We start from the raw sequence: 70424 nt of genomic DNA, 5'->3' as shown, positions 1-70424 counted from the left end.
CGGGATCGTGTCTCGTGAGGCCGAAGAATGGACACACAGGTACCAGGGAGAGGCAAAAAGTTGTAAAGGAAGATAGTTTATTGGAGGCAGAAGAGGTTGCAGCTCCTGAGCCGGAGGGGGTACCTGAAACTGGGAAGCCCAGTGACTTAGGCAAAAGTTCTTACTTTTATACCTTCCCTTGCCTGATGTTTGGGGAAGAGGGCTGGAGGCTTCTAATTGAGTTCATCTATCAGGTTTGTCCTGTTTGCTCCTCCTGAAGGGATTAACGAACCATTCCTATCTATCAGATCTGCTCCTCTGTCCAGAAGGGATTTGAGATTATCTATTATCCTCAAGGCGTATTCTCAGGTCCCTGTCCTGGAGTGAAGGAGACATTCCAGAACCTGGAGTTTCAGGATATGGCTGCTTTTTGTTTATTCCACCAGACACCCCCCTGTCTGCCTAGCAACATGCTAACTAACCCGTCTCAACACCACACAGGGTGGGACCTCAAACGTTGTGCTCTGACTTTCCAGCTACTGCCTAATCTCTTCAGATTTTTCATTCCATGTGAATATAAACCTCCTTGACCTTGCAAATGATCTGTTTTAGAAATGTGTGAAAATAAAAGAAGATTCTGTGACTCCTAAGAAAAAAACATTTAATTGTAGCCGAGTTCTTGTGACCCAGGGTGAGTTGGCTTATTCATGGCAACTTCACACATGCCTGACGTCACCCAGGGAGTAACAAACAAGGTACAACTCCATGCACAAGGAGAAGGCTCTCTGCTGCTGCTCCTCTAATCTCTGGGAACATCCACAAGTCACATAAGCCCTCAGGCTGCCTGTTTCTTCAGGAAAAAGGAGGTGCCTTGTGCAGGACCCCAGGCCCCGGGCTGGGTCCAGGCAAGGGCACAGCCCCCCAACTGGAGTGTGCAGCCGGCATCGGTGCTGACTGTTTTAGTGTGAGCTGGTCAAGCAGACCCCACGTGCCAGAGCCTACAGAATGCACACCCACAGCAGCTTCCAATGTGCCCACGAGCTGAGGCTGTCACGTGAGAGAACATCGCACGTCTCCCGACAGCACGGCCACCCTGAAAGCCCAGCCTGCAAATTTATGTGGCAGCATCCTCTCCTTTGGAAATGTGTTTAGATTTTATGAATTTTTGCTAGATTTTGTCATGTAAGCTTTATGTACTGAAAGGTCCTAATTAAAGATGTTTTGATGGTGAGTAAAACGTTCACCAGTCTAGTTTGTAATATGTATAATAAAACTGTCAGATAATTTATTTTTTTTTAAAAAAAAACAAGCTTCTTCTACAAATTGCCCATGGAACTTTTATTTAGAATTTAAGGTTCTTTGGGGCTTAGTGTCATGTAAACAAAATTCTCCAAAATGCTAGGGTCCTTTTTTGGGGTGTTGTGCTGCTACAGGTCATGGTCTGTCAGCTTTTGGAAAAAGAAATGCTTCTCGGTCTGGAGCTCTAGTGCCTAGGGCTACGCCAGATGACGTGTGCATTGCTGAGGCACGTTCCGGAATGCGGTGCCCTAACGGAAACAGACACACCCCTCACCTGGGCACTCGGCCTGGCAGAGCCCCCAGGGGTTTTTACTGCAGTGGAAGGTGCAGGGGGCAATCTAGCTATGGGCTCTGGTTCACAGACACAGCTGTGGACACTGCCCAGTGCTCTTCATTTACCGAGTCTGGTCACAGCGTTTCCACTGGGAAGGAGCAGCGAGACGTGTTGGCGAGCCCCTCACCAGGCAGCAGGCTCAGAGCATGGACTTACCTTTGTGAACTCCAGCCTTTGTCGACTTAAAGGAAAAATGACAACATGTACCTCTTAGGGCCGATGAGTGGATTAAACGTGCTGCCAGGTGAAGTGATGGACCCAGAAAGAGGTGTCAGTACATGGATGTACTCAACACTCGCTGCTAAGTGAAGGCAAGGCAGAAGGTACTAGAACTTCAGAGAGCCACCCGACTCTGGACAGCTGGAGGACAGCGTGCCAGGAGTGCAAGGAAGGATGCCGCCATGGGAGCAAGGAGTGAGGTGCTGGAGGGCCTGCTCTCACTGCCAGGTTTCACAACTCTATCCTTGCCCCCCCGGCCCCCGGGAGGTGAGCACCTTTGTACACAGTCGACCTACCTGGCTGGCAGTTACCTGGAACCATCCCTCATTTAGCTTCACTCACTAACCTAAAAGCAGCTCAAACACAACGACAGTACCCGACTCCTTCAGCCCCCCAGGCCGAGCTCAGCGTCCCCTAAACGCTCTTAGGATAAGAGAGTAACTGGAATGAATAAGTAGGCCCAGCTCAATGCAGGCACATGTCACCTGTCTCAGAAGTGGCAAGGTGTCGGAGTGGGGAGTCTTGAGCAAGTCCTGAAGTGCGACGTGCTCAGTGGCAGACACCCCTGGCCCTCAAGCTCCGAGCGCTCTCACCCTCATGCTTGTCTGTGAATACGTAAACGACATGTGACCCTAACTAAAGATGGGTGAAGAGGCAATTGGGGAACCTACATAACCCAGCTACATAACGCCACCCTGCACGTTTACAGAAAAACACTGATGTACCTTTTTAAGAAGATCGGCAATTTTCCCCACTATTTCCCCAAATCTACTGACCATTATTGGGGAAAACAAACGGTTATGGGTAGGATTTGCGTTCCAGTTCCGTCAGGAGCATGATTGTGAACCACTCTGAGGACAACTAACGAGGCAGCACGTAACCCACCACCAGAAACGTGTCTGTAAATACATGCAGAGGGATTATTAGGTGTTCTTGCTTTTTGTAACAGAACGCACACTTATCCAGTGATTCGGGAGGATGTGCTGTGGCGTTCAGCTCTCCGGAGAAAGGCCACCAGGACTGATTATACCCTCATGGTGGAAGGCAGCCTCCGAGGTGGTCCCCCGTGGTCCTGTCTCCTGGTAGTCATGCCTTTGCTATTGGGGTGCACTGAACCTGGTGCCCCATTTCTAACAAACAAAGCATGGCTAAGTGATGGGGTGCGTCTGCCATGCTGAGGCTCCGTCCCGCTTGTGCTGGCTCGTTCTCTGACGAGCGCCAGCCGTCATGTCGTGAGCGGCCCTATGGGGAAGCCCACCTGACAAGGAACCGACCCTCTGACCAACGGTTCCAGGGGGACTGTCAACAAGCACGGAGTGGGGGTGAAGGCCTCGGTCCAGCCTGCGGGTGAGGTCATAGCCGCAGAGACAACACGACTGCAGACTGGTGCAGAGCCGTGAGGCAGAAGCACCAGCCTTGTCATACCTGCGCTCCTGAAGCACAGAAATGTTTGTTCTAATCTACCGTGTTTTGGGTAGTTTGTTATACAGGATTAGATAAATATATTCTTTCACCCTAAAGCCTGACTTTTAAGAAATACCCACCAAAGTATCTAGGGATAAAGCGATCCAATGTCTGCAACTTACAAATTGTTCAGAAAAAATAATATGTACATATATGAAAATATATAAAGATATATGATACAATAAGCTAACAGGGCAAAATGTAAGCAACTGCTGAAAAAGAGCAAAGGGAAGATGAGAGTTCCTTATACTATTCTTACAATCATTTCAACGGACATCAAAATAAGAAATTACCCCTAAGGCCAATGGGAAAGATCAGTTTAAGAAGAAAATGCCTAAAAATTATACAAGTGGAGATTAACAAAGTTGTGTGAATAAACAGAAATACAAGTCCTCATCATAAAGAAAAGAAAAAAATTTGTAACTGTGAGGTGATGGATGGTAACTAGACTTATTGTTGTGATCATTTCACAGCATATACGAATATCAAATCAAATCATTACATTGTACACCTAAAACTAATGCAATGTGTCAATTATACCTCAATAAATTTATAATAACAAATAAATTAAATTTTCTGGACCATTATCTGTCCAGAGGAGCAACAGCTATTGAGAAGGAGTAAAGGAAAATTGTGTGCAACAAAAGCACCTGACAGTATTATTTTATACATAGTTTTTAGTTTGGAAAAATCTAACAACGCCTTCAGTAAACACATGGATGTTAGCTATTTCAACTCTTCATTTCTGTAAACAAAAATGGATGTCCCAGCCCCAGAATAATCCCTTCTTTTCCTTCGCCAATAGCTCCCCTGCCCCACCCTTCTCCCTGTAAAACCTTCTCTTTCGTCTTCCCCTCGGAATGAGCCCCTGCTAGAGGCTGCTATGCTCATGAATCATTTAATAAAGCCCATTAGATCTTTAAGTTCATTCAGTTGAGTTTTGATTTTAATATGACTAAGAATTAACATTTTCCTTCAGCCAATCAGGATGTGCCTGTTCTTGCAGACTAGACTTCTGTGTAAGGCTCACCTGAGTTTTCTGGAGCTCAGCCATACATGTTAAGATGTTTCTGTTTGTTTTCATGTTCCTGGCATCTTTGTGTGTTCTGTGCAGGAGGGTTCCCAAGACACCGGCGGGCATAGTCCACACAGAAGCTTCTCTACCACTCTTGTTCATTGTGTGTAAAGAGTTAGTGTAATTCTCAAGCAGTGTGGTATCAACTAAATCACAAATCCTGACTAGGGAAGGAGAGGCTTTATTCTGGAAGGTTATTTAAAGAAGAGGGGGACTTCATGGCTACAGGGCGGGTCTCTGGCCCGCAGCCCTTCAAGCATCTCCAGCGGGAACAGACGCTGGCTTTTGCTGTGGGGGAGGAGGCAGCAGGGCTGGAAAGAGCGCGTGGGCAGAGGGGCCACGGAGCAGGAGGTCCGTGGAGTTTCAGCCAAGGCCATCCTTCCCCTGGGAAGCGGGGGCTGTGCTCTTTCCAGCGCTTCGTGAAGGGGGGGCCTGAGTTCAGGGACGTGGGGGAGGAGAGGATCTTAACCAGAGTTTGGCAACAAGCACTGCGTTCCCTAGACCAGTGGGAACAGAGTGCTTCAGCTAATCATTTATGGGGCAAAGAACAGGAATTTGGGGGTCTGCATCTGGCCTCGCAGCTGGTCACGGGGCGGGGGGGCATCTGTGAGGCCCCCATGAGCGGGTCGGTGTTCACAGTCAGCCCTTTCTTGGAGCACAGCATCATCAGGAGTGACAGGAGGCGTTTTTGTCCAGGGTTGGTTTCAGTCTATGTCGGAGTTTAATTTTCCGGGGGGCTCTCTGTGCTGCAGTTTTTGCGGGATCCTGATTGCCAGCCACAGCCTCTTTTAGCTACAATGTGTCTGACCCTGCTGGAGATGCTGATCTCGGCAGGTCAGACTGTGCCCACTGCACAGGTGCCAAAAGGGCGTCTGTCGTCTTTGGTGGAAAAAACCCTTTGTCTTGGGGTCTAAACTGAAAATGTCACAGTCAGCAGAACATGGGAGCCATAGTGAATCCAGCTACAATCTTCTGGGGAACAAAAGCTTAAGGATTTTAATCACTTTGTTTCTACAGTTATATGAATTTGTGCGTGTATGCATCTATCACAAACTCAACTTTTTAACTAAATATTTTGCAGCATTTTAAAAGTCTTACATTTCATAAACTCTTCAAATATTGTTAAAAATAAAAAATTCTGGGCCAAGTGGCCCTCACCCAACCCCTGCAGCTCCAGGTCCAGTTGCCATTGTTAATTCAATCTTAGTTGCAGGGGGCGAAGCCCACCATCCCTTGGTGGGAGTTGAGGAATCTAACCGGCAACCTTGTGGTTGAGAGCCCACTGGCCCATGTGGGAATCGAACCGGCAGCCTTCGGTGTTAGGAGCATGGAGCTCCAACTGCCTGAGCCATTGGGCCAGCCCTTGGATCCTTAATTTCTAGTCAGTAGACACTCTCCATTGCATGGGTCATCTTGCTGGGCTTAGAATACCACAACAGAGATGCTAAACTCACTCTCCCGTCATTCTCTTTTCTCCAGCCAGGTCTCCTGTATTCCCACAGTTTAAAGTTTATTTTAAACTATATTCATTTTTTTTCCATGTTCTTTGTTTCTTTTAGATAACGTGCATGTAACTATGAAAATAAACTCAGATCAAGCCTGCCTTTGGAGGGGTGGATGCAGCACACAATGGCCAAAGTCTGTAGAAGGAGTTACTCCTCTTCCATTTGTGCTTATTCTGTGAGAAATAAAGCAAAAGGGTTACTGGAGAATAGTCAGAGGGTTAAAAGTAAAAATCACTGAGTAACAGTTACCCCCGTCAGTCTGTTGGTCATTTTTCGAGTTCCTCAAGCATGCACCCATGTGTGTTTGTGTGTTTTCCTGCCTTCATTTGGTTGTCAGCTTCTTTGCTGGGATGTAGCTGCGAGACCTGTCTCAGCCTGTGCGTGGTGATGGGTGGAGGAGGGCAGGGTGAGCCACACAGAGCCGCCGTCGCGAGTGCCGTCTTATGGGGACCAGACAAGAAGGGCCCTTCCCTGGCAGGCTTGTGTCCAGCTGTGAGGGACGTCTGACTCACAGGTGTGCAGAAAGGAAGGACATGGCAGGGAAGATGTCATGGGATCTTGGACCCGACTGACACCTGCGTGCGTTTCAGGTGTTTCCCAAATATGGCGTCTCACAGAGTTAGTTTCACCACATACAGCTGACCCTGAAACAACACATGTTTAACTATGTGGGTCCACCTATATATAGGTCATTTCCAACAAATATATTGGAATTTTTTTGGAGATTTGTGACAATTAGAAAAAACCTTCAGACAAATCTCATAGCCTGTGTGGAAATGTGGAAAAGGGTCCATAGATACATAGAAAAAATTAAGAAAAACTTATGTATGTCATCAATATATAAATTATATGTAGATGCTGTTCTGTTTTGTTATTTACTGCCCTCAAATATACACAAATCTATTCTAAAAAGTTAAAGTATATTAGAACTCCACACACAAACACAAACTCTTACAGATTATACGAGCGCCATCGACAGTCAAGACAGATGTGAACGAACGTCCAGACGCAGCATTAAGTCATCACACCTACAATTACAGTGAACATGCTGCTCCTGGAATCATCTCGTGGCCCATCTGAGGCCATGGCCGCGAAAAGGAACAGAAAGCGCTCAAGACTGATTGTTTCTGTTTCAAACTGATGTCAGTCTGACTTTCCCAGAAACATCCCGTGCGTGAGCCGGCGGCCTCGGGGCTGCAGGGATCTTCAGGGTCCCTGTGAAGCGTGCAGCTAGCAAAGCTGCCTTCCTCGCTTTCCCTGTCCATCCTTGGCTGATGGGGATCCACGGAACTTGGGTCTCAAGACAGACAGCTTTGTTTTCACTGCATGATCATAAAAACACACTTATAATGTACACGTGCACGTAAAAACGTACAGAAAAGCCCAACGTAGCAATGACGCAGCCAAGCACAGCCGTTTGGCCATGGCTCCTACAGTGCCAGGCAGAGAAACTCAGGCCTGAGATGCGTATTCGAGCAATGCTTGCAAAGCACACAAACCTTTTGAAAAACGCTTTGCCCACAAAATTTAATTGCAATTGTGTGTGTGTGTTTTTTTTGAAATAATTTTGACTTATAGATAATTGGCAAAAATAACACATAGATTTCCCACATCCCTTTCACCGTTCTACTAATGTTACTATCTTGTGTAATCATAGTACAATTATCAAAACTATTAACTAGACACTCTTTATTTGGATTTCATGTTTTCCCATTGATGTTCTCGATAGGCGGTCCCATAAAACAATTTTAAATCTCCTCTCTAGGATCCAGCAGAAGTTCCTTAGCTGTCGTGTCTCCGTGGTCTCCTCCAATAGTCCCTCGTTTCCCCATGCCTTCCCTGATGAGAGAGTTCTGGAACGTGCGGGGCAGGCACTTGGTGGACTAAAAAGTACCGTCCACTTTACGGTTCCTGGTGTTTCCTGTGTGACCAATCATTACTTGGACAGAACTCTGAAGCTACATACGTATCCTTTGGCCACCAGTTTTGCATCCATAGCGGATCTTGCCAGCAGGAACCATGGCTGTGGTGTTCTGATGGGGATTTTATATTTATTCATGGATTTCTATGAGAAAGAGCCATCTTTTCCCCCATTTGTTTATTTATTTATTCAATTATTTATATCAGTGTGAACTTATGGGTATTTGTTTTATGGGTTGTAACAGAACATTTCTATTGTCTATTTTGTTGCTGAAATCGCTCCAGCGTTGGTCCCTGGCGGTTCTTTCAGGTGGACCCCTTTCCACATTTCCACACCCTTTCGAGCAATTTCTTAGTTTCTAGCTCATCTCTGGCTCATCTTGCATTGTTCCTGCCCCAGCCCTGGGCTGACCTGTTCTCTGAATATCTCTGGTTCCTTTTATTGATACTTAGACTGTATTTTAATGGTATTAAGAACTAGAATCTGGGGGCTGGGTGAGGTCACAGGGACTGGGGAGTCATGGCTTCTGGGCCCTCTCAGAGGACATAGGAAATGTGGGCCACTGACACCCCCCGCATTTCTGTATCTACCTGTGCACATATTTTTTAAAAACCACAAGTTCGCATTCATGCCTGTGATTCTAACCCAAAACAAGGGTTTATTCTTGTCACACCCCTGCTGTACCTGTGGCTTCTCTTCCTGATGATGAGAAACGTGGCTCTCCATATCGGCAGTGTATTTCCTGTTTGTCCAACCCCAGTTGAATCCCCGTGTGGTTTTTCCTCTCGTTTCATGTCACTTCCATGTTCTCTGACACTGTTTAGAATAGTGCTCTCTTACATGGCTGCTCTCCAAAGGCTGCTGGTAGGGTTGGTGGGAACCAGCTCTTTGGAGGTGAATGTTGGTCTCGCGGCTCCTGACGAATTCGTGTTCCATGTGCATTTCCAAAAGTGCTGTGCAAGAGAGACTGGACTCCAGACCAGGACAGAGTCTAACTGCAGACCATTCCGAGTTAGGCACCACCTGTTTCTCCTGGCTGCACACCAGCCGCGGCTGAGGCACCCACATACTCTCTGACCCGATGGTTTCATTCTTTAGTGCGGCCTCCGTGTCGCATTGGTCATTAACTATCACAGCTCCACCTCCCTGTGGACACTGGACGGATGAAGTGCCGGGGCAGGGAGCATCAGGTCCCGTCCTCAGGTCCCAAGGAGAGGCTGTGTGGGCTGTGTGGTGAATGGAGACGGACCCCCCTGGCGTGGCCTCAGGCTTTCGGTCCCCAGGACCCGCCTCCTTCCCCCCAGATTTCCCTTTCAAATGTGTGGCTCTGTCCTGTTCTCACCACTCTATCAGGCCTCGGGCAGCTGTGAGGTGCCTTCTCTGACTGCGGAGGATCCTTTTGTTTTCAGTGAGCTTCTTTCTAGTCCCTGGCTTTACCTGGGGCCTCCAGTGGCAGCCACAGCAGCCCGGTTCTGCATCCGGTGATGCTGGGATGGGAGTAACGCCAGGTGAACACACTCAGAACCTGTTTCCTACTAAGGTCTAGTAGTTTCCCTGAATAAATGCTTCTCAGCGTGTTATGTGCCTTTGGTTAACTTTCAGAGTCTAGAAATGGTTGTTTTCCACAAATTTTCAAACTTATTGCTTTTTTGGAGAGAGAATTTGCTGAGTTTCTTATTTTGCCTTTTTTGCTAATCTCCAGCCAACACAATATATTTTTTTTCCTTGGCCTAAAATAGGTATCTCACTGAAAATGGGCTGTGAGTTGAGTCTGGAAATTCTTAGACCAACATGTTTGCTTTTTAAAACTGTTTCTTTGCCACTTGTATTTATTCTGTTTGTGGAATGGGCTGTGAAGAAGGGGGAAAATGCTGACTCTTATAGTTATCCCCATTGAACTGTATCATGATAGATTTGCCTTTGGCTGTAGTTTGTTAAGACCTTTAGATGTGCAACTGTCACTTTACATATTTGCAATTGCTTCCAAGTTTGCTTAATCTAATATATATAATATATACATATATATGTGTGTATATATAGTAGCTTAATATATATAATATATTCCTAACCTTCACAGTGAAGGTAAGTATGCTAATGAAAATTCTGAGTACAAACAGGCTGAGAAGCCAATTATGACCCTAATTTTCCATCACATTGATGTTAATCTGTAGCATTGCATTTCTCAGACTGTTTATCTTATAAGCCCCTCAAATTTAACTTAAGTGAAATTAAATCAGTATTATGTTTTATTGATTGTACATAGTATTGTTTGATTTGTAGCTTAGAGAGGATCAAACACTGACCTGAGTTTCAGGTTGACTTACGCAGTTCATTTCACGGACTCTCTCTACGGATTCTGCTGCAGTCACAGCATCTTTCTCCTGTGATGCCGACTTTAAGAATCGCATGGATCGCAGAGAGTCGCATATGTGCAGACACGGCTGTGAGCAGACCCACCTCTGTCGTTGTGTCCGACTTCCTTCATCTTTAGGTTTTCCTGCTGGGACCTCAGACCAGCCTTACTGTCCTCAGCAAGCAGGGAGACCGGCGTCCCTTAGACGGACACAACGTCAACGTTTCAGGAAGAGATGGTGAGACAATAGACTCAGATGGAGCATTAACTGATGGGGATCAGAAAGTAAGTGAGGAAAAGTAAGTTCATCTCCAAAAGGATGACAAACATGGAAGCCGCACCAGGGAGGTGAGGGACTGCAGGAAAATCATTAGAAACAGAAAATTTACAAATAGAAACAAACTAACAAAATAAAATTTTAAAAAGGGTTAAAAAGACTTCCATTTCCAACAGCAAGTCAGATTTCATACTCTTACCTAACATGTTGTCTTAGAATACAGGACAAGATAGGTGCTATTTTAAAAGCGATGATGACCTGGCATAAAAATAGGGATGCAAGGGGCAAAAACTAAGTGAAAGCAGGAATCCTGGTAGGTAGATCATGACCAAGTCAGAATGGACCAAGACTGCATTCCAGTTTGAAGGCTGAACTCAATACGAAATACAGGAGAAACAGTCAAAGCCAGTTCTAGGTGGGAAGAGAAACAGAAGAACCCTCATAACTTGAGTTTCCAGAAGGTACATGCTCGTTGTCTGTATAAATGGGAAATAAACCGCACCCAGAGGGAGAAGAGGGTCGAGACCTGCATCGATGATGATGCAGAGCTCACACAGGCTGTGATCCCGGTCGCATTACCCAGCAATTTAAGCCCTCAGTCAGGCTTTTGATTGTGAAGTGGTTCTGGGTGCTCGAGCCCCGGGCACCTGACAGAAGCAAATTCTCTGTGGAGCTCTGCACCGTGGAGCCAAGACTTAAGTATAGTTGCTGGGAAATTGATCAGTATCCTGTCACAAAAACAAGAAACAAAGTAAGGCATTGTAAGTGAGAAACAGCAAAGAACTGACTGTAAAGCAAAGGATGTCCAGGATTGGAATGATGAGATATAAAACTTAAATAATTATGGTTACAGCAATAAGGGAGAAGCTTGAAAATATAAGCAAGGATAAGAGACAATAAAGGCAGTACATTTGAAAATTGAACTAGTAGAAATTTCATAAATGAAAAATGTTAATAATTGCAATTTAAAAATTGATGGATGCATTAAGCACCAGATCAGACACAACTGAAGACAAACCAGAAAACTAGATGATATGTCTAAATAAATTATTCAAAATATAGTTTAATGAGACAATGACATATAAAATATGAACTAATATAAGAGGTATGGTCAGAGTGGTAAGGTTTAATGTATGTCTAAAGAGAGTTTCAAAGGGGAAAAATGTAACAGTGGGAATATGACAATATTTTTAAGTAATTTTGCTTAGAATTTTTTCCAGAACTGTTGAAAAGGCAGCTCTCAGGTCCAGGAAGCCCAGTGAATTTTTAGTGTGATATAAGAAAAAGAATCAACTCTAAAAAAAAAATTTTTTTTTTGATCCATCTCTCACCATGTACAAAAATGACCTCAACATGGATTGGAGAACTAATTGTAAAATCTGAAACCAGAAAATGTTACAAGAAAACATGGGAGAAAAGTCTGTATGACCTAAGGTTAGGCAAAAACTAAATCATAAAACATCAAAAGCATAATTTATACATAAAAAAACTGGTAAAGTGGATATCATCAAAATTAAAAACATCTGCTCTTTGGAATACACTATTGAGTGAATGAAAATATATGCCACAGACTAAAAGAAAACATTTGCACATTGATATCTCTGATTTTATTCAAAATATATAAAGAAGTTACAAAATGCAATGAGAAACAAACCAATATAAAAATGTAAAAAATCAGATTGGACGGTTCATTAAAGAAGACACACAAATGGCAGATAAGGAAAGATGCTCAACGTCATTAGGGAAATAAAAATTGAAAAGGAACGAATACAAGTAAATGACACAGCAATTCAGATCTATTAGAATGACTACAATTGACAACACTGACAACACCAAGTGTTGGCCAGCATCTGAAGACCTGGAATTCTCAGACGCTGCGTTTGGAATGTAAAATGGTACAACCACTGTGGAAAGCAGCGAAGTTTCAGTAAACCATACACCTTCGGCTTCTGTGTATTTATTCAAGAGAACTAAAGATGTCCACTCCCGTTACTTCTATTCAACATAGTCCTGGAAGTCCTAGCCAGAGCATTAGGCAAGAAAGAGAAATAAAAGGCATCCAAACTGGAAAGGAAGAAGCAAATTTATCTGTTTGCAAACAACATGTTATTATACATGGAAAACCCTAAGTGCTCATCAATAGATGAACGAAGAATTCATATATAATACTATATACTATATGCACTATTCATATACTATATGTAAATAGCATATGAATTATTTTTAGCCTTAAAAGGGAAATTCTGGAATTTGTGACAGTGTGAATGAATCTTGAGGGCACTATGCTAAGTGAAATGTCAGAGGAAGATAAATAATGTATGATCTCATTTATATGGAAATCTGAAAAAGCTGAATTCATACAAACAGTGTAGATTGGTAGTTACCAGGGATGAGGGACGGGGAAATTAAGAGATGTTGGTCAAAAGGTAAAACCTTCCAGTAATAATAGGAATAAGTTCTGGTGATCTAACGTACAGCATGGTGACTCTGGTTGATAATATTGTGTTGTATAATTGAAATTTGCTAAGAGTAGAACTTAAGTGTTTTCACCAAAAAAAAAAAAAGTAACTATGTGAGATGATGGATGTGTTATTTACTCTATGAGAATACTTTCACAATGTATATGTATATCAAATGACCATGTAGTACCTCTTAATTATTTTACAATTTTATTTGTCAATTGTATAGTAAAAAAGCTGAAAAAAAAGTTAGGCAGCCCAATCACGGAGGTGGGTTTTAACCCACAGACTAACCACAGGACCTGTGCTTACTTTACAAAAAGAAAATAAGAAAAACAAAATCATGACATTAACTTAGTATTTAAAAAAGCATTTATTTAGGGACAACTGAACCATGTCACCATAAGTTGATTCTACTGCTAGAAATGAACAAACATAACCTTATAATGAGGAAAGTTAATAAGATGTCATCTTTTAAAAATGCACAGTGGTTGAACTTCTTTGTAACAGCATGTATCTACTATAAATGTCTATATACAATTTTTGAAGGTGTAAGATAACTTATAAGGATTCATATTCTGATTAATACCTACAACTCTAAGTATTACTTCCTATCCTATTTAAGCTGATTTCTTTTTCTCTAGTCACTTCGCAAATAGAAAAACATGAACTGGTATCCATGTCCCTACCTTAAGATATTCAGATTAGACAGTTAGCAGATGCACAGCCGGATCAAATGTTTAGTGATGTTGGACAGTGAACACAAAGGAACAGTGGGCGTATGAACCGCGGACCTTAACGATTAAATAGTAATGTGATAAAATTAGTACAAAGGATTCAAAGGCACATAAGTTAGCCATTTTTATGTAAGAAACAACATTTTTTACATATCGCATAAGGGTTTATGGAATAAACAGAAGTGTTTTAAAATTTACATTCAACATTGCTTAACTGGATAGTAAATCCTTTCAGTGTAGAAATCACTTTCTTTTTTTTTTAATTTTCAAAGCAGAAAATAATACAAATTTTAATTCATGGTAACATAGTTGGCCGGGAAAATACCCGTTTGACCTCGAAGCTTTCCTTCCCACCAGTCAAAATGAGAATCTGTCTTTGATATCACTGTGATTCTGTCTCCAGTTTGAAAACTCAAATCCCCAGGCTGTTGTCCTTCAAAAGAATACAGTGCCGTCACTTCAATGGGTTGTTTCAAGTCGCCTAAAACAAGACAAAAATATTTAAATTATCCATATTTTTATGGGAAAAACTGGGAGTATGTGTAGGTGTGATCCAAATCAGCAATTGAGGGTTCTTGGCGCCCGACGGCTGGCAGAGCCCCCAGGGATGGTCTGTGTGGTCTTGCTCGTGCTATGAAACTTGTGTGTTCTCTGAAAAGAGCAAATATTTGGTAATAACATTTACTAAATCCACACAAGTCAAACTGCATGTTGTTACATAGTTAACAATGTATTTAGCAAGTATTTGTGGTTATAATTGTTTGAATTTTGAATAATCTATATATTATTTGTTTTTATTATTTTAATAGTCACAATGTCTCCATGAATTATAGCTATTAGAGAAAAGCTGACATTTACGCTCACAATTATATCATAAAAGATTCAATTAAAAACCACGCTCTGTAGTCACTGGTTTTGAGGACTCTGGCTCAGATGGATGTAGTTTGCTGTTTCATCAGCAGACATTCCTCCCCACACACCATGGCTGTTTTCATTTCTGTGCTTAATTGGTCCTTTCTCTCAAAACAGAGATTATATTCAAATTAGGGCATTAAGAAGCATGTCTACACATGTTTAACAAAAATTTCAACACAATGTGCAGAATTTAGTGTATTAGGTTCGTGCAAAAGTAACTGCAGTTTTTGCAATTATTTTTAACCTTTTAAAACACAATTACTTTTGCATCAACCTAATATTAAACTGGGAAAAAATACTTTGAGAATTGAATGGTCAAATGAGTAAAAGGCATTAAATATTATAAGCCGTATAACATCGTAAAAGCACGAACAGATACTTTCTGGGCAGTCAGCTACATATCACTGTTTCACGTACTTTTGTGCACAAATTATGCAGTTAAAGGCTTGTGTTAAATGCATCTAAGAACAGATATATGGAAAACATGAATAACTGAATTCTAAAGTCAGTTATGTATTTGAACCTGTAATATTATAATAATAAAACAAACTGAACTTGGCCTGTTAGTAAGAAATAAAAATAGTCAATTGTTTAATTAAACTCCATTGACTGAAACACTGAAATTGTAGCCACACAAGATGGTGCTACACGTCTTTCTGTGAAGCCTGTGCCGTGCAGTTCTTTGAGTCCTAAAGAAATAAGCTTTATAATAACAAGATAAGTACATTAGAGATATTACTAGTATAATTAGTTTTTTCCTATCATACAAAGAGTTCTGCATATTTTTATATTTTATACTATATTTACTTTAGTCTATCAATTTGAAGGAACAAGGTTAAAAGAATGTCACAAAAAGAATACAATTTTGATATAGTCTGGATATAGACCAGTTAAGTGACGGCTGACATGTATTAATGGTCACTGCTGTGCACAGAAGGAGCCATGGAGCCACACTGAGACTAGTCCTCAGGTCACACCTCAGCGTCATTAGATCAGAGAATGTAAATTAATGCTAAAGAAGCATCATTCTGAAAATCATTTTTTTATCAATAACTGTATTTGCGACCTCCATATATGAAGCTCAATCGTGATTAACAAACTCAGACCAGGAAACCCTCAAGTGACTCCTCCTCCTCCCGCTGGTCTCCCAGACGAGCTGGGTGACAGAGAGAAGCGAGGGTGCTTGTGACTATCCACGGATGTTGGGAAGCCATGGCCACCTCGCTGCCTGCACACACGTTTGTCCTGTGTTTACAGAGTGAGAGACACACAGGGGAGATGGTCCCAGAGCTTGCAGGTGTCCTGTCTGGAGAGCTGGCCTGTGACAGGCTCCAAAACGCCCCCCACGCACCCTCCTCCAGTGAGGCAGCTACAGAATCCCCACGGAGACCTGCACGTGTCCAGGGGGTGACACTGACTGCCAGAAGTCGCATTTAGGTCAGCCCCTGTCTCCAGAGCCTTCTTAGGGCTTGTTTCTTATCATTACACTTTCCCTCGGCGCCTTTGAAGAGATATTGCTAAGATTTATCAGGTGCCTAGGTGCAGACTTGAGAGAAGCTGGAGAAAGGGGGCGCTAGTTCCCGCGTCAATCACCGCCGCAGCCTGGGGTCCAACAGGCCCTGCTCTCTAGTCGCCACAGGCCCTGCCGCCTTGGTGCCCGCCAGCAAGTTCTGCTTGTCTGTTGACCTTGTCAAATTCAAGAATCCCTTTAACTGCAGGAGAACTAGTCCAGGTCTAATCCTAGCAGAGCCTTCAAAGGTAAAAAGACTGTGATGGAAACCTCCAGATGTGTACGCTGCTTTGGTACAAACATTTGTATGTTAACCTCTTTGGCTCCTAAAGGACATGTACCCAAAGGTCAAACTTTTGACGATCTCAGTAATTTTTGCAAATCACAAAGAGCAAAATATGTTTTTTACAACCTGGCAGAGCTTTGTTAGTAAGTCCAACACCACAGCACCTCCCCACGGTTAAGCCCGAGGCCATCACACCCAACCACACACAGCAGGACCTCAGCCGGTCAGGGACAGTCACCTGGGACGTTAGCAGGAGGAAAGTCAGATACCTTAACCCAGCAGGAAAAGGTTGACTTCTGCTCAGGGGACTCTGCTTGAGAGATATTTTTGAAATATTTGTATAAATTTTAAAAAATGGGTGCCTAATTACCTTGATACTCGATTCACATAAAACAGATGAATCGCAATAGTTTAATGCAGTAGTAAATGGTTCTGTGACTCCAGTGACAAAAGATGATGTAAAACATCAGGTGACTTTATAACTGCTTAACCTTTGCCCTCATTTTCTGTCCCACTCGCATTTCTAAATAATTGCTTAATTCTTTGAAAGAACATTTTCTAAAGAATATTAATGTAAGACAGGTTGAAGGACTATTTTTATCTGTTTCGGTTTCCAAATCCCTCTCATTTCCTCAAATTAAAAGCAAGTAAGAAAACAAAAGCATAGCATTTTTTAGATGAAGTACTTCTCAAAATAATGTGGAGATCCTATGAATCAAAAAGGGGGTGCTGAACACGTTCCCAGAGATTTTCACAACCTGCCAGATTAATTAGAGTCTGTGATTATAAGATGGATGTAAATTACTTTTAACATATAGATATTTTTCTTTACCAACTCTCTCGTGATAGCCGGAAAGTTCAGGGTAGAGCCTGCATTCGTTTCTGTTACCTGCAAAAAAAGGGGGGAACAGTTGGAAAATTTATTAGTTTATAGTATATAAAATACCCACGAATGTCAAATCTTGCCCTTGCTAAACAAATAGTATAAATCACTATAATTGATAGAAATATCATTATTTGATCATGCTGGCAAGAAGAATTGCCTGAATAAATCCAGAAAATACACCAAATATAAGGCAGATGATAAACATCTCATAGCACACGCTCAGTAGCACATGAAGCACAGTGCGTGGCTTTGCCGTCATATATCCATGGGAAAAACAGACACATCTTTCTCCAGAAGTGATCATAAAATACCCGAATATAAAAAGCCTGTAACCCCCAAGCCAGTGATTTTCGACAATCCTTGCTGGCTTAACCCTAAAATAATTTTTAAACAGCATGTATTCACTTGTATATTCTGTAATTAACACCTAAAAATGTTCAACACAAGCTTAGCAGTTGTAAAGGGCATCCTTTTTAGCATATTTCATTATCAGTTATTTAAATTAAATAATCATATCTCTCTTTTTTGGATAAAAGAATCAAATATTTTAGTGACCTGAAACCCACCGTCATTCATTAAAGAAAATCAACAAGCTTTTTTTCAATAGTCAGAAATTATGTAATGCTCATTTTTAATCTTCAGATCATATTTCCATTCCATTTGTCCCAAAAATTTTATACTAATGTATTATTATATTTTCTGTGTAACAGTTTCTACAAAAAAATTTGTACATAAATTTGGTTTTTAAATTTTAAGTAAGCACAAATCTCTATTAAATAATTTCTTGTAGATTAAGTTATCATTATAATCATTATTTGTACACAATTGATAAAATCTTACATATATTATGAATTTGTTAACTTACTAAAAATAAAAGTAAAATTTTATTTGAACTGCATCTTAATATATGGACGAGACTTAAAATTAGTTGATGTACACAGAATGACTATTTCTTATTTCCAGAATGACATAGGTTCAACATCAAATTCTATTTTAATATTCTTTTTTAAAGATATAGGTACAAAGAAAGCTGGTTCTTGTAAAAACTAAAGAGGGCTAGGAGGAAATATTTTACAGCAATGTAACAATTTTTTTATGTTCCATCTGAGATAAAGGTGAAAAAAAATCACAGTTATGTATCATCAAAACAATAAAGCATTATTTATCAAATAATAAAATATTACAACTTATTGTTTTGGTGATAGCTGCGTGATTTTTAAATGATATTACTATATAATATATATAATATATAATGATAAAAATATATAATGGAAACCACCAGATCTAGAAAAGTATTTGCTATTCATCAGAACCATTTACTAAACAACATTCATATTTCAAATTGGATCATTGTTCTCATTTTGGGGGACAATGCAGCATAGTAAGATTCAAGATGATTTGGGGTTTGCTTTTCTTATTCAAGTGCAAAAAAAAACCCAAAAACCTATTATAAAAGGATGGGAGACAGGACAGCCTGCAAGGCATGTTCTCAGCTGCATTAGCTTGAAAAAAGAACATATCTGGGAGCTGGAGATCTGGAAACTGTATCTCTTCAGTAATCCATGCCCACACGCTCTGCTCTTTGGCAGTCTCTGTGTTCACTGAGCCTAGATGGTTGCCGCCTGAAGGCCACTGGCCTAACAAGGTTATGGGCACGTACAACGTAGTATGTAGAATATAGAATGTAGCATGTAGAATGTAGTAATAAACATTGGCAGGGTAGGGAAGAGGGCACAGTTATCTTAAGGAATCTATTTTTTAAAACTGACTAGAAATCAGAGATTTGGGATAGGCGACTAGATATAAGACAAAAAATATGCAAATTAAGACTTTCTCAACTATAAAAATAAGCACTCTAAAATAGAAATGGAAAAGTACATTTCATTCACCACAGCAAACCAAAATTGCAAAGTACTTAGAAATGAATTTAACAAGAAAGGCACAGAAACTATGAAATCTTGGGAAATACACAACTTAATATCTCAACATGTGGAAAGCATAAAATGGGAAGATTATCATACAAATGGCAAATTAATTTATACATGTAATGTTGTTATAATGCTTCAAAAGCATAGAATAAATATAAGTACATATTATTTTAACTAGAACTGCATATCAGGAAAGAGGAGAATTGATAAAATGAAAAAAATATGTATCAGTAATTACAAAAATAAAATTAATGCCAGAAAATCTAGGAGACCATAAATGCAATCTTGTGTAGGAGGTAGCAAGACCTTAACCACAACTAAAAACTATAAAACCTTTTAAAAATAGACGATAGACATATTTTACATAAAAATTAAAAATACATGAAAATAGGATCAACAGGCAAATGATATATGTAGAAAAAAATTTGTGGCCCAAATGATAGACAAAACCTTTATATACAAAGCACTTTTACATATTGAAAAGGCAACAAGTATTCTAACAGAAAAAAATGAGTGAAATCAATACACTTTCAGAAAAAATTAAATCTAAAACACCAGCAGTTATACCCTGTTTCTCCGAAAATTAGACCTACCTGGACAATCAGCTCTAATGTATCTTTGGGAGCAAAAATTAACATAAGACCTGGTCTTATTTTACTATATTATATTATATTACCCAGTCTTATAGCAAAATAAGACCGGTCTTATATTATTTTTGCTCCCAAAGACACATTAGAGCTGATTGTCTGGCTAGGTCTTATTTTCGGGTAAACACCATATGAAGAAATGCTTAAATCACAAACAGACAGGGGCAAATACAATCCAATTAACAAGGAGATCTAACTAACCCACAGACTCGTAAATACTTCAAAACATCCCAACACTATCAGTGGTGAGGAGTGTATATGGTCGGAAATGTTGTGGGGGTGGGTGTACCTGGTGGGGGTGTACCTGGTAGGGGGGGTGTACCGGGTGGGGGTGTGTACAGTGGGGTTTGCAGAAACATGCACAGGTGACCAGGAAAACTGGCGGAGACAGCAGTCATTGTGCCACGTGGGGACAGCACCATGAGTCCAGGTGTCAAGAGACATGAGATGGTGGGAAACAGCCCACAGCCGGCAGAGACGGGGCCTGGGGACCAGAGGCCACGCAGGCGTTAGTGAGGAGGGGGCAAGAGGGACACCCCCTCTGAGAATCCCTTGTTAAGACAAAGGAGGTCCGTGCCTAAGGGAAGTAGCTTTTCAATCTACTCTGACAAGGAATCGCCATTGAGGACTAACAGGATTTTATATGTGGATGATACAGGTGCCTAGTCTCTTAGTGAGGAAATTTTAAAAACATTGTGTATTTTAACACATACACATGGGTCAGATCCAAAATAAAACAGACTTAGTGTTCATTTCTTGTTCCTCAGAGTGGAAACGTGAGTGTAAGCAAGTTACTGCGCTGAACACGAGGCAGAAAGAGACGTGGCCTTTGGAAGAAGGCAGCAGGCTGAGAGAGAGGGATACGAGCTGGGGGGCGGGGGTAAGACAGGAGGGGCTGGCTCCTGAAGAGTGTGGGGGAGCTGGGTGTGGGCAAGCCGGAGCCCAGCCAGGAAAATGGGAGGGGCCTGGACGTGGGGAGACCGTGAAGGGGGCGGGGAGGGCAAGTTTGCGGCACAGCAGCCGATCATTCTACGCTACGTCACCAGCTTTAACATATTGATACTTAGTGCTGACCTCTGGATGTGAACAGTACAATTCCAAGAGAGACAGCCGTAAAAACGAGTGATGGAAAGAGGGGTAAAGGGCAGAACGTGGTGCTGTGTCCTTCCGTCCATTTCCACACCACCTTGCGAAAATCCGGAGGTCCCAAGAATGTGTGATAAAACTAATCTTCAGAAATATAAATCTATGAGTATATAAGAAAAATAGGCTTATTCTGTTCCCATTTTAAATCAGCAGGATAACAGTGTCTGGAAGAAATGACAAATGCGAAAAAACTTTAAAGGTAAATCTCTTTGTAAGTTGGAGAAAGTATTTTCTGAATGAGAATAGAAGTTGTACCAAATTATAGCAATGATAATTTGTCTTATGAATTTAGAAGAGACTAAGCTGTCTTATGAATTTAGAAGAGACTAAGCATTTGTTTTATTCCTTTAATACCCTTAGTTCTTTTATTTGACTCTAAAGTTTAATAATGTAGCTTGATTTCTTCACAATAATTTTTAACAATTGCTTAATTATAATTGTATTTGAATCGTAACAAAAATATTTACTTTGTGAGCTGGTGTTCAGACGGACTTGTGCAGATGACTGCTGGGGCCTTGACAGTGGTTTGGGAGGCAGTTCTTTAGCCTGGGAGGAACGAGAAATGCACACAGTCTTAAAACCCTGCTCTTACCTAGGAGCACATAAGGCTTTTCCCCAAATAGGCTGACTGACAGACTTGATCCCACGCACGCACGTGTGAATGAGGCGCCCGCGTGCACTGCTTGGGGCTACACTAGGGTGATGGCTGACAACACACAGATGTTGACGGGGTGCTGACCCTTCTGGGAAAGAAACGGCTGCAGCCTGGCACCCAGACAACCTATCAGCTGCAGTGACAACTGAAACCCTGAGTCACTTTGCATTCTGTAAGATGGGCATCCAGCGACCTGAAAGGGGGCTGTGGGCTGAGGTGGCCAAGACACGCAAAAGCCTGCTGGCCTTTGGAGGCCTCGGTATTAGCAGCTGTTCTTAGCGCCAGCTGCTGGCATTACAGAGTTCTAGCCGCGGAGAGATGCGATCATGGAAAACAAACTATGTTTCTCCTTGAAATCTGTACAGATGACAAATCAAGGTTGTATAACATTTTCACAAGAACTTGACGTGAATGAACTAACAAGGGGGGTCAGTCAGTGATCAGGAACCTGCTGTCAAGGACAGAATATTCTACATAATGAAGTGTCCTGAGACTGCTGAGAGAGCCGTGCAAACCAGACCCTACCGAAGCCTTCCTCTGCTCCCTCGCCGCTCTTCTCACGTTGTTCCGTTGGCCTTCATTTTCATACTTTTCAGTAAAGGAATCAAGAATTTCATAAAGATCTTCTGCTTGAGCAGGCCGTGGTATATCTCCAAATAAAATGTCATAAGCTCGAATATCTTGACAATAAAATCTAATGAGAAATATCAAATTAAGAACAGTTCTTTTATAGACATACATCTTTGTAGAGTTAAACGTGGGACGTGTGTGTACTTACATATGGCGCTTCATATGTACTACTTTTCAAACACTAACTACAAGACATAACCCATGTTAAACCCCTAAATTCACCCCCTTGAAGCACACCTACGGAGCCAACCACCGTGAACAGTCTGACATGCATATCCTCCCGCAAAAAAATACAAGGCACATCACATATACGTGCAAACAATTGTACACACACACACATCTCCACACTTCTGCAAATATACCTACAAGCACACACAGTTTTATAGCTTTTTACCTGTTAAGTGTCTTAATAACACTGACCTTAATAACTTTGTGCCAACATGTACGGCTTTGGAATTTCTTTAAAATACGTATTTGCTTCAAAATCATATAAAGATTTGCCTCACATATTTGGAAGCCCTGTGATTGAATTAAGTGTATTTGTTTTAGTTTTTCAAGAATTTGGGTGAACTTTAGTGGGAAAGTCTTCCCAAGGTCTCAGATCAGAAGCTTCTGAAAGCATTCTTACCATGTATTTCTCAAATCTGCAAAACATCTCTCCTGACTTTGTAAGATGAATAGTTCCTCAGGCCTGTATTTCCTTCCATTCCTATTTTCTACCTTTTGTGGTTTACACTGAATAGTTTCACATGTGCTACTGGATTCTTGAGTGAATTGGCCCAGTACATAAGCTTTGTACATAAGCTTTTCTCTCTTATAAGGGTGGGTCTGTGTGCTGTAAACTACCTGCCATGTCAGCTCCATCAGGCTCACGGTTGGTGGCATTTCTGCCAGGTTCTGGAAGAAGCCCTGTCAGCCTTAGCTTTTTATCTTTTTCTGGGCAATCTGACACATTTTAGAGGAAATTTGAAAGACTCTTTGGAAAAATTAGTGAGTGCCAGTTTACAGTGGAAGTTCCTGTTGGCCTGTTAGGATTCTTCCAAATCTTTTTTTTTTTTTTTTTTAAGTCAAAAGTGGGCTCTATTTTATGGAAGAAAGACAAAGGCAGACTATAATAATAAAAACCTCTTATAATGAGAAACATTTTGATTGACCCATAAGTTGAAACTGGCATGTACGTCTGCAAATGTTTAAAAAATGTATTTAATATGATACATCTAAATAATAGAATATTATGTAGCTTAAGAATTTATGATTAATCATAAGAATTTATGATTAAAGAATTTATGATTCTTATAATGCTAAATGGCAAAATAGGATTTACAACTTAATCTAGTATGATACAATCACATAAGGCAAAACAAAAGAAAATTATGCTTAGGAAATTGATGTGAGGGAACAAAGCAAAATGTGAACATGATTTCTCCCTTTTAACTTTTCTCCCTTTTAACTTTTGAAACGGTTTTTCTCCCTTTTAACTTTTTTGTTTTCTAAATTTTTTATAGGTACATATTATTTTATATTGAATTTTTAAATAAAGAAATATACACTCATAGCCATATGTTGTTGATTTAAAAAGTACACACAGAAGTACTCTGTAAACTCTTGATTTAAAAAGTACACACAGAAGTACTCTGTAAACTCTGAAGAACTGTTACTACCTAAATCTCTGAAGTATCATTTTTTTATAACACTGTCTTTAAATCACTTAGCATTATTTGGCTGTCACTTACTTTCGATTAGTTTCTTTCCTTTCAATCAAACAGCTACCTTCTAAACTTATGCCAGCAAAGAGTCCTCTGGATTTGCAGTAAGTAAAGACAGCGGCAGAGCTTCTTAAGGCGACATTCCCTTCCAAATTCCTGCAAAACAGAAGGGTTGGCAGCACGGAACTCTGAGAGGCTCCCCACCTGAGAGTCCTAGTTGACCAGCACCATACTTCTGACAGGGAAGAGGCTCTCGTTTCCTGTGCCCTTCTCCCATCCAAGGCTTAACTTAGCTTCCGAGGTCAGACAAGGCCGCCGCTCAGGGTGGCCTGGCCCTAGACCCCTGCATATCACTGTGCTGTGCACATGCTGTGCTTGCTGTTGGCCCAAGCCGGGTGCTGCCAGTGGTTCAGGGGAAGGGCCGTTGTGGGGAGGGGGATAGTCTGTAAAACTGTCACAGGAGGATGTGATAGACCAGAGGACTGTGTCGCAGGGAATACACGTAACGTGTTTAGTTTCCAGCTTTGTCTTCCTTTCTTAAAACAGGGAACTACGTCTCAAGAGTGCTAGAGACTGTGGATTCTTCTCACGCTGAATATTTTCATGGGCCTTGGAAACCTTTCTAGATGATTTTACCGTGTAACTTCTATAAACAGTCTGGGTTTAAAATATTCCTAAATAGCTCAGTTAACACAAGAATATTACTTTATTAATAGGGAAGGAAAATCCACTGTATGTATTTTAAACAATACTCAAGTAAAATACTTACATTTCAATTTTTCATAATTTAGTTGGAAAAAAAGCCTTTTCTTTCCTGATTAATGGTGACCTTTATCAGTGAATTAAATTTGACTTGCTTTAGCTCCTTCCATACTTAATGTAAATTTTATATTCAATTGCAGTAGATAAATTGCCCTGCATTTCAGAAATATTTAGTTTCCTGTTGTGTGTGCTAGTTTCAGATTTTCTCATTTTATCTCCATGGCTGTGTTTTATAAATTTCTTATTTGTAAGCAAACTGAAACTTTCTGGGAGACATATAAATCATAAATTTGTTTCATTTTAATTCAAGTTTCCTCTTAATGTATAACAATATATAGTTTTTAAACTTCTTCTATCCAACAGCTGTTCAAAACTATTTTACAGTACTCACCTTCCCAAGGGCCCGACTGCCACAGTAAAATTCCCTCCAAGTGTTAGGTTACCACCTTTTGCAAAAGCTTCTACTGCTCTGTCATAATTCAGAATAATTACCAAATCTGATACCTAAAATGTAGAAACCCATTTATTAAAAAATAATTGTTTCAATATTATTTAAAATATATGCTTATTAAAACTCCAATATACTACAAATAATGTAGCAACACTTCAGTGTAGACAGAGAGAGAATATGAAAGAAGGGTCATATTTTTATTTTGAGCTGAGGATGTAAGCAGCTATTTCCATGGATAATTGTAGCAGACACTTCTGAGCATTCAGTGTGCACATGCTCTGAGGTTTTCATACATTGCCACCGTTAGGCTTCTACACAATCTGTCAATGCAGTTGGTGACAGAGGTCTAGTGAGGTGAGGTAAACTGCCACAGTGATGATCAGAACAGCTCAAATAGAGGTCGGTGGGCAAGACCAAAAGTCTCTGAAACACAGCACTCAAGAATGCCAAACCAAAGGACGCACAACTAGGAGGAGGGCCCTAAGGTCGGGGACCTGCTGGGCCCCTAATGACACTTTCCACACTGGAGCACTGACAGCCACCCTCCAGGGCTACAGGATGGAAATGATTATGTAAGACACTATGGGAAGTTTCCTAGAAATGTGAGCTATTGTTAGTTATTCCATTCTATATTACAATGGAAGAGCAGACAATTATTCGAGTATCCAATAGAATGAATCGGTTCAGTGAGTGCTTTCTGTGTACTGGAAAGCACAACCCTAGGTGGCAGCAGTATTGTTAATATCACATCTTACAGATAAAGGGACTGAGATTCATTCCCAATTTTAGTGGAGACTCTCATTTTAGTTGCTAATAATTAAACTTACTGCAGTCATTACTACTTAGTCTCTCGCCATTTTTGAAATAAATGATATTTGAAACTGATTCTCAAAGCACGTCCCGGCCTCGCATGGAATCAGAAGGGTGTGGAAGGAGTGGGCTGTGTGTAACTCGGTGCCACTCGTCCTCTGTGTCGGCAGCTGTGGGCAGCCAGACACCACAGCTGATGAAAACATGCTTTCCACAGGAGGGAGGTATTTGTGAAGACTTTGATTTGGTTGATGCACAACAAAAAGGCAGTCATCATGAGCAAAACTGTGTTTCTCTTTTTATAATACAAACGTATGCAGCAGTGAGTAAAGAAGGTCAAAAAAAGATGAAAGAAGAGTTATGGAAATACTTTCTCCTAATAAGGCCAAGGGAATTTAAAACTATGGCAACAGCAAATTCATGAAAGTATACCTGAAGAAGAAAATGGCTGAAGTTTGAGAAGACAATGATTTGAGAGTAACAGGAGATTTGATTTACCAAACACTTAGCAATAAAGCAGCAGATGAAAGGTCAATAGTATGTAATGTAGCAGGTGATCTCTATGCAACAGACCTCTGCAAACAAGTATATCCTACTGGAATTTCTCAGCCATTTGACAGAAGCCATAACCATTAGGACCAAAGCTAGAAAAGGAAACAATACAAAGTCAACCTTTACTTAAAGAATTTGAAGTCACTTGAATATTGGTTGTAACGAAACTGGGCTTTGCCACAGGATGATGCCCTGTGTTAAGCGACTTTTACTGTCTGAGCCTAGGCATGGTCATGGAGCACTGGGGATAAGCAACTGCACAGTTAGCAGCATAAGCTGCCGATCCGAGTTTGTCGGATTTGAGACACAGCTGTTCCACAGATGTGCTAACAGACGGTGAATGAAAAAAAATTCTACTCTAAATGAAAGAAAAATGGTAAACATTAGCTAGTTTTCAGCTAGCTAATCATGAAGAAAATAAAAGGGAATCATTTCCACAGGTGGTAAAATAAGAACAGTAGGAAATCTCTCAGCTTCCATGTATGAAGTTTCAGCTGCTTTTAGAGAACACGGCAATTCTATGTACACACATCACCGACTTACCTCGATTCCTATCTCAAGCCCTCCACCAAGCCCGGCTATACCAATGGCTGAAGGCGCAGACCATTCTAATAAAAACAAATGAACATCAACATCAAATCCCTTGTCACATGAGTATTGGAAGGAAAAATGCTAACATGAGAATGAACAGTGTTTCTTTTTAAAGTAATAAGAATATCGCATTTTCCTTTATGCTTTGAAATGTTCTTTAATAAGCATATATAGTTTTCTAAGTTAAAAATATTTGAAAAGTATTAGATATTTATTATGAGCCTCTTAGACTCACAGATGCGTTCTCTCTGATTTTTCTTGCCAAACATGCCTAATACCAAACTACTGAATTTTCACCAACTAAACATACATAGCATTTGATAATCTTAACAATTAATACTTTATAATGCTTTACAAAATAATTGAGCAGTAATTCTAGTCTTTAATTATTTTATCATAGATATAAGAGAACAAAAGGATTGAAAGCGTTTAGGTTAAACAAGTCTAGAAAAAAGTTAATTTGATTGGGGGAGGGTGGGACAGTCGAGATACAGTAATTTTTTCAAATGCTTGTTAGCTCCCTAATCCTAACTGTTCTTGTTACCACGTATTCCAGATACTAAGATACTGCTTGAGTGTACCCAGGACTAATCTGTCCAGGCTTAGAGGAGTTTTGATTATAGAAATTAGTGTTTTATAATCCCAAAGTTATTTTCCATTTCCTATGTTAGGAACTGTCCCTGTTCCTATCTGGTCGGGGTCTGGGAACGTGCTGTGACTCATTTGGGCAGCTTTTAAATTGCCCTCTGCAGAGTGAGCAGCTGCTCCTGGGCAAGATGGGAGAGAGAGAGGTTGGCATTTAACCCAGGGAAAGGTATCCCTGAGGCTCTGAGCGAAGCCCCAGAGGTAGGCAGCGCCTGCACCTGTTCAGGCAGTCACTCTGTCAGGGGACCTACAAGGCTGGGCCTTCTTACAGCCACAGGGCCCATCTGATGGGGACTCCCTTGAATGAGCCCCCACTTTGGTTGTGTTGCTGTGAAGTCAGGCCATCAAAATTTGGGTGGTGGGCTGGCCCAGTGGCTCAGGTAGTTGGAGCTCCATGCTCCTAACACCGAAGTCGCCGGTTCGATTCCCACATGGGCCGGCAGCCATCATGAGTGGTCAGCAGATGGTCCTATGAGCTCTGGCAGCTGGTCCCGTGAGCTGCTGTGAGCGGCGAACTGACGACTGGTGACTGACTGCCTCAGCCAAGGGGAGCGCAAGGCTCATAATACCAGCATGGGCCAGGGAGCTGTGTCCTACACAACTAGGCTGAGGAACAATGGCTTGAAACAGTGTGTGGGGAGAAGCAGAAAAAGGGGGAAAAAATTTGGGTGGTGTTTGAGATGAAGATAATTCTGTCGTTTTGTTTCACAACCCAGCACTGAGCTCTGAGCTGATCACAGATTCAGAGACTCACTCCATGTGGGGACACGTTGCAGAAGTCATGGGCCCCCCACTGACTGACGTTCAAGGGCCACGAGCCCCACAAACAACGGGTGTATCTATTGTCAGTGAGTGGCCACGCTCCCTCTCAAAATAATTTTTCTACATTGAAAAATAACTATTTACAGAAAAATGTGTTCACTTATGTGACTGAACAGCAAATGTTAGAGTGGTATGAAAAGCAGTTTAGTTGGTTATGAAACATCTACATACGTGTTAAGTATTACTATAAATGTTGGTTCTTGGGATTCAAGGCAAGTATATTTGAATTTCATCTCCGAAAAATCCAGTATGAGATTTCACTGCAGAAAGTAAAACCAAATTACATTGATCTCGATATGATTCTTCCTTGGGGAGATTTTTAAAATGTTTCGTATTCTACTGTTCTCTCATGGGAACAGTAGAAACACTTATAGATAGCCCTTATTTTCTTATCAACTTCCATAAAACAAAAGAAATCCATTGTACCATGAAGTTGAGGAATAAGAATTCATATTTCACAACAGAAATGTAAATATTATCATGTTTAATATTTGCTCCATGAAAGAATTGCAAAATATATACAAGACAAAGCCAGATCTGCCCACTGAGTCTCGTCTAATATTTTAAGAAGAGGAGAGAAACGAGACGGCTCTTTGCCCTGGATTATTGAACACCCATGGAGCGCCCCCAGGGAGCCCTCGGGATGACAATTTCAGGTGGCAGGTGGAAGGAAGCCTATTACAGTCCCTATGACGTGTGCTCGGAATAGAAACAGAACAATAAAGAATTGAGATTCTCTACTCCCCGAAGTGAAGAAACATCGACTTACTTCCATCTGGAAGACGTGCCAATACAACCCCACTGCCTCCTCTAGCAGTTACCAGAAATCCAGCTTTTATCACAGACAGAACTGCGAGGCCCTTCGCTTTAGCAATCACGTGAGCTGCCAAAGTGAAGGACAGTGAGTGAGCACGTGTTACAGAGTTGACACACACACAGGTTTACTTGACTGGCTTCCAGGCTCTCATGAGATGTCTTAATGGCACATGTGAGCCATGACTAAAACTTCGTTACATAATGGATGGGCTGGCCCCCCGCCCCAACTCCCACCTCTTCTTTTAGGTTTTTGGTTTTGCAATGCTAAATGTCACATCACAAGTGCTCAAAAATCCTGCAACTGCCATAAGAAATGAGATTTGGATGACGTTTTATTGATATCCAGTAGCAGGACAAACAATTTGGAGATTTCCATTAGTTTAGAATAATTCATAATTTTAAAAACAAGTTACTAGTTTCAAAGAAATTTAGATCCATACAGTATTAAGGAGTAAGTAATTTTAAAATGTCTGACACACAACATGCGGCACAACTTTGATCTTAAAGCCATATAGTTCACCTTTTATTAACATGAAAATCTGGATTCAAAAACGGAAAATTAAGTGATTTTGCCACGTTAAGACATTTTTTAACTTTATAAAATGACGGGTTACAATATTCAAGTAACATATCTAGGAGTGCCCTGAAAATAGGATTCCGTTTACCAGTTTGTTTACTCACATTTCAGGGAAGTTCACCACATACAATGAGGGTCACTGGTCCCCATGAGCGCAGCCTCACTGCTCTGTGGGCTGGCTTACACAGTACTACATCTCTCAACTATCAAGGGAAACCCAGACACTGAGAATCATTTCTGGACCCCGATTTCATTTTTAAGGTAGTTGAATTTATCACCACTCTAGTTAAACAGTCTGTCAAGGAAATCCCACCAGACCATGTACTCAGGTACACAGAAAAAGATTTTGTAGGTAACCCTAGAAAACCAGTAAACTTCCAATATAATTATGCACATCACTTATTAATTTGAAGTAATAACAGACTCTCAGAGATAATTCATCCGAGAGTGTGAACAAGCTACCATGCAAACCATCCGTAGTCGTTCATAACTAAGCAAGGCAGAGAAAATGGAGTTTTCACGGTAATCTACACGGTAATCCACACGGTAACCTACACGGTAACCTACACGGTAATCTACACGGTAATCTACATGGTAATCTACAAAGCACACCTTCGTTTCGTTTTGTAAAAGATTATACATATATTGTAACAAGGTTGAAAGCTATCTACATTCCACATCACGCAGGCTTATATTCACAACCACATGTTGGCTGAGTCTGCAACATGTCATTCCATTCTCACTTAATGCTTTACTGTTAATAGCACTTCTGTTCAGATACGTAGATAGAGCAAAAGCATGTTTTAAAATGACCACAATTCGTGCTTTAGAGCATTGCTCCCAAAAATGCAGTTATTCTGGTTGTGCTTTTCAAACCTGTGTGCCTAAAACTCCTTGGAGACCCTGTGGACAAGGCAGGTTCTGATTCTCAGGCCTGTATGTCTGAGGACCTCCCAGGGGGCTCTGTCTGAGGAGCACGACGTTCTGCAGTGTGCTTTCTTATGATGGCTGGGTTCAAACAAAGCTCATATCGGTAATATTATAACAAATTCAAAATTGTGTAGACATTTGAAGTTCTGTTAAAGAACTTCAGAAAGTCGGGCTTAAGAAATTAAACTGGTTTCTTTAATACAGGATCAGAGTCAGACACTGATTACGGAAGAGGGAAATTCATCAGTAATAGTGCCCAGGCTGCTTTGCGTATGAATCTTCTTTGCAGGAGGCAGGTATTCTCTGCCACATCCTTTAGAAACAGCTGGTCATGTGGCCCCCAGAGGCTCACCTCAGACCAGCTCTTAGGCCTTGGGCCTGACATGACAGAGGGCATGAAAGACACAGGAGAAATGGGTTCGAAATCTGCATTTCCAGCCACACTGGTTTGGGGAGGGTCTAAGTAAGCAGGTTTGGGGGAGTGTGGAGACTACTGTAACGGCCTGGGAACGGCCTGGGAACATTGATGTGCAGCTGTGTTGGGAATCAGTGATGAAAATCCTCATACAGCACTACAGAGTGTAAATATCAGAAGGAGAAAACACAAAAATTAAATTTTTTTCCTGAGATTAGTGAGTTTACAAGATGAGCTTGCCAAGTCCTCAGAAACTGAGACAAGGACAGGTGAGTTTGAAGAAAGCAGAAGTGGAGGACACACAGTGTTTAGGGCCGTGGCCACCTGAAGGGGGGCAGGCGAGAAAGCTATGGCCAGAAGGTGTCCCAGGACACCAGCTGGTGGTCTGAGCGCCAGCTGCTCTCATGGGGTTCTCTGCCTGAGTCAAGGAACGCAAAACGTAATTTAGAAAACAATACAAATTTAGAAATGACCAGTATGGATTTTATTTACCTACCAGGAATGATCTTATCAGGTCCATTTCTGGAAGTTATTTCTGTGAATTCTCTTAGAATTTTAGCAGCCTTTTTTGCTTCTGATTTCAAATTGGAAGGTATAGGGTTATTCACTAAAAGATAAAAAAAAAAGATTTTAATGAATAAAATCTAAATAGAAGTTAGAAATTTGTTATTTCATTTTTTCTCATGCACAATTAAGCATTAACGAATCATACCCTAACAAAGGAAATGAACTGGAAATCCTCAATTAATTGTTTCATCTCTATTTTCCTGATAAATTAAATTCCCTCTGAGATTGGGAAACCCTAAACTCTCAAAATCCCAGAATTATAAAATCATGGGATTCTAAAGGGTATTAAAATCTGGTCCAATCTCCCAATTATGTACCTTCACCCTGTAATTCTTAGTTCACCTCAATACTAATACTAATACTACTACAAATAATAAACCCTTTAAGAATGAACAAAAGACGTATTTTACAACTATCTAATAATAGATAACATAAAATTTAATAACTTTGGCTATTTTCGTCAAAAATTATTGAACTGTCTGTATAGATTTTCCTTATTAGTAAAATCCTAGGAAAACTCAGGAATTCAGTGATTACTCGAAGTAACAAATGCTAGCATTTGTGTAGCATTTTGCATCTCAGTATTGATTGGGTATTCATAAGTTCATAGGAGCAATTATTTGTCAGAACTATGCTCACGTAATCCCTCCAGCTCTGAAGCATGTGGGCACGGGTCATTCCCTCATCGCAGGACAAGGGATCCGAAGAGCCAAAGATGTAAAATCTGCTGTTCAAACCATCAGATGAATGTTTCTTTCAAAGGATGTGTTTCTGGCTCTGAAAGTCCCACTTGATTGTTTTTCATTTCATTTCTGTCCTCATTGTATTTATGTTGTTCTTTAAATCCTTGAGCATATTGTAAAAGGTGGTTTGATACTCTTGTCCCATAATTTCATCATCTCTGTTTTTTCTGGGTCTGTTTCTGTTTTAATTCCAATTTAGCTACGGGTTTTGTTTTCCTGTTTCTACCCGTTTCTAGTACAAGTTGTTGATGCTGGATGAGAGCATGGCCACCGTGTCTTTGTCATGCTGTTCTCAGCATACTTTTAATGTCTTGTCTTAGGGTAAATTGAGTATCTTTCCATTTCTGTCAAATCTTTTTCATATTTCTTGTCCACTTATGGGGGGGTGGGGAGATCTTTTAAAAATCAATAAAAGTATAAGTAACACAATAGAAAACTGGGCAAGTATTTGATTAGTTATTTCACAGAGGAGGGAAACTTGGTGGCTGATAAATACAAGAAAACTGATCAAACTAACTAGGAATTAGGGATGTGCAAAGTAAGACCACCACGAGTTACCATCCTCTGACAGAATTAGAGTCTGAGGAGTGTGTGCAAGGGTATGGCACAAAGGGACAGCTGGGATCCTGCTGGTCAGGTTAAGTCTGTGCAGTCACGTTGCAGGGCTGTCCTCTGACCTCCAGTGTTAGCCTAAGCGTGCTCACTGGGTCTGAACGGTGGCCCCCAATCACGTCCGCTTGCACCCTGTGGATGCATCTTATTTGGGGGACGAGTGTTTGCGATGTGATCACATTGAGGATCACAAGATGCAGTCATTGTTCACTGCCTCGGGGGATCCTAACGCCAGTGATGAGTGTCCTCAGAGGGGACAGAAGAAGAGAAGACGCGGGTTGGGGGGAGACGCAATGTAGCCAGAGGCAGAGATGGGAGTGGGGCAGCCACAAGCCAAGGAGCCCCCAGAAGTTGGGAGACAGATGGGAACCCTGGAGGCTCGGGAGAGAGTGCGGCCCTGATGGCGGGCGTGTGACTCCTGGCTGCCACATTTCTGCCATCGGCAGCCAGCCAGTTCTGGTAATCTCTATGGTGTGCTGGGAAACTAATGCACATGTAAGAACGTTCATTGAGGTAATACTTTTAATGGCAAAATAGTAATAGCAAATAAAAGAAATATGTCCCAAGAAGGAAACAAATTTTCCTCAGGAGGAGGATAAGTACTGTTTGGTGTAGTACTAAACCTGCATTCTCTGCAGAACCTCAATTACACTCACCTACCTGCGTCAATATGGGAGGACAGACAGGCTGCGTAAACGTACAGACATGTGTTAAAGCACAGAAATAAGTATCCATACATGTAGATAATAACAGTATAAAGACATTTATTTGATGGGGGGGGGTGGCCCTGGGAAGGTTTGGATAGTTTTCCCCTACGGCTGTGTAGTAGGTCATGGTATGTTATTCTCAGTAGTCCCTTGTGTGTCTGAAATATTATCTAACAAAGTCTTTTCAGCATCAACTGAATATTATGTAATTACTTAATGCATCTGTGAGAACTTAGGACTGCAGCTGTACAATTTTATAATAAGAATATTACTCTTTGTCTTTCATTTCAAATCTGACATCTCAGGGCCAACAACAGGCCCTGCATGAAGAGGTGTGGAAAAGTAAACAGTGTGACGTCCGTCGTCCACGTCCACGTGCACACACACACACTCACAAGATGGGGTTTGGTGAGAGACTGCACACTAAATACCGAATTGCAATTTCCCTGCGTTTGTGAGACATTGGTAATTCTGGGTTCAAAGTGTTAGGCACTAAATGTGAAGTTGCTCATCTCCTCACTCACGTACTTGAAATCCAAACCAGCCACTGCGATGACGGTCAGAAGCGCTCGTGCTGCGGTTTGTCCTTGCCATGTGACTGCAGCACAGAGGGACCCTACACATGAGCACAGAGGGACCCTACGCTCGTTTTTATACCGGGAAGGGCTCTTGTGAAATCCATTCAGAATTGTGTCAATCTACTAGGAGCCTTTACATTTTTCCTATTGTTAATGTGTTCGTTATACAGATTGGATTTAGAGGGTCTTAAAAGATACAAACTAGAAAAAGTCCAAGTGAACGACCTTATACAGATAAGCCACTCGGGCCTTTAAAAACCATTTTAAGGAGACAGCATTTAGTCACATCTTGACTAAAGGTAGCACACCAGTGACATACAGTTTTCTTGGTATTCCACAGTGGTCAAGAAAAAACATGGTAAAGGGCATTTTCAATTTTCCAACTTTCCAATACGGTATTGATACAATCGATAGATTCTGAAAACCATGATTGGTGAATAGACACATTAGAGCTGACGGTCCGGCTAGGTCTTATTTTCGGGGAAACACAGTAGATGATGGGCTTGTTTTCTTAATTCTATTGGTTTCTAAGATGAGGCGACAAGACCTTAATTTTCACAGAATGAACAAGTTGCATGCTTTGGGGTTTGCTTTTTTAGTTGTGTGGCAGGGACAGTGAGTTGCCCACCCGGGTGTGCTGCCGTTAGCCGGTGTGGCATTGTCTATGGAAACTGCTGCCCACAAATGATGACTGTGCCACCCACACCACTCAGGCCAGTTCAGGTGGGCGCTGCTTTCTCCACTGTCCCCCCAGTGCTGGCTGGCTGGCTGAGGAGGTCTCTGCTGGCACAGCCATGAGGGGAAGGATGGTGACCAGATTGCCATGTGGGGCACGGCCACCTGGACGCCCCCTTGAACTATTCATGAGGGAGAAATAACTCTTCCTGTGTTAAGGAATCGAGATCTGGGAGCTTTTTACTGCAGCCAACATTCCCTAGTTATTCCATTTAAAAAGTTTCTGATCTCTCCACAGTATTTGCTGAACAAGAAAGATGAAGTATTTGCAACTTACATTTTTTAACTTAGGACTAGATTTCATTTGTTTTATTTACATTGTAATCACTTAGTTTGCGGAAGCAGAAAAATAGGTAGAAACGCATATCAAATATCATGGTACATGTTAGTATCTTATCTCTGATGCACAGTTCTCGTAACAGTATTTGCAAGTCCTTCTTCTGAAAAGAGCAAAGCAGTGGTTTTGCCGTTTTATCAAACATTAGATGGATAAAAAGCTGCCTCTCAGCTGTACCGAGTCCTCTCCTTGCTGCCGCCTCCAAACACCTGGATGTGACAACGTGGTGGTGTGTGCTGCCCACTGTCCCATGGGTCAGGCTTCCCTGTGCAACTGGAGCAGCTGCGGCAGTCTGGGTCCAAATGGCAGGTCTGCCGCGATCACTCACTCTACAGGGCACCCCGGCTGACAGGGCGTCCTCAGGAAGGGCAGTCTGGGAGGGATGCAAGCCTCCTTGGACAGGGTGTGGTCAGCCGTGGACGGCCGAGGGCCACGTTCCGCCCGGCTGGGCCTGCTCAGGGATGTTGGACCAGCAGAGGCCGCCGCCTGGGGTGCAGGCAGCCAGCAGCCTGTGGCGTGGGCATGTGGCAGGGATAGGAGCTCAGGATGGGAGGGGACTTGTGGGCCCCATGTCAGGCTGCAGAGGGCCTGTGGCTGGGGGGCAGCACGGGGACCTCTGGAAACACAACTCATTCTCCCAGACCAGTTTTCCATGCGGCTTCTACAGGAAACCCTTCCCAGGACTGAGCTGTCCACGGAGGCAGCCGTTCCTGCTGCCTCAGGCCCATCCGCTCCCAGGCAGCTGAGCGGCAATTATCCGCTTGGCCCACACAGACCAATCGGTGACCCTCGAGCAGGGACAAACGCCCACTGGCTGCTCTCACTGGTGGGGGAGGACACAGTGACCATGTTTAAAGATGCCACCAAGGCTGCCAACACTGACCTACCTCAGAAGCGTCCAGGAAACAGTGGAGAGGTGGGTCTCTGCCTCTTTCCAGGGTCCCCTTGACTTTCCCAGGGCTCCTCCACTTTCTACTTACACTCAGACCTCAGATCCTGTGACTTAAAGCACCGTTTATGTCTGATAATTCTCCAAGTTTGATCTGTGCTTTAACCTTCCCCCGAATTCCAGACTCACAGTATCGATGGCCTACTTGACCCAAGCATCGCATAAACATCTCAAATTACACACATTCCAACAGCTGGTGACGCCCCACCTCCTACCCAACCTGCTCCCCAAACTTCCTCTCCAGGTGGGTGTCACCTGGGAGCTCACGCTCAAACCCTGGGCCACTGTGACTTCCACTTCTCACGTGCCCTGGGCCTCAGCACACCCACCCTGTCAGGATACAAAGCTTCCCCACCCACGCAAGTTCTGGTGACATCTCACCTGCTCCCTGCCACCACCCGGCCCCGGGAACTTCAGGCCTCGTGGGGCCCACTCAACAGCCTCCTCGTTGACGTCTGCTCCCAGCCTTGAACCCCTACGCTCACTTCTCCAGAGAAACGCTCTGTGTATATAACACCTCAGGCAATATTACTCCAGTGCTTACATCCCTCGGTTTTCCCACTGTATTTGGTCTGCACCATGGCCAGTCTGACTCTATGTGTGCATCTACCCATCTTAAGTATCTGTCTCTCTAGCCATCTATCTCCATCGCTCTGATCTTGCTGGGGCATCTCTTTCACTAGAATGTAAGTGACAGGGGGGGAAGCACATCGTGTATTTTATTTTAATAACTGTAATGTCTCCAACACATGCCATAATGACATACTGCAAATGCGGAATAAATATTTATTAAGTGAATAAAGTATTTGTGTGGCTTTGGGGAATTAAAGGTCAAATGCCTGTTAGGACTAGAAAAGGTTCACGTACATGGAACTGCAACGGATTTGTAGGAGAAAACGCCCAAGTGCCCCTCCTCTTACACTATAGCACTTCCCAGAGCTGGAGGCGGGAGCGGGTCAGGGGAGCAAGGTCCCGTTGGCATTCTGCCCTAAAATAGCCCTTTCCAGGTCCCCCCAGGAAAGGGATGATGACACAAAACTTAAGGAGGCAGTGCCATGAGACCAGCCAGCAGTGCGCTCCGAGAAGCCTCACGTATCCCAAGCCTGCGCTGGTCACAGCCCACCCCCGAGTCCCCTTCAGCCTGGGGCACAGCAGGGTCCATCGCAGGCCTGCAGACACGGCTGTTGTTCTGTCAGGACTGGACCGACTGTCAGGACCTTGAGAAGCAACAATGACTCGAGTGTCCAGCACCTCCTCAGACGGGTGACAACTGAAGACCAACAGCGAATGTGAGGGGGCAGTCTGGTGCAGACCCGAGTCTTTTCTCAGCCCCAGGCTGAGCAGGGCGGCCTCCAGGGAGAACAGAGACCCAGACCCGATGGACAACGAGAGCTCATGACGAAATTTCATGTTTCCGGCACTTGAGTGTGTGATTCGAGGCTCAGATCCTTACCTGCCTTTCCTTCCTACTGCCTTTGTATTCTGCCCTCCAGGCCGAAGCAGTGTTTCTTAGGACCCGGGGGCCCCTGCGGGCCCCTGCGGTGTCTTGTTCCTCCATCTAGATGCTCAGTGCACCTCACTGGGTTTGGAAGCCAGGGGAAATCTGTTCCTTTTGCTGGACACCTGCCTTCTGTTGCAGTCAGCACAGGTGGGCCTGTCCCCACAATGCTGCACTGCGCCTGAGTGACGCAGGGCATCCTGGGTGTCCTCTGTGGGCCACATCAGAAGTTCGTCACCACAATTGGTCTGTGACCAGTGTGTGGCCATGGGCTTGTGTGGGCGCTACACAGCTACCTTTCCCCAGGCACTTGCTGCACATTTTGTCACCCAAGGGGGAGCCTGAGGACAAAGCCGTGCAGAGGACCTTTTGACAAGAGTTGGAGTGAGCCTGGGGACCTTGGCACTGCTGGCGGGAGCCCAGGACTGGGCGGCCGCTGACAGTGGGAGTGGCTCTGAAGGGCTCAGTCACACAGACCCTGCCTCGTTTTCTGCTCAAGCCTATTTGGATCAGATTTTCTGACATGTGCAGCTAAAGCACAGTAAATAACATAAATCTTACCCCCTCACGCCCCCGCCAAGGGTTTCTACTTTGAACTCCATCACCCGAGCAGAATTAAACCAAATAAGCAAATTCCACAGCTGAGAGCTGCTATGGCAAACATCCTGCCGCAAGGGAAGGCTGCCACTCGTAAACACTCGGGGCGCAGATGCAGCCAGGAGGCCTGCCCACCACGGAGGTCTGTGTAGACAGTGGTGTCACTGAGAAATGGGGTGTTGACAAAGCTGGACGTGGTGAAGAGGCCATGGGTTCAGCAGAGCTACAGAGCCTGGCTAATTTGTCTTACTGACACAGCTTCTATTACATTTCTGATAAAACCGCCTTGCCTGGTCATAGTTACATATAGTGACTTCCTCTGGCAGAGCCAAGAGATAATAGCAATTTAGCTCTAAGGGTAATTCCTGTCCTCAGTGTGAAGTCAGAGCTCACCAGCTCTTCCTCTCCTGTTCCCCAAGTAGAGAGCGTGGTCCGATCAGAACATTGCTGTCATTACACAGCTGAAGCGTGAAGACAGCGGTCATTCGCAGAGGCCCCTTCAGTTTTAAATCCTGGCAGGCATCTGAACAGTCGCAAAAGTGCTAAGTCTCTCGAATTCCAAGGCGAAGCAAATTCTCTATAAACATCTGAGTTTCCTCCTGAGAGGAGGATAGCTGCCAAACCTCAAGCTAAGAATCTTAAATGTAAAGTATTCTTTAAAAATTAAAATATTTGAAAATTTCATACTAAGACTTTTTAAAAAATAATTATGAAGAGTTTATAAAATACTGGAGAGAAATTTTTTACTTTGGACATCTCAAAAGCTTGAAATGAGCTTAGGATGTGGAAGTAATTTACATCTTGATCAGAGGGCAACAAACTCAGGGCTGGGGCCACCGGGGGCGGGGGCAGACAGGGATATAGAATCCCACTTGAAGTAAATCGCCATGGGGGTGAGAAAACTGACTGGTTTCCAATCTACCCTCCATCAGGGGTCTGGAACGAAAGCAAGGGGACAAAGGGCCCCTCCCCACCACGTCCTCACCAGAGTTCAGGGATTCCCAAACTTTCCTTCAGTCAAGAAACACCCAGTATATTACTTTCCTCAATGGACTCTCAGTTATGAGAGGGGGACTTCTATGAAAAGTTCGTAAGTTTAGAAACAGTTTTCCAAATTTCCATTAATTAGACATTAATCAAATTATCAAGGCTCACACGATGTAATTTACATCGTGTGTAAATGAAGGTGACTCACTAAATTGATAAAATCCCAACCAAAGGAATGCTGCTGAAGAAAGACTTAGAATGAACTGATTACATCTTAGCCAAAATCAAAGGAGCTTTACTTCCCTATGTGACCTTTAAAAGGGCATTAAAATGTTGCCTTTCGCTCAAAACCTTTACTAGACCCTCATAGTAAACACCATTGCCTGGTCACTACGGCCATTGTTTCTGAAACCAATTCTTACCTTTCACTGGCCTTGGTTTAACTACTTCCTTTGACTTAAGGAGACAAAGTTGTCAGTTCTAGAAATCAAAACCGGTCTCTCTGGTCAGATCATTAACCTTCCTAATCCAAATTGCTAACTCAAACCTAACACAAAACTAACCATTTGCATCCAAACATTTCTGCACCTCTGCTGCTCTTCTAGTCTCCTGACCCCAGGTTCAGGTGCAGGAGTGAGAGGAGGGAGTGACGAGAAACGTAACTCTCAGTCTAAGGAAATCCTCCATTTATACTCACTGTACCCAAAACTGAAGTCATGTGATCCTGGCTCGGAACGGGACTACAAAAGCCAGGTGGTCAGATCACTTGGTATAAAAAATGGCATCTTCCCAAACAACAACAACGAAAAACACCTCGGTGAGCTTGGGTCTTAAATGGCATGGGATTATGTCCTGTCATGATGCTTTTGCCAACAGGACAAGGTTTGCAAGAGTTTCTGCGAACACTGTCCCTGAGCACACAGACAGCACTCTCCCCTTTCACCCACATCCACTTTTCTTTTCTTTCCTTTATTTCTAAATTGTGAGAAATCTCCATAAAATAAAGATTGCCTACGTGGGATAAAAGCATCGAATTGCTTTTGATGAGCAAAGATTTCTTTCAAATTATTTTTTCAGTCTTACAAAAGATGAGGGGTGGCATTTACACATTTTACAGAAATTTTGTTTGACTAGAACATTAGAAAACCAAATAACCAATTGTCCTTAGCATGGCAAACAGGGTGGAAGTTATAACTTATTCTGCTTACTTTAACTCCGACACAGTAACCTGTAAACACCTGCGCAGTCACTGCACAGGTATTCCCAGGGCAGGCCAGCACAGAGAGACCTGTGTTTCTCGGAAGTCATGCGCACAGGTTTTCTGACTAACTTTATTACTTCAGGCATCCCAATAAAAATACTCATGAGAACAGCAGTGCAGCACACCTGGGCCACCACATTTGGACTCCCTGTGAGCAGGGGTCCAATGTCTGTGTCTTCCTTCCAACTCTGCCCAAGCAGCAGCAGTGGTGACACTGAAATACTTGTTGTAATGGAGTGAGTGACAAGTTTCCATCCAGCAAGGTAAATCTCATTACCTTATTGTCACCTACAAATTCAGAGCAGTTTCCTACTTCTTCCAATACGGCAAAGCCTCCCCTGCCACAGGTCCACAGGGTCCCAGAGGGGGCAGGTGCTCACTCTTTTCACCTCTTTACCCCAAACTGTTTAGCTGATCAATCACACACCAAACTCAAACCTTCACCACCAAGCTCTAGAATGTCATCTATTGAAAAAATTGGAACGAAAAGATACTAATCCGTGGCTTTTCAAATATTAGATATTTACAAATAACATAAAATGATTTACAATCGTTAAAATAAAAAGCTTAGGAAGAGCTTTCCTGTGAATTGAAACATTGGGGCTAGACTTGAATCAAAAACACTGGGGTGGGGAGTCCGGGAACCGCTTCACGCTAACTTGGGGCAGTCTGCGGCATGATCTCAGTGTTAATATAACAGATGCGCAACAGCAAAATTCTCGGAATCACCGTTTCTCTTGCCCTCTTTCACCAACGATTTAACGTCTCCAGCTAAACTTTTTTTAAAGGGGAAGGAGGAGGTGGCCCCGACCCAGGTCAGGCTCAGCGGCGTCGCGACACTCGTACTCACTTGTGACCCCGGTCCTGGCCCGCTCCCGCGCCCCTCCACCTGCGACACCAACCCAGGAAGAGGAAGGGCGCACTCGGCCGGGCTCCGCCTCCCAGGGCAGGGACCCGCCCTAGCGAGGTGCGCACCTGACTCAGGTAACGCGGGAGAGAAACGGCCCAACTCCGGGTAAGAGCCAGGGAAGGAAGCTCTGTGCTCTCCTTCCTCAGTCCCAAGGTGGCTTCTAAAGCATCGTATCTCTTTAGAGCTGAACAACCCTGACACGCCCGCCTGTCGCAGAGCCGACGGTTGTGCACAGCGGTTCCCACCAAGGCGGAGCGGGGGTCTCGGGTCCGGGAGGGGCCCCTGGTCCCGTGCGGAGCCCGCTCACCGCTTATCACCGGCCTCACGTTCCAGCAGCGAGGCCCAGGTGGGCGGGGCGCGTTCACACGAACCCCGACCGGACCCAGCGGGGCCCCTCACACGCCGGGACTTCGGGGGCCGTTGAGGCCCCGGTGCCTCCTGTGAAGTGTCTGTAGCCGCTGAAGCCCAACCGCGGCGGCAGCTGGCACCGTCCCCCACTGTCAGGTGATCCCTCCGCACTGGGTCCCATCGCCTCCAGGGGGCGCCCGGCCACGCTCCCCCGTCCCCTCTCGGAACCCCACCCCACACCGCCTTCCAGGTGACTGACGACCCCGCCTCCCCCGACCCCGCCCGGAAGCGCCCCTCCTGCGCTCCTGGTGCCTCTGGAACCCGCCTCTGCCGTCCCAGCCCCGAAGCCCCCTCCCTCCGCCTTCCGGGTGCTCCCGGCTCCGCCCCGACTCCGTCCCCTCCCGTATCCCCTCCCCCATCTCCAGGGTGCTCTCGGTCCCGCCTCCCGCTCGCATAGGTGAAACCTGACCGCGCAGGCGCGAGACCCGCTTGTTCGCCCTGGGCGGAGCCAAAGTGACGGCGCGAGCGCGGGTGGCGTGCTCAGTGCGCATGCGCTGCGCCAGAAAAGTTCCGACGCGGTCAGTAGGCGCCTCTGCGTTTGCGCGGGAAGATGGCGGAGCGGGTCCCCAAGTCGGTGCTGTTCGTGTGTCTGGGTGAGACGGCTCTACGTGCCTGGAGGGTTGGGTGGGCATCGTGCGCTGCGGACTGCGCCCGGGACCAGAGACGGTGATTGGGAGGAGGCCCGGGCCCCGACGCTGGGCTGGTTTCGCTCCGAGCTCTCCCTTCGTGCCGCGGACCTGCCGGGCCCGCTGTGCGAGACCGATCCCCTCACCTTCCCATTCCTAGCAAAGCCGGATCACCTGTCACCTGCTCAGCTCTCTCTGAAAGCCTGGGACCTCTAGCTTTTGCCTAGGTCTCTCGAGTCGGGGTTCCGTCACCTACACAGCCCACTCTGGAAGCGGCGTCACCCCTCTCCTGCCCCGCGCTCTCTACAAGCTCGGGGTGCTTCTCACCTGCAGCACCCTCCCCACAAGCCAGGGTCCTTTCCATTGCACTTGCCTCGAGTCCCTGTGAACCCTTCGTCGTGTAGACCTGAAGCTGCTGAACTGATAGATACCCTGTTTTAGGGGCCTCCTGATGCCCTGAGACCCGTGACAGCGCCGGTGTGCTGGCTGGTCTCCATGGCACACTTGTAAGTGGATCTGAGCTAAAGGCAGATGAAGTGCGGATTTTTTGGTTGTAAAAGCCAAGCCAGAGAGAGCTGATTCTCCAGATCTCTAGGTAACCAGCCCCACGTGCAGGTGTTCCACTTCTTTCTAGTACCTTCCAACTCAGAATTATTTTCATTCTGAGAATTTCAACAGTTAGCCTCCCTTCTTCAACATAGAATTCATGTTCCCTTTAGTTTTCAGGATCCTTCCCTGGCACCGCCCCTCAGGACCGGGTTCCTCAGCGCTCCACCCTATGTCTTGAACTCCTGAGAGAGGAAGACCGGCATCCCCAGTAGTCCGGTTGCTTAACATCTGACGAGTCTGCATTTCCCAGGAGTAAAGTTCCGGCTGCCTTTTGTGGTGCACCCTTCTAGAACACGACACAAGTCTGTCCGCCTGTCCACTGTACCTCCCTTACCTTTTCCTAAGCACACCCTCTGGACACTGCCTGTCTTAAGCATTAGCTGTTCCCCAGCATGTCAGACACTTGGTGCTTTTGGTTGTGTGGCTCTTTCAAAATGGGCACCCATTTTGCATTTTGCCTGGAAAGCCTTTCTATCAGGTCAGACACAGTGTTCCCTCCCTTCCTTTTCCCAGGTCCTCTAGGTGGAGGTGCTTGTTCCAGTGATGTTTTGTAGACACCTTTCATTACGTAAATGTTGTAAGTGCTTGATAGCTTCTTGAGAGCACCGCTCGAGTTAGCCATCTTCAGGGCAGTAACTGGCTTATTTTGTTTATTTCCAGCTTTAAGACAGTATGTGACACTCACTAGGTATTTGCAGAATTGAATTTCTAGGAGAGGAGAAGTAAAAGGGCCACATCGTCTCACTTTGATATTGGACATCATTTCTTTTTTTTTTTCTTTTTTTTTTTAATTGGAGAATATTGGGGAACAGTGTGTTTCTCCAGCGCCCATCAGCTCCAAGTCATTGTCCTTCAATCTAGTTGTGGAGGGCGCAGCTCACCTCCAAGTCCAGTCGCTGTTTTCAATATTTAGTTGCAGGGGGCGCAGGCCGCCTTCCCATGCGGGCATTGATCTGGCAACCTTGTTGAGAGCTCGCACTCTAACTGACGGAGCCATCAGACTGCAGTGGTCATCCTTTCTTTTTTAAGCTGAAGGCTGACTGACAGAATCAACAGATTTATGAAAGGGCAGTCAGGTGCACCATGGTATCTGTTAATGGGACATCTGTGCTTCTGTGTTTATCTTCGATACAATTTTGTTTGTTTTTTAGCAAGACTATTACCAGGCACTGTTCTGAGTGCCAGGGAGATAGTAGTGGCAAAAACAGAAACACCCTGCCTCCCCGGGGCTCACATGTTGTCATCAGCAGCCCAGTCACTCGATGGTTACTTTCGATGGTCAGTGTCATGTTGAGAACAGAAAAGCAGGGAAGAGGGTATGGGAATGGAGTGCAGTTTTCGGTATAGAAGGCAGTGACGCCTCACCTACAAGGTGACTTTTGAGCGAAGACTTGAAAGAAGTGAGGACACAAGCCTGGGGTATTGTGGAAAGGCATCCTGGGTCCAAAGGGAACAGTGAAGATTTTGAAGTGAGCGTGCTAGATCCGGTTCAAGAATTGGCGTGGGCACGGGGGCTGGGCCTGGTGACCAGCAGACTTTCCCAGCCAGGACCCTCATCTGTACCTGAGGCCTGGAAGACACTTGGAGTGACTTTTTTCTCTGCTCCGTGCATCCTGATGGGTACCATTCTCATCGGTAGGGCAGAAGTTAATTCCTCGCATACAGTGAGAGCTCTGGAATGGGGTCTGCAAATTCTCTCTGGAAAGAGTCGGAGAGCAACTATTGTGTGCTGACCACTTAGATGGTTCGTTCACCCTGCCTCCTGTGCTCCAAAAATACTCATGAACCCTGGGATTTCAATTCCATATAATTTTCTCATGTCACAAGATATTATTCTACTTTTGAGGGGTTTTTTTTCCATCTATGTAAAAATGTAGAACTCATTCTTAGCTCTGTGGGCCGTGCACAATGGTGGTGTGTCATGAGCCATGTTTTTGGACCCCCGTTTCAAAACCTGAGGAGGACAGGTCTAGTGAGGCCATGTGAGGACAGAGCTTACTCTGAACTAGGTCAGTCTTTGGAGGATTTTGAATAGAGGTGGCAACTTAAAAAAAAGTGTTGACATTAGCCTGAGCGGGGACCAGAGCGGGGCTGGTGGAGGTGGTGAGTAGGCCAGCTCGGGGGAGACGTGCAGGGGCGATGTGGGAAGCCAGTGGCAGAGAGAGTCTGAACTCCTTCTTTTGGCAAGATTATTAGAAGTGTTTTATGTTTTTGTGAGATAGAGACGTACAGATGAGAGAGAGAATGTGCTGCTGTTAATCATGCCACAGCCGGCACAGTTGGAGGTGATAACATACTTTGTCCTACAAAAAACCGATGTTTACTGAGTGCGTGGTTGGTATGCTGGTGTCGGGCCTTACTGGCTGGGACCGACGTCGCCCCTACCCTTGGCAAATGTGGTGTTTTCTGAGTCTCTGTCCTCGAGATGAATGTGTTGAATCAGTATATGTTAGACTGCCTAATTTGGAACAAACAGACTTAAGACTTCACAGATTGAACATGTTTCTCTAAAGAAGCCTGAGGATGACATTTTAAGTTTCACAACTTTTCCATCGGTGAAAGCTGAAGTACTGTGTTTTACTGACATGCTCCATCTTCAAGTAACACATGAATTTGGTGATGTCAGCTTTTGAAATCAAGAGGCCAAGTGATAAGCAGGTAGGTTTCTTATCAGTTGATATTTTAGGTCCTGTGACTTCTAATCTTTGTAGCAGTAAAGTTGTTTGTTTTTTTTCCTGTTTACACGTACATCTATTAGATACACATCTTGCTGTAAATATAACTATCTGGGGAAAAGTACATGTGGATGAATATGCCTTAACTTCAAGGCAGTGAACAGTCCATGGTTTTGTCTTGGGGGAAAACTAAGAGGTTATTTTATAGTTAATTATAATTATTTGTAAAGTGAAACTAGTCTTTTTATTATGTCTTTAGATGCTGAGATATTAGGCATCTATTATTCTAGAGTTTCAAAATAATAACAGTTATCTTAGTTTGGAAAAATGATTGCTCTAAAAGTATATGGTGGCAAGTAAAATGATGATACACCCGTGGGAACCTTTCCGTAATTAAAATAGTGGGGGTGCTAATACCTGTTTTAAAAATTAGACAAAAATTTAGGATGTGGAGAAGAAAAACTTCACAGCACAAAGTAGCTTCTAGAGGGCGTTCAGGGTTAATTCCTGTCTTGATGTAGAAGTTGAAGAATATTGTTAAGTCAATGAGTTGGTTTCACACAATAGCCAATTGCCATGTTTCCCTGAAAATAAGACCCACCACGAAAATGAGCCCAGTTAGAGATCGACAGACAGACAGACGCATTTAGTACGTTATGATGATGTTCCAGAAGAAGATGACATGACTATTTGAATAAATGTAGATTGTTGTACTTGAAAAAATAAGGCATCCCCTGAAAATATGCCTTAATATGTCTTTTGGAGCAAAGATTAATATAAGACCCGGTGTTATTTTGGGGGAAACATGGTAGTTGTTTGTTGTCACAACAGTTCAGAAGAGCTGTTGTTTATTGGAAACCAGAAGATTCTAACATTAGCGAAGAGTAAAGTCTGTCATCTAGTGCTGTCTACTCAGAGTTCTCTCTTCCCTCCCATCGTGGTCTCTCACCAGCCCTAACTTCAGTTCCGGTCTGTCCCTGGCTATTCCCCGTTGGCCTTGGAGGGTCTCAGTCTCCAGCTCTTCCATCCGTGGGTATTTCCCTAGCCGGTGCGAAGGGTCTGGTCTGTGTCTGCAGCAGCTTTCTCTCCCCAGGCCCTGGCACGGTGCCTGGCTCGGAAGAGGTGGGCACACGAGATAATGTTTGTGGGGCAAGTCTCATGACTCCTCTCCCCAGAACCTTCCGTGTCTTCCCATTGTGGCCGCAGTCAGTGGGAAGGTGGGGTCCACCCAACCTTGGCCGCAGGTTAGGGTCCTGTTCTCGGGGCCCGCCAGCTCCCATGCATTTACTCTGTGCCTGAAGCGGCCTCGCTGCCTCTTCACCCAGCCACCCCGACTTTCATGCCCCTTAAATCCTCCTCATCCCTTAAAGATCAGCTCTACTCCTGCTTTTCTTCTGATGAGAAGTTGCTTATTGTCTTTATGCTTTTTAGAATCTCTTCTATAGAATGTTGCTCGTCAGTCAGCATTTACTTCCTTGTTCTCATCACCGTAAATGCTGTAGCTCCTGTAAGTGCGTTACGTGGCACATGGTAGAATGTTTTGAGAGTGTTTCCTGCCTTACTTTTCCCCTGTGTAGTAAGGAGTTTGGCCCCACCCGATGACAGGTGTGGCCTTTGTCCTGCCTCCTGGGAGGTCACCTCCCAGGCCTTTGAGTTCCCTAGGAGGGGTAGGAGTGTCTTGTTCCCCAGGGGTCCTATATGGGAGGGGCTGAGGAGTGGGCGCCAGACAACCACAGGCTAATACTTCGCTCAGTCTTGCCTACTTAATAAAAACCCCAAACACCCCCTCAACACGAGCCCTTGATGACAGGAGGTGACACATCCCTGAGGTCCCAAGAGCTTTGGAATTCCTCCGGAATCTGCTCTACGCTTTCCAACTTTGGCTGGTTCTGCCGTGTATCTTTTTTTTCTGGTAAAACTGCAATGATAAGGGCAGTGCTTTCCTGAGTTCTGGGTCCTTCCAGAGAATTCCAGAATTGCAGCTGATGCTGGGCTCTGGGAGGCGTGGCAGCCTGGGCCTGCACCCCAACACTGGGCCGGCGCCTGGCTCCAGCACCAGGCGGGGCTTGGCACAGATCGTGCAGTGACGTTTATGTCGGACTGCCATTAATGCCTGCATGTGTTGTGTCTTACCGTGTGGAATATCCCTGAAAATACATACAGTAACTCTTGTATTTCAGGTAAATAGTCTGCTTGCAGACACTTTGTTGATTTCTTGTCATTTGCACTTCAAGCACTTGAACAGTTGGTGTCAAATCATTGAACTTGGATTTGGCCAGCTGTCCTCCAGAGGGTCTGGCGCCCTGGTCGTGTTCATGTTCGCCTGGCTTTCCTTAGAGCAGTGTCACTGTGGTCGGGTGTGTGAAGTGGTTGGGGGGGTCACACCAGACTGCAAGTCAGCCTCTGCCCTTCCCTCAGGCCTGACGCTCACTTTCTGCCCTTCCCCCCTTTCTTAAGGTAACATCTGTCGATCACCCATTGCAGAAGCAGTTTTCAGAAAACTTGTCACTGATCAAAACGTTTCCGATGCTGTAAGTACCGTTCACTGTCTTGAAAGGCCAACCTGCATGCCTTTGGGGCAGGAAACTGCGAAAAAACGTTTTTTCTTCTCCTGCAGTGGAGGATAGACAGTGCGGCCACGTCCACATATGAGATCGGGAACCCTCCTGACTACCGAGGGCAGAACTGCATGAAGAAGCACGGCGTCCCCATGAGTCACGTCGCCCGGCAGGTACGGTGCCTCACGCGAAGGTGCTCGTGTGTTTGTGTTGCAGTGGACCGTGGACAGCGGTGCTGTTTCTGACTGGAACGTGGGCCGGTCACCAGATCCGAGAGCTGTGAGCTGCCTGAGAAACCATGGCATTGACACAGCCCATAAAGCCAGACAGGTAGACGAGCCCTTGCTTCATTCTAATACGTAGAGTTCTAACTTGGTACATGGTGACACGCTTGCCCAGGCGTCCCTGTTGTGAGTGCGTTTACTTACGGACCGTTTACCTGCCCCGGGGACCTGCCTGGTTTCACCACTGGTTCCACAGTCCTGACAGACCATGGGGGTCTTGGAATTTCCTTACTAAAATGCACGTAATTACATACTTTGGGGCGGCAAGAGCCTGGCTGAGAGCTCACCTCTATTTCTCTCTGGGTGATCTCGAATACTGGGACCACCGTGACCAGTCTGCTCCCATATGAGCTGGCTGCTAGGACAGTGCCATGTGACACATCCAGGGACACTTGTCCGTGGTGCCCAGAGGCACTGCTGGCGCCACCCAGCAGGACCGTCTGTCTGCTCTGTCCAGTGGGGAGCCCTGGCTGCAGGTGGCCGGTGTGACGGCGAGACTGAATCTTACATTTTCGCTGATTTAAATGGCCATCTGGAGCTGCCGGCACCTTCCTGGGCCGCAGGGCTCCAGCCTCGCATAATCACGGGACAGTGAGGTTTTCCTTCAGCATTCCTAGTGGGGACCTTGGCCCCACCGGCTCCACACACAGTGCGTCACTAGGACCATGCCAGAACCTTCCAGAACCACAGGGGCCAGCTCCTAAAGAAATTGGCTCCATTTCTGACACAAAACGCCTCGTATGCTGTTCTGCAAGAACATTTTTACCACTATGACTATTTTATGGAGATCCAGTTGGATTTGTTTTTTAAATCTATGTCTTCCTTTTGTATTCAGCCTAAGGAAGCGTACGGGTGTGTTGGCCCAGCATGGCTGTGGGCTTGTGTCAGAGCACGGGCCATGTCCAGAGGTGGGCTATGGGGGCCTTCAAACCAGAAGCTGAATGTCTTGAAAATCAGTTGTCAAATACATTGCACGTTGAAAGTATGGATGGCACGTGAGAACCGTAGTTTAGTACTAGTGGTTGAATCAGAACTTTTTGTAAGCCTGGGCAAAGATGCTTTAATCATGGTTATAGTGAATCTTGTAAAGCTTTTCAAATTGCTTTGCCATACAGCATTGCATTTTTAATTTTGATCAGCTCAATTTTTATCCTCTCCATTACTTCATTAGGGAAAGGAGTGGTTGGAGAACCCATTTTGCAGATCAAGAAACTGAGTTCTGGAGAGAAAGTAAATGACTTATTGAAGGTTACCCAGCTTCAAATGATAGATCTGGGGTTTGATCACCAGTTTATTTGTTTTAATAAAAACATATCAAGGTATGAGCCAGAAAATCCACAAAACAAAATGTCTTAGAAACACTTTTAGTACATTACTGATGACTCAGAAATTAGCAGTGCACACATTGTTTTTGGCTTAGGTAACTTACTCTGGGATATGTGAACTTCTGATTTCTGGCTCTGTTATTCGACTGTGTGTTAACAATTTACTATTTAAATTAACTACTTCAAGGACCTGACCCTTTCTTAAATGGATTTTTCATTAGACAGAAGGTTAAACATTTAATCGTTTGTTCATTCTAATCTCTTCGAGTTTTGGCATTCTTTGCCAGTTTCTTTTTTCTGTTTTTTTTAAGAATATAGATATCTTTTTAAGGAGTTCTTCAGAATTGTGAGTAATCATATTTTTACATTTTCTATTTTTCGCCAAGATTGGATGATTTTTTGTGCACTATTATGTAATAAAAGTGCGTAGCAATGAAGTTTTTTAAATACACATAAAAAAAAGCTAGAAACTTTATTTTTAAAGAAAACTTGTAATTACCAGTTTTAGAAGTAGTGTTTCTACAGAATCTTTTTTTTGCCTGTTTCTTTACCTGTTGCTTTTAAGAAAAGTTTCTACTTGAATTTTTCAGACTCTTGCTAATGTTTACAGGTTTTCTCTTTAGCAGTTGTCCCAATTTGTATGAGAACTATTCTACTGCATTTTGTAAAGTGTTAATTTTCCCAGTACTTTCCACTTGGGTTTAATAAATAAAGTGCATTTCGGGTGCTTTTTTCTTTTTAATGAATGCAGTCAGCTCTCTTGAGTAAGTGAACGCTCACGTCCGGTTAGCTCTGTGGAGATGTTTGCTTCATCGTACATTCTTCCCTCTTTTCAGTAAACGTCTTTGCCGTGTGCGCAGATTGTCAGTGTCAGCCCAGTACGTCTTTACAGCATGAGCAGCACTGCCCTCTGCTCCAGAGGCCACCACTGAAGTGTGTCCTGTCGTTCCAGCTTCGTGGCAGTGGGTCCTGTAATGTGTAATCTGCCCGTCAGCTTCTCTCGAGCTCTCCATGGTGTGCCTTGTCGCCCGGCTTACTCACATTCATGCCGGACTCCGTCATGTCACAGCTGTGCTACAGCTTGTGCCCGTCCTGCTTTGGTTTCCAGCTTGGGACTCAGTGCTGCTGTGAATGTTTCTGTATGTGTCTCTTCAGGGGACACCGGTGTGCAGTTCTCTCAGCTGCACACCCAGCGTCTCACACGTGTCAGGGTTGGGAGCTCCAGGGCCTAGGATGTTAAGTACTTGTCGAGGGAAAAGCAGAGTAAAATACCAAAGGGGGTTGAATGTGTGGCATTTGGTTTCATTTTATTTTTTAAATTTACTTTTCAATTACAGTAGACACAGTATTATATTAGTTTCCAGTGTACAGCATAGTGGTTGGCCTTTTCTGTGCCTTACGAGGTGATCACCATGAGCCTGGTACCCACCTGGCACCACACACAGTTATTACAGTATCAGTGACTGTATTCCCTCTGCCGTACTTACATCCCCGTGACTTTTATAACTGGCAGTTTGTACTTACTAATCCCTTTCACTTTTTTCACCCATTTCCCCACCTCCTCCCATCTGGCAACTATCAGTTTTCTGTGTGTATGAGTCTGTTTCTGATTTGTTTGTTCATTTATTTTCTTCTTTAGATTCTACATATAAGTGAAATCATACGGTTTTTGTCTCTGTCTGACTTAATTCACTTTGCTAGGTCCCTCCATATTGTCTCTAACGGCAGGATTTCATTCTTTTTTTTATGGCTGAGTAATACTCCATTGTATATATGCACCACCTCTTCTTTATCCAGTCGTCTATTGAGGGGCACTTGGGTTGCTTCCATGTCTTGGCTACTGTAAATAATGCTGCAGTGAACATAGGGGTGCGTATGTCTTTTCGAATTAGTGTTTTGGATTTTTTCACGTAAATACTCAAGTGGAATTGGTGGTTCCTAAGGTAGTTCTATTTTTAATTTTTTGAGGAAGCTCCACACTGTTTTCCGTAGTGGCTGTACCAATCTTCAATCCCACCAGCAGTGCAGGAGGGTTCCCTTCTCTCCACAGCCTCACCAACAGTTGTTGTTTGTTGATTTACTGATGATGCCATTCTGACAGCTGTGAGGTGGTATCTCATTGTGGTTTTGATTTGCATTTCCCTGACGATTAGTGACGTTGAGCATCTTCTCATATGTCTGTTGTCATCTGCGTGTCCTCTTTGGAGAAATGTCTGTTCAGGGCCTCTGCCCAGTTTTTTACGGATTATTTTTTTTTTATGTATGAGTTCCTTATATATTTTTGATACTAATCCCTTATTGGATATATCATTGGCAAGTATCTTCTCCCATTCAGTAGGTTGCTTTTCTGTTTTGTTGGTGATTTCCTTTGCAGTTAAAAAACTTTAATTTAATGTAATCCCATTTGTTTATTTTTCCTTTTGTTGCCCTTGCCCAAGGAGACATATCCAAAAATATTCTGCGGGGTGGCCAGTTAGTTTAGTTGGTTAGAGTACAGTGTTAATAACTTTGCCGGTTTGATCCCCGCATAGGCCACCGTGAGCTGCGCCCTCCTTAAAAAAAAAAAAAATTCTGCTAAGACCAGTGTCAAAGAGTTTACTGCCTATATTTTCTTCTAGGACTTATATGGTTTTAACTATCTTGCATTTAAGTCTTTAATACATTTTGAGTTTAAATTTGTATATGGTGTAAGAAAGTGGTTTAGTTTCATTTGTTTGCACATACCCAGTTTTCCCAACACCATTTATTGAAGAGACTGTCTTTACTCCATTGTATAGTTTTGTCTCCTTTGTCATAGATTAATTGATCATATAAGTGAGGGTTTATTTCTGGGCTCTGTGTTCTTCTGTTCATTGATCTGTGTGTCTGTTTTTATGTCAACATCATGCTGTTTTGATTACTATAGCCTTAGTATAGTTTGATATCAGGTAGCGTGATACCTCCAAGTTTGTTCTTCTCAATATTGCTGTGACTATTTGGGGTCTTTTGTGGATCCATATAAATCTTAGGATTATTTGTTCTAGTTCTGTGAAAAATGCCATTGGTATTTAGATAGGGATTGAATCTGTAGATTGCTTTGGGTAGTGTGGACATTTTAACAATGTTAATTCTTTCAATCCATGAGCACAGTATACCCTTCCATTTATTTGTATCTTCAACTTCTGTTTCAGCAAAATGTTCTAGTTTTCCAGGTATGGGTCTTTCACCTTCTTGGTTAAATTTATTCCTAGATTTTGGTTTTGTTTTGTTTTGTTGATGAAATTATAAATGGGATTGTTTTCTTAATTTGTCTTTCTGGTTGTTTGTTATTAGTGTATAAAAATGCAACCAATTTCTCAATATTAATTTTGTATCCTGCTACTTTACTGAATTCAGTTATTCGAATAGTTTTTGGTGGAATCTTCAGGATTCTCTATATAGCATCATGTCATCTGCAAATAATGACAATTTTACTTCTTCCTTTCAATTTGGATGCCTTTTATTTCTTTCTCTTGTCTGATTGCTGTGTAGCTGGGACTTCCAGTACTATGTTGCATAAAAGTGGTGAAAGTGGGCATCCTTGTCTTGTTCTGGGTCTTACAGGAAAAGCTTTTAGCTTTTCACCATTTGAGTTTGATGTTAGCTTGTGGGTGTGTCATATGTGGTCTTTATTATGTTGAGGTGTGTTCCCTCCATCCCCGCTTTGCTGAGAGTTTTATCATAAATGGGTGTTGGATTTTGTCAAATGCTTTTTCTGCATCTATTGATATGATCATATGACTTTTTTCTTTGAGTGCAGTAAATCTTTTGTTTATGTGATGTATCACAGTCATTGATTTTTGGAAATTGAACCAACCTTGCGTACCAGGAATAAATCCCACTTGATTGTGGTGTATGATCTTTTTAATGTATAGCTGAATTTGGTTTGCTAATATTTGGTTGAGGATTTTTGCATCTATGTTCTCCAGGGATATTGGCCTGTAATTTTCATTTTTGTAGTGTCTCTGTCTGGTTTTGGTATCAGGATAATGGTGGCCTCGTAGAATGTGTTTTGAAGCTTTCCTTCCCTCTTCAATTTTTTGGAAGAGTTTGAGAAGGATAGATACTAATTCTGTGAATGTTTGGTAATAATACTCACCTGTAAAATCATCTGGTCCAGGACTTTTGTTTGTTGGGAGTTTTTTGATTACTGATTCAGTTTTGTTAGTAGTAATCAGTCTGTTCAGATTTTCTGTTTCTTCCTGATTCAGTCCTGGACGATTGCATATGTCTAGGAATTTTATCTATTTCTCCCAGGATGTCCAATTTTTTTGGCATATAATTATTTGTTGTGTTTCCTTATAGTCCTTTGTATTTCTGTGGTGTCAGTTGTCACTTCTCTTTCATTTCTGATTTTGTTTATTTGGGCCCTCTCTTTTTTTCTTGATGAGTTTGGCTAAAAGTTTATCAAATTTTGTTTATCTTTTGAAAGAACGAGTTTCATTGATCTTTATTATTATATTCTTTATCTCTATTTCATTTATTTCTGCTTTGATCTTTATTATTCCCTTCTACTCTGGGCTTTGCTCTTTTTCTAGTTACTTTAGGTGTAAGGTTAGATTATTTATTTGAGATTGTTCTTATTCTTGAGATAGTCTAGTCTATGTTGCTATGAATTTCCTTCCTAGGAATGCTTTTGCTGTGTCCCATTGATTTTGGGTCATTGTTTTTTTCATCTGTGTGACATTTTAATGTGTTAATTGAATTATACATTGTTACTTAGAAATTGAAGATAAAATATAAACTTTGTGTTTACGTATTATATTTTATATTTACAACAGGAACTTTATAATATAAAATTTCTTTGCAATACAATTTTAGGAAATAGGTTACCTCTGTATTCATTTTAAAGTACCTTAAATTTCAATTTTCAGTAACAGATTCTCATAGAGCAATTTTTTTTCTGCTTTGGATCCTCTAGACTTGATTGGTATAAATATAAACACTGTGTTTTTGACTTCTTATTTAATTTTAGGTTACCAAAGAAGACTTTGCCACATTTGATTATATACTATGTATGGATGAAAGCAATCTGAGGTAATCACCTTTTTAAAGGGTATTTCTGTTCAACTCTTATTTCAGTAGTAGGCCAAGTAGTTAGTTGCCCAAAGGACTTTTTTTATTATCCTAAAGTTTTAATAGATGATGATCGTTACATACACAGAATTAGTTTTTTTAAGAATAGTAAGAAATTCAGAAAGTAATTTAGGATTGTCTTAGGGGGTGTATTTACAAAGAGACAGAGCCTTAGAGAAGGGAGAGCTCAGTTAGCTTTAATTTGAAGAGCAGTTGGGTGGTGAGACAGTTTTGTACACGGCAGAGTCTGATTTCCCAGGGTGGTGAGTGTCATGGCTGCAGTGATCCACGGACGATGTCGTGTTTCATTGTGCTTCCCATCGTAACTCCCCCTTTACTGCTGCTCCCCATCCCCCCAAAAAAGTAGGACTGACAGAAGAGAAAACTTCGTACTCTATTTAAATTGTTGATTGCCTTCATTGTTTAGAAAACAAAAACTGACAGACGAGAGTATTAGACAGAAATGGCCGGCCGTGACACAACCTGTTACGTGCTCTGCATGCCACAGCACATGGTCCCTAGGTTTGCACTGCTACCCCTCTCGCCAGAGTAACTTGAGGCACAGGGAGGTTGGGGTCTATGCCCAAGTTCATGACGTGGTAGGCCTGGTGGCATTTTAGCCTATGCTTTGTGAAGCCTCCCGTGAGCTGCGCTTTCCACCGGGCCTATCGCTTCGTGTGCATTTGAGCCCAGGGGATTTGTTGTATTTGGGCAACAGGGAAGCTGTGTGCCTGTCACAGTGCAGGCACTGTAAACAGTGATGAGAAGACTTTCACGCTGCCTGCCCTCGTGAAGTTTACAGTCTGGTGTGGGCTACAGCAATAAAATAAAATTACAACTAATGGAGAAAGACTGTGATATAATGTGGTCATGCCAAAAATTAGTGACTACAGTGTATTGTACCAGCTTAGAAGCGGGCTCCGGTTAGGTGATCAGATGGACTGTTCCAAGGTGTTCAGTTGTGAGACCTGTGTGCTGTGTGCTTCTCCTGACACGACAGCTTTTCCTGTGCACTGTGCTCAGAACCACAGCTGGTCCCCCTGCATCCCCTCAGCCCTCCGCACCTGCAGGAAGCCACTGACTGACACCAATGCTGATTCATAACTCTCCCATGTGTTTGATGAAGAGAAACTGTCTCTGCTTTAGTTAGTTACCTTTGTACACGGGACAGATACCGGTGGAACAGCTTGTCTTATGTTTTTGTTAATCAGGACCCTCGTTAAAATACGTAGGTGTTTTACTTTTGTTTTTCAGTTGTGAATTTCTTTGGCTTTCATTTTTCTCACTTACACAGTAGCTTAGGTATTACTCACAGTATCTTATTAGAAAACTTTCTGGTAATGGGATCCACTGGCAGGCGTACTGGGCGCCCTGCACTGTTTCTGGGAGGAGCTGAGCCCGCCCCCCGCTGCACTCCTTCCTGTTTGCCAGCGCCCCTTGCCGAATGTTGCTGTGAGGCCAGGTCTCCCGTGAGACCAATGCCCAGCCCCATGAGACCAGTGCCCAGCAGGGATTTGCTTACTACCTGGAGGAGCCCTCAAAGTGAGCTCTGGGAAAGCTGCCTCTTGTGGCAGAGTGAAAGCTGGAGGTGGGAGGTGTCTGCGGAGTGGGGCTGCTTCCAGCTGGGGCGGGGGGCCTGAGGCGTAAAAGCAGGAAGCTCAGTCACAAACGGGAACCGCCACATGAGAGGCGGGAGACAGCTCGGCTGGAGCTGGCCGCCCTCCACGACTGAGTTTACAGGCTGTGTGAGCTCCGTTCTGTCATCTGTTTAATATCTGACACAAGGTCTTTTTGATTGTCCGTCTCCATATGTCCTTCCTCGGAGAAAGCACCGGTCTTCTCTGGCTTCGGGACGCGTGTTCTGTGTAGTTTGTGGAGAGCCACTGTTGCAGGAAGAGACAGGGATCTGTGGCCTGAGCTGCATGGGGGTCATACAGATGTGCCGAGTGTTTGATTTCTTTGTAAATCAGCCACCTTGGCTGGATTTTCATGTGGACATTCCATACAACCCTAGCAAATGTCCCTGTTTAACTTGAAACCATAGAACAGGAAACTAAGTTCACGTTTTAATTTTACAGGGACCTGACTAGGAAAAGTAATCAAGTGAAAAACAGCAAAGCTAAAATCGAACTACTTGGGAGCTATGATCCAGAAAAACGACTTATTATTGAGGACCCCTACTACGTAAGTACAGTTGTAATGCTCACGAGCAGACCTGAGCCTGTGGGTCCTGCCCTGGGCGGCGATGGGTCGAGGCTCTCTGGCATCTGGTTAGGCGGCTCTGTCCCTTTTCCTCCTTTCAGGGGAACGACTCTGACTTCGAGACTGTGTACCAGCAGTGTGTGCGGTGCTGCAGGGCCTTCCTGGAGCAGGCCCACTAGCTGTCCCCCCTTGTTGCCCGTCGGGCGAGGGCCGGCGCTGCGACTCCAGCCGACCTGCTGTTTCTGGTCTTAAAACGTAGTTGTAGATGGAAACCAGTTGTTGTGTTTGGCCAAAGAATAAATAAATATCTTGGACTCAGACCATCTGTGGGGCCCGTGAAGTGTTCTTGGACCAGTGGAGCCTCCCCTTCTCCAGTCACAACCAAACCCTGCCACTAGCCCAGCAGAATGTAACGAGTCAGACAGCACGGTGGCCCAGCGTCATGACGGTGGCCCAGCGTGCTGTGCGCTGCCTCTTCCCGACGTCTGTGGACGCCCTGGGGACAAGCAGCGTGTCCCCGACCCCCTCTGTGTGCGCCAGGCCTGTTGTCCTGCAGCCTGGACGGGACGTGTGGGCCCCCACACATGCGTGCACATTCACATATTTAAGATAGGACAGAAAGCTTCATGGCATTTGTCTCAGCACCGGGGACTTCCTAGTTTCTCTCTAGTTTATTTCATGGAGAAGTCGTCTTACTTGCTCCCATTTGAGCCCCTTTGCCTTCGGAGTTTAATTATGTCCAGAAAGAAGGACCTGTGTGTGCTGGTCCATCTGATGGTTAGTTTGAGGGCATGTCTGCTTTCGGATGCGTATGTAACCCGAGTGTCAAACATGCATTAGCTTAAGTAGAAAAAATAATGAAAAAAGTTGGGAAAAGTTCCTATGTTGGAATGCTTATATATTGATATTCTTCCATCAGTGCTTAATTTATGGGCAAGTAAAGGTAATTTCTCTGTACTTTGAGATAACTAATTTAAAATTCATATGGCTATATGTCAGAAAAGACTTCAGAATAAACGGGGCAAGTTATAAAAATACAACTAAGGTGTAAGTCTGGTGTCTGCCTGCTTTTTTATTGACAAGTGAAGAACAGTTAGAAAATGATGCCTTTATCATCCCTTTCAAATGATCTGTGATGTATGTGCATGTTTATCTTCCATGTTAGGAAGTAAAATGGTGAAAATAAGTTCTTTGCTTCCACTTATAATCATGTCAATTTGTGAAAGAGGTTCGAGGCCCCTGCAGCCAGAACCCTGGCCTGACCCCACCGTCAGCGGGAGTGCAGTCTCCTGGGGTGGCCCCCGCGTGTCCCGGCTCATCTTCACCCCCATTCCTGGTTCCTGACCCGAAAGCCTGGTGAGCCCTTAGTCCGGTCAATCCTCGTCGTGACTCTGTGGGGTCAGAAGGGGCTGCCTACCGGGCGCCTGCTTCTCCTCGGTGCTAGGGACTCCCCGTCCTCTGTATCCTTGGGGTCCCAGGTGGGGTGTTTAGTCCTGAACCCAGGTGTGCCTGAAGGGTGAGCAGGTAGCCGGCCCACCACTGCGCTTCTGGGGAGTGGAGGGCAGTAAGACCAGGGGTGGCTCCCTGGAATCCGAGAATCTTACCGTGAACTTTCTCGGACATACAAGCAATTTGAGAGGTTCAAAAGATTGAGAATTTGATAATGATAAAGAATTGAAAAAAAAAGTTACATAATTTGCCACAAAACGTAGGATTAAGTAAGAGCACTTCAGAAATTACACCCTGCCCTGGTCATCGGATAATTGTTACTAAGCACAAAGGGGAGATGTTTCTTATGTTTTTCTGTTCCTTAATTTTCATAAATGAATCCCTATAGCTTGTTTTCTTGAATGTTTACATTTGTGTCTCTAATAATGGATCATCAGACAAACCCTGGGACTCTACTTTGTCGTCACGGCTACACCCAGATGTGTCTTGTGAGCAGAGTCACTGCTGAATTCACTTGTCTTTAAATTGGAGCCACTCAAGACTCAGTCAGATATACCTATAAAAATCTGCAGCAGCTTAGAACTCTGTGGTTCTTTAGTGTTTTCATGATTACGAAGTCACACAGGCTACTCAGGTGCAAGCTTATCTGAAACAGTCACTACGGAATTAGGTTCTAAGACATGTCACCAGTATGTAGTGAGCTCTCCCTTTAAAAATTATTTAATTGTTGATTATAAGAATCCGAAACCTTCCTGTGTCATTTGTTTATGACTTTCATATTCTCTGACATTCTACCAGTATTATGATCTCTTCACAGATTTGTAAATCGTGAATTCCCAACAACGAACTTGGTAGGAACTAAAACGTCACTTTGAAGATTTCATTATAACAAACACTTTATTACTTGCGTTTTATTTATAGTATTTACATATTGCACAATGTCTGGATGCTATGTTACATTTATTATACAAAGGACAAATGCAATTAGCCTGTATGTGCTCACAGATTTGCACGCCACTGTCTCCAAAACACGGCTGAAGTTTCTTTTTTAAAATTTTTCATGCACTTCCAAATAATCTGGGAATTTAATTGTAAAAGTAATAAAAATATGAAATCATACCATGTGCTATATGAAAATATAGTTTCAGATCTGTTTATAAACAAATATTCTTTGTGGTTTCACCTAATCAGGAGGGAGGTGCTGTCCTGGCCCAGTGCTCACGTCACGTGGAGTTTTATGGAATGATGAGTGGCAAGGTCACTGTCAGCTACGCCGGTTTACTGGGTATGTCTGCAGATAGTGTCAGCAACATACAAAACACAGGAATTACGGGAGAGTCTGCAAAAATACATCTCTTGTTCACGGGACGTGTATGAAGGTAGTGGGTTCTGTTTTCCTGTTGGTCTCCAAGGCACTTCTCACTGCTCCGTCATCGCCCGGCCCACTGCTGAAAAGAGAGGCATGGGCTTCATAAGTCTGCACGCTTTATGGGTTCTGGAAGACCTGTTATATAGCCTAGTGGTTATGAGCTACGGGTCTCAGTGTGCACGTGTATTTCGCTGCGTCCCAAAGAGTGCTGTCTACATTACTGTGGAAAATAACTTAGTTCTGCCTGCTGTGCTAAAGGGACAAAAGTCGTAAAATTTTTAGAAAGATGAATGATAAATCATAGTCAAGTCTAAAGAATAGTGCTTAGTTTTGGTATGTGTGCTGTCAAATCCTCAGTCATTCAGGTGGCGTGACTGCCAACTTGTGGCAACCCTGGGAAAGCTGAACGGCCTTAACTTCTGTGTCCACGGCATCTACAGTTCCCCGGATACATGTCGTATGCCCAAACCATTGTACTTTTATCATTTTTCAAAGTGATGATGAATTTCAAGGTCACTAAGATGAGGTTGCACCGTGTAGACTGAGCTGGTACCTGTTTCTTTGGAGACTTTCCAGCACGCAGGCTTTTAACTGAACCTGAGCTGCTCGACCAGGTGACGCAGTGTGATGGAGGAGACACGTCTGTCCTTGGCCAGAGGTCGGTCAGTGAGCTTCAGAAAGGAGGTGCAGGGGTCTCTCTGAAGTCACAAATGGGACAGTCCCTGTGCTCGGACCACCTCAGGCTCAGCCTTTAGCAAGACAGGTTATGGTCTGGACTGGCACTGCCACCTCCATGTGACTTAGGACAGAAGGAAGCTGTGTGGGGCGAGGGGACCTACAGGCACCTGCCACCTCGCTGCGGTGTCTGTTGTGGGCCCTGCCCTCCAGGCTTGCTGGTGCCCCAACCCACCCTGCTGGGTACAGAGCAGCCCGTCGTGTACATCCTGACCAGTTCAGAGTTGGCTGTGGCAATTTAAAACTGAATTAGAAGTTCATCTTTAAAAAATGTTTGAAATTATTATAGTAATTAATACCTGTTCTAAACTTTACCCGGTTCTTGGCCAAAATGCACAGTTACAGTTGTGACGAGTGTGACTACTGAGCATGGTGGCCTTTTGGGAGTGGCCTCCTGTGTCCCCATTCCTTAGTCCTTTTATCTTTAATATGGCGCATCGTCGAGTTAGAGTCTGACTTGGTGGGTTAGGGTGGGGAAGGGATGCAAGGCACTCTGACGTCAGTGCTGCCCCGGACGCGTGTGCTCCACAGCCAGGACGCCTGTTTTCTGGCGTCCGAAGTTCCCAAGTCTGCTGTGCCCACCCGGAGGCGGAACGCGGATGCGGGAGCAGAAGCACACTCAGCCGTCCCTAAGTAAGCCCAGTCCCTGATGGTGACGCCCCCCCCCCCCCCCCCGCGTGCTCGCTGCAGCCGTCTGTCCAGGCGTAAGTGCAGGCAGTGGGGACGCAGGCAGCGGGTGTAGCCAGAGGGCCTTGCCTCCCGCTTGTGAGCCAGTGGAGCGCCTGGCTCATCTCTGCAAATGTAGCAGCACATGTGAAGGATGCTGGATGAAAGCAACGCTCTCGTCTCCCTAGCATGTCACCTTGGGAGATGCACGCCCATCCATCCACTCAGCACTTTCAAAAGGAAACTCGCGCTCTGTGTGCCCCGTGGCCATGGCAGAGACTGGACAGTGCGGCTGAGAATTGACGCAGCCACAGCCCTGCCCTGCATCCCTCGGCTTGGGCATAAACCCCGTGCTTCCAGGTCACCTGCAGAAAAGGCTCTGTCCTCCATTAGCCACTCACGTCACTGAACCTCCCCTGTGGTTCCTCACGGCTATGGGGGTCTTGTGATGGGGACAGAAAGACGGCATGGATGGCGCGATGGAGCCGGGACACCTCCCCCCGTCCCGGGCGGCCGCTGCGTCCGCCTTCCGCACATTTGATCCACAGCGCGCATGAGTGCGCCCGCGTGCAAGGTCACTGCCTCCACCATGAACAGGAGACCACAGCAGCCACTAGCAAAGTGACAGTGTGATACTCCCTTTCTATTCGTGTTTCTGGACAGCACGTCTTATTAGTGGGGACTTGGCATCTGGCCATGCCTGGCACACAGGACACACAGTAAGTACAAAATTATGACATTACAGTTTTGTGACTGAATTCTATGGCATGTGTCAGGAAAGTAACTTTCAGTCCCTCCATTGACTGCATGACCGATAATTGGTATTTTGTGTTGCATATCGGCCCTCAGGAGGCCAAGGTAAAGTTTAGTTCATAAATTCTTAATGGGCATTTATAATTTTACCCTTGGAGGCTATGAAAAAAAATAACTTAGAAATATTTAAAGAGAATAGCTGTTCTTAGCTATTCTTTGCGTCATGTTGGCACAATGATGAGTTCCAGCACAAACACTGGCCGGCTCTGTCTATAGAATGTGCATGGATGTGGTTCGTCAGATGCTCATTTGTGAGCTGTTAGTGACTGAGCAAAAGGCTAAAAGGGCCTCACCAGAACCTGTGCACGAAGCCCTTTGCTCAGTCAGTCAGCGGATGGTCGGCGTTCCGCGTGAACACACTGCCAGCCGGTCACAGGAGTGATCCTGGCTGGGGCCAGCGGGCTGCCCTCTCCTCATGGCCAAGGTTTGAAGATACGTGGAGTGTGATGTCAGCCTTGCTCAAAGTGAGGTTCCTTTAACCAAAGAATGCCTATTACCGAGTTTCCCCGAAAATAAGACCTAGCTGGACCATCAGCTCTAATGTGTCTTTTGGAGCAAAAATTAATGTAAGACCCAGTCTTATTGTACTATAATGTAAGACCGGATTTTACATTTTTGCAACAAAAGACGCATGAGAACTAATGGTCTGGCTAGGTCTTATTTTCGGGGAAACAGTGCTAACGTGCTTGAATTTTTCGTGCCCAAACGGGACTCCAGTCTGGTGTATGTGACATTGTGGTTCTTACCTCACCCCTCCATGCACACGGGACTCACCGCCAGCCGAGTCAGAAGCCTGGCACATCTTTTATAGTCTGGAGTGGAAATAAATCACAGACCTTTGTCAGTTAAGAACTCTTAAATAAAAGGTATTTTTAAACAAGCACATCAACTGCTAAAGCCATTTTACTTCTTTAAATATTCTGAATTCCCTAGAAGCAATAAGGAGTCTGCCATCTGCAATCACAGGCTCTAAGTTATTGATTTAATAATTTATGGAACTTCTGGGCTTTAGCGTCACACAGCAGAAGTTAAATCACGTGACTGGCAGGCTGTGGGGGAGGCCGGTGCACCCCCGCCCCCCCAGCTGCTCCCAGCCCATTTCTCCGCCCAGGGGCCAGAGTGCTCATGAGAGAAGCTAGTTTTCCTTCAGCCCTCATGAGGCTGAGTCCCCACGTGAGCGACTGTAATGCAGAGCCTCCTGCATTCAAATCCTGAAGAAAGTGGGCGGCTGGTGCAGCCACGGAGCACAGGTCCTGGGTGGGGAAGGGGGCCACAAGCCCGTGCCATGTGAGGCGGCGGCCCCTCCTGGTATCTCACACCGGTCCCTGTGTCGCTGCTGTGTCAGGGGCGGCCCCAGCAAACAAGGAGGGTCAGTGGCCTTGGCCGCAAAGGACGTCCCTCAGTGTGACCGTCTGGAAAGGGGCAGCAGCTTGAAAGTCAGTGAAGCTCACTGCTCAAGAGCCACAGGATCCTACTTAAAAACAGAAGGGTTCACACTCCTGAGTGAAAATCTGAGTGGATGAGTAAAGCGGAAACAGGAAATACGGTGCACAAGGAGCTAACTCCACCCACGAGAAAATGCCCTCCCGAGCATTTACCAGATGTGACAGTAAACGCTCACACCTGGGAGCTGGGTCACCGGGACTCCTGGTGTTCGCTCAGTCGCACCACAGTTTTTAGGAGGTGGCTTCCCTACACAGATCACATGTGGAGCCAGTGGCCTGTGTAAGCTCAGGACGGCCAGAGATCCCAGAGGTGACCCATTCGGTCTGCACGCTGTCCAGCCCCGATGTCCACCTGAGGACCTCACTATGGTGCGGACGCCCTGCAGCAGGCCTGGGTGGGACGGAATGCCCGGCCATCCCCGGGCACACGCTGTCCATCTCCAGCCGTGGCCTCCGCCACAAAGCCCGTGAGCGGCCACTCACCCCTGCACAGGTCTGTGGGCCCCACCTCTGTGAGGCCCGATCACCTCGAACTGCAGTGACCAGGAGGCTTGGTGGCATGTGACTGAGTTCCCGTGAGCAGGTGGGGCACACGTGTCCAGACGGGCCTGTGTGGCATCTGTGACGCCGCACCACAAGCAGTGCACGTGTGTCATCTGTGTCCTCACCCACAAATGAGAGGATTATAAATCAGGATCCCAGAGGTCACTTTGAAGTTTAGAATCTACGATCCCAACGTAAACAGACACCTACACTGAAGCCGTAAAATGAGAAGGTTCTCTGGCTTTAGGAAGCAGATAAATGATCCCTGAGCAGAAGGCTACCCATTTCACAGGACGGAAATACAGAGTAACATGGGTTAGGGCTCTGGCAGATGTCACTCTACCAAGTAAGTGACTTGTCACCATTGTATGTTTTGTGAAGAGCACAGGGAGCCACTTTGGGGGGAGTAAAGTACATTTGGTTGTGGATAAACCACTGGGCAGTGACAACTACACCCAAAAGGTCAGTCTGCATTTCTGAGCTGGCCATGAAGCCGGTGGGAGGACTGACCATCGATGGGGTGCTCGGGTGGCCAGTGATAGTCACCATGGAAAGAAAAGGGGAGGGCAACACGAGTGCCATCCTCGCTTCACACCCAGAGCACGGCACTGTCATGTCACGTGAGCAATGCATTTCCTAACGTATTTGATTGTCACAGTTGAACAGGTGCAAACTCAGGCATGAGGCCAGAATCCATGAACAGAATGAGCTGCGGATGGACGAGTTGGCCAGGTACCCAGTGCATGTATGGGAGTGAGTCTGGCCCGGCCGCTGACTCCCATGTGCTGCGCCGGCTCAGTTTGGTGGGGGCTGGGCTCGTGCGGTCACTTACATGCCGGGATGGTGCAGTCTCTGGTGTTGTGGTAGAGCCTGTGGAAGTGTTTGCTGCACTTGGGGCTGAAGTAAAGAGGGCCTGCAACAGGGAGAAGACACAGGCTGTGAGGGCCAGCAGGGCGATGGCCCTGGGGGGTGGAGGGAAGCGCTGGGCACTGGGCACGGGACTCACCTGTAAGGTGTTTCAGAAACTTGTCCTTCATCCTTAGGTCTCGAGGAACTATTTCTGTTTGAGGGAAAAGAAATTAATTACTGTGTGTTGCCTGAAAGAAGCATTTCTTTCTGTGATCTTATGTGAGTGCTGAAGAAATTTACTGGAGAGCCTGCATGACCGTATTTCCGTTGTACATGACACAGTGTGAGCACCTGTCAGCAGGGACATAGTTTTCTGTCAGTAGTGTCACCTACTCCCAAAGCTCCAATGTCATGTGACCTGCCTCACTGGGGTAGAGACAGTGTCCTTAGGCGACAAGGTGAAGAAAATGTGTGTGTGCAGCGGTGGTGGTGGTGGGGTTTTCACGGTTACCTTCCAGTGAGCAAGTCACTTTCATTTTGAACATCTTAGGAATCAAAAAACACAACCTCTGAAAGTTCTAGAAAGAAAACCTGATCCTTCAAACACAACTCTTGTTACAGAACTTTTCCTGGGTATGATTTAGAAAATGGATTCAATGTCTTCAAACCACCTGTAGTGAAAGCTGGTGTGACTGCACGGTGCCCCATACAATCCAGGACCTTAACCTGCTCTGTGAGGTACAAGCTAAGCTCCCAAGGGATGCGCCCCGCCAGCCAGCGTCTGCGCCACATCATGGGCTGGCGCTGGTCACCCGCAAACTTCCCGACATTCTTTCTGGGCAAAGCCTGCGGTTCTGCCTCTTCAGTCATCAGTAATCACTTGTCACTACCTGCTCTGAACCAGTAGCTTAGTTTGCGTGTGTGGGATTGTTTTATCTCAAAATCTCCTCGCCCGACCAGGGAGCATCTCCACGCGAATCTCTGCGCGCAGGTTCAGACATCCCCCGAATGTCAGCCTTTGCTGCCTCCTGACTAGTCAGCCAGTCTGTGTAGAATTGACCTTACCAGATTTGACCTGATTGTGTCAGGGAAGCACAGAAAGCTCGCATGCTTTCCTGGGAAATTGCCCCTGGGTAGCGCCCTGGGAAGGCTCTGCCATGGGTGGGGGCGTGAAAACATTTCCGTTTCTAAAATAGCAGATGACAGTTCTGTGCGGAAGTCACCGACCTGGGGAACAACTCGCGCGTTTCAGAAGCGAACTATGGATGCTTGTGCACAAGGCATCATTCAAGGACTTGCTATTTTCTTCTTTTGAAAAAAAATTTTCTTCCTAGTTTTCTTTGGAACAATCGAAATGGAGCTGCCTTTTTAAAATGTTTTCCCCCGGCAGGTCCATTTCCAAGCAGGCGCGCGCTCGGGCCGCTCCGCACCGCACTCACCCGCTCGCTGCTCCTCGGGGTACAGCCGGTGGTCGGCGGCCTCCGCGCGGCCCGGAGCGTAGTGCTGCTGCCCCGAGGGCGGCGGCCTCTTGGACTCGCCCGAGTGGTACTTCTTGAGCTCTTGAATGAGCTCCACGATGAGCCGCAGCAGGGTCTGCCTGTCCGCGGCCTCCCGGGGCTCCGCGAGCCCCCGGCCGGGCCCCGCCGCGCCCAACACGAGCAGCAGCCCCAGCAGAAGCGGGCGCCCGGGCCCGCGCATGGTGCGCTCGGTCGGCAGGCTGGGAGGGTCCGCGCGCCTGGAGCTCGCTGGCTGTGGAGACAGTGGGTGGGGACACGAGGGGACAAAGTCGGAGGGAGGGCTGGCGAGGAGGGGCCGCGGGGGTGGGGGGAGCGCGAGGAGAGCCCCCTGCCTCCCGGGACCTCGGCTGCCCAGGCTCCCTGACCCCCACGGTCCCGCGTTAATCCCCGAGGATCCCGGTACCCCCCCGGCCGAGCCAGCAGATGAGGGGCGGGAGGTTGGGCAGTGGTCACCAGGACCCGCCCGAGATCCCACCCGTGGGAAGGCGCAGCGCTCCCGGAGCGGCGGCCTCGCCCTCCTCCAGCCCACGCCCCGCCCCCGCCGCCGGCCCCCTAACTTTCAGGAACCGCACATCCGCCTGCTCCTCGGGGCGCTGGGCGGCCACACAACTTTCTGGAACCTCCAGAAACCATGCGGAGCTGCGCGGCGGGCGGGCAGGCGTTTGTGGGGTACGCCTCGCACCCCATCCCTCCGAGGAGGCAGCGTCGCGCGCCCGGTCGGCCACTGCGCTTAAGTTTCCAGCAGCGCCTTTGTGTGATGGTCGCCCCCCCACCCTGGCGTCCCCGAATTCCACCGGGGAGCCCCGCGCCAGAATCCTCGCCCCGGCCGCCTGACCACTGTGCAAGGTTCTTGAAACCCCTCGGCCCTCCGCGGCTGGGGAGTGGTCGGGGCCACCGACGCGCCGCGCCCGCCCAGTTACCTGTCGCTGCGCCTGGAGCCACGGGCGTCCTCCGGCGTCTGTTCGCTGCGTCCTGCTACTCCATACCCGGAGGCGCCCCTGCCTGCGGAGCGCACAGGACGCGCCCGCCCGGCCGCTCCGAGCGCTGCACCACGGCCTCCTGGGGTGCGCGCCGGAGCCGAGTCCAGCCTCGGACCTCGGGGCGTCTCTTATCCCCGCGCCTGCCGACGTCAGGCCGGTCCCGAGGGCTCCGCGCCGGGCTTTAATTAGAAGCCACTGAAGTGTTCGTACCCCCCTGCGGATCTTCGTCAGACTCCCCCCACGCCCCATCTCCCTCCCAGCCCTCCCCACCGCGTCCGGCTCCCCTCCTTCATCTGCTCCACGCCTCCCCCTCCCCAGCTCTCCTATCTGCCCGTCGCCCTATCTCCTTCCTCCATCCCACCGTCTCTCCCTTTCCCCTTTCTCCCCCATCTCCCGCCTCTACCTCTCCCCCTCTCCCCTCTCCCATCTTCTCCCCCCTTTCCCCATCTCCCCCTCTAGTTCTCCCCTCCAGGTCCTCTCCCCATCTCCCTCCCCTCCCCCCCTCCCCATGTCCCCTCCCGATGTCCCCCTCCCTCATCTCCCCCTCTCGTGCTCCTCTCCTTCCCTCCCCCATTTCCCCCATCTCCCCTCTCCCTCCCATCCACTAGCTCCATCTCCCCCGCTCCTCCCTCCCATACCTGGTCCCTTTCCTACCTCCCCTTCACCCCCTCCCCTCAGTCTGTTTCCCTCCGTTCCTGTCACTTGTGACAGGATGAGAAGAACCGCCTTTACCAGGAACTCAGATCTGTTTTTGTCTAAATGTAGATCTTGGGCTATTAAAAAAGGAGCTGCTTGGTCGCCTCCACATTTAATAAGTCAATTAACGTCTCGGTTTCTGAGGGATCTGCCAGCGTGGCCTGGGCCACTCTCAGCACCCAGGTGGTCAGCAGTGACCCTTGGCCTTGCAAGGCCGGTTGGAGGAGGGACAGCCACGGGGCAGGGGGCTGGCTCGGGGTCAGGGAAGGCAAAGCTCCAGGAAACTCAGGGTGCACGGGTGGGTGCCTGGTCCGGGTCCGGCAGCAGCCTTCCCCCCCCCCCCACCTCCGTAGTCCCCTACCCCCAGAACCCAAGCGGGACGAGCCAGGCCCCTCTGGTCCCGGACCCTCCAGGCTGGACCCTCGCTTCCCTTCTTGGGAAGCCCCCTGGGAGCTTCCCTCCAGGCTCACGACCTCCAGAAAGTTTTGGTTCTTTAGATGTAGGTAGGCACATTGTGAGTTCAACAATCTATCTCCTGTAAATTTTTTTTTTTTTTTTTTGTAAAACGTATTATCAATCCACTGCGCACTTTCCCATTGTATTGGCGCTTTCTGGGCAAGAGCTGGACATGCGCCAAGTCAGCGATCTAATTGGGAAAGGTGTTTAGCACAATACCAGAAAGGGAGAGTGGGGGCCGGAAGGAAAAGCCTCCAGCATTAGCGGGGCGGCTGCACAACGGGAGCTCCAAGGTCCCCGTGACAGAATAGGCCCGAGGTGTGCGGTCTCTGTGGCTCTTTTTCCATCTCCATCTCCCTCCCTTCACGATGTCTGTTTCCTCGGGAGGACCAAGTGTTTGGCAGAGTGAGGGTGGGGTAAATAGAACAGAGAAGGAAGATGATACAATGTATCACCTACCCGCACACTTATTGGGGGTAAGTGTTGATAGGCTCTCTTTGAAAACCAAATCAAATGGTTTGATTGCTCAGTGAGCATTTTTTTGCAAGTCACATGACTAAAACATGAACGTTTTTGTGTTAAGATATATTAAACAAAAAGTAAAAATTCATATCAAACAGATCTTAGGCAGATAAAATGAAATGTTTTTTTCCTTTTGCCCTTTCTGTGTGTGAAAAGTAATGTACACTCCTCTTGCAAGAGCGCCGCCTAGTGACAAAACGCCCCCCCTGCGGTGCCCCTCTTGGAACCCAGCCCCTGGTGGGGTGCATGGCCCGTCTCCAGCATGTGAAGCTTCTATTGTAAAATATTTTGGTGTAAAACTCTTTTGGGAAATAAATCTTGCTGCCGTGAAAAAGAAAACAGGAAATTATCCCTACCTCATGTTATTTTAAATTTACATAGAATCTTTCCTTTTTAAAAGTATTTTACAAAATCAAAAGCTACATTTTTTTCTAAAAAATACCAGTAAGAACTATCTCCCCTCCCCAAATTCTACCAACCAGGGAGTCCTTGCTGGTAATTAATAGTATCCGTTTTTCCTTTTGCAGTTTTTAATGGGGCAGACGAATGGATTCCTGAATGACTGCTGTCACCACCCACCGCACACGCCAGAACTTCAGCCTGAGGAATGAGGTACTCGTGCGCGTGAACACCAGCAGCAAAGCTGCTACTTGGTTGGTGGTCTTAATTCACTCCTGTTTGCCAAGCTCTGCTGACATAAACTCAAAGCGTCCCTCACGTTGTATAAGCCGTTTTACAGACTTTTTCTACTTAATAAGAGTGCAGTCCACTAATGAATAATGTCGCTGAGCTTTTCAATATATGGTGGTGTCAGGATGAA

The 70424-nt window shown here is 45.1% G+C and overlaps 3 protein-coding genes across 5 annotated transcripts; 1 reads left to right on the top strand and 2 right to left on the bottom strand.

The window, feature by feature from the left end:
* Nucleotides 1-13873: 13873 nt before the first annotated feature.
* On the bottom strand, nt 13874-41839 carry SH3YL1 (SH3 and SYLF domain containing 1). The gene is made up of 10 exons (XM_033125595.1): nt 41724-41839; nt 31799-31909; nt 29334-29447; nt 27050-27114; nt 25085-25197; nt 23959-24087; nt 22121-22289; nt 21408-21486; nt 17166-17222; nt 13874-14103 (listed from the first exon to the last, which is right to left on the bottom strand). Coding segments are annotated over exons 1-10 (1029 nt in total). The 5' UTR covers nt 41725-41839; the 3' UTR covers nt 13874-13912.
* A 791-nt stretch (nt 41840-42630) lies between these two features.
* Nucleotides 42631-57884, top strand: ACP1 (acid phosphatase 1). Of its 2 annotated transcripts, none has more exons than XM_033124834.1 (6): nt 42631-42784; nt 48559-48632; nt 48876-48989; nt 55262-55323; nt 57441-57546; nt 57666-57884. In XM_033124834.1, the coding sequence occupies exons 1-6, from the start codon at nt 42742-42744 to the stop codon at nt 57741-57743; spliced, it is 477 nt and encodes a 158-aa protein (XP_032980725.1). In that variant the 5' UTR covers nt 42631-42741; the 3' UTR covers nt 57744-57884. The 2 variants fall into 2 exon arrangements, with proteins under 2 accessions (XP_032980725.1, XP_032980724.1); XM_033124833.1 differs by lacking the exon at nt 48876-48989 and adding an exon at nt 48719-48832 and having other exon boundaries at nt 42632-42784.
* An 871-nt stretch (nt 57885-58755) lies between these two features.
* Nucleotides 58756-68106, bottom strand: ALKAL2 (ALK and LTK ligand 2). Of its 2 annotated transcripts, none has more exons than XM_033124835.1 (6): nt 67871-68106; nt 66873-67182; nt 65591-65644; nt 65417-65497; nt 63343-63408; nt 58756-60461 (listed from the first exon to the last, which is right to left on the bottom strand). In XM_033124835.1, the coding sequence occupies exons 2-5, from the start codon at nt 67129-67131 to the stop codon at nt 63344-63346; spliced, it is 459 nt and encodes a 152-aa protein (XP_032980726.1). In that variant the 5' UTR covers nt 67132-67182; nt 67871-68106; the 3' UTR covers nt 58756-60461; nt 63343. The 2 variants fall into 2 exon arrangements, with proteins under 2 accessions (XP_032980726.1, XP_032980727.1); XM_033124836.1 differs by having other exon boundaries at nt 58756-60458.
* Between the last annotated feature and the right edge of the window lie 2318 nt (nt 68107-70424).

This window comes from Rhinolophus ferrumequinum, chromosome 13 (genome assembly GCF_004115265.2).
Source record: "Rhinolophus ferrumequinum isolate MPI-CBG mRhiFer1 chromosome 13, mRhiFer1_v1.p, whole genome shotgun sequence".
Lineage (NCBI taxonomy): Eukaryota > Metazoa > Chordata > Mammalia > Chiroptera > Rhinolophidae > Rhinolophus > Rhinolophus ferrumequinum.
Note: the sequence above shows the minus strand (reverse complement) of the source record. Positions and strands in the feature narration are given on the sequence as shown.

What these genes read in the sequence shown, in the direction of transcription:
- SH3YL1 (XM_033125595.1), bottom strand. An exon ending in GGCACGTCTTCCAGATGGAA is followed by an intron (nt 27,115 to 29,333) that starts GTAAGTCGATGT and finishes TGTTTTTATTAG; the next exon opens with AATGGTCTGCGCCTTCAGCC. An exon ending in GCAGTCGGGCCCTTGGGAAG is followed by an intron (nt 24,088 to 25,084) that starts GTGAGTACTGTA and finishes TCTGTTTTGCAG; the next exon opens with GAATTTGGAAGGGAATGTCG.
- ACP1 (XM_033124834.1), top strand. Translation starts at nt 42,742, where the DNA reads ATGGCGGAGCGGGTCCCCAAGTCGGTGCTGTTCGTGTGTCTGG. An exon ending in ATGGATGAAAGCAATCTGAG is followed by an intron (nt 55,324 to 57,440) that starts GTAATCACCTTT and finishes TTAATTTTACAG; the next exon opens with GGACCTGACTAGGAAAAGTA. An exon ending in TTATTGAGGACCCCTACTAC is followed by an intron (nt 57,547 to 57,665) that starts GTAAGTACAGTT and finishes TCCTCCTTTCAG; the next exon opens with GGGAACGACTCTGACTTCGA.
- ALKAL2 (XM_033124835.1), bottom strand. Translation starts at nt 67,131, where the DNA reads ATGCGCGGGCCCGGGCGCCCGCTTCTGCTGGGGCTGCTGCTCGTGTTG. An exon ending in CCCCGAGGAGCAGCGAGCGG is followed by an intron (nt 65,645 to 66,872) that starts GTGAGTGCGGTG and finishes TCCCTCAAACAG; the next exon opens with AAATAGTTCCTCGAGACCTA. An exon ending in AGACTGCACCATCCCGGCAT is followed by an intron (nt 63,409 to 65,416) that starts GTAAGTGACCGC and finishes TTTCCACTCCAG; the next exon opens with ACTATAAAAGATGTGCCAGG.